Genomic DNA, 67,594 nt, shown 5'->3' with positions numbered 1-67,594 from the left:
TCAGATCTATCCATCCCCACTGGGATTGAGAGTCCCCTCCCCCAATCCACCCAGGAAAGTGGAGGGACAGACTCTCAACCAAGTAGGGGGCCTAGTGGTCCAAAGGAGAAACTGACTCTTTTCCTTTTGTTTGCTCACAGGAGGGGGGACAAATGCCCTGTGTGCACAGAGGTTTGATGTGACAACTTGATAGACCACATGAGGCTTTCAGCAAAGGCCCCCCACCCCTGCTCTCCATGTATTAAGATAATGGTGGGGTGTGTGCCTCAGCACATTTCAGATCTTGGCTACTAAGGCCCTCCTTCCTTCTGTTTTCTTCCCCCTGCTCAGCTTGCCCGCAGGTTCCCAGAGACTCTTGGCAGCTTGCTCTTAGGCAGAATGAAGTTGTGAGCTGCGTGGGAGGCAGTTAGACAGAGAAAGTGTTGCAGCCTCCTTAATGAGGGACAATAGCTCTTCTTGGAGCCATTAAGCACAGCTACAGAAGTGGGGAACCCCAATCAGAAAGGAGTGAGAGAAGTAAAGAGGAGAGCCTGAGAGACGCCTGTAGGACAGATCCATATCTTTGGTGGCGCTGTGGGACCCATGGGTGGAAATCTAGCTGGTTGGGTTTAGAATCTCCTTTCCTTCTATGATAAGATATCCCAGTGACTGTAGAGCCAACCCATGGTGGTGACCCTTCAAAATACATAAGTTGAAAGAGGAGCAAAATTGTTGCGGAGAAGTATTTCTCCTTGAGTTTGTAGCTCAGATATTATAATCCAAGAGTAAGAAAGGAAATGATATTTATTTAATTTAACAATGTCCTCTGTAAGTTTGGCTACATTATACATATGTGCATATGAATATTTGTATACAGCTGGTAGCTCTCTTTTGTTCTGGCTTTCAACTGAATCACATTATGTTTACAACAAGATTATAATCCTGGATTTTTCATGGCTCAGTCTGTCAAAGTATAAGATTAGCTCTTGAATTCATTAACAGTCATCTCCCTTTAAATGTCAGATAACATTTTAAATGCCAACCACTTACGCAACACCTTCTGTGCAATTCAAGTCAGCTTTACCAAATTAGCTCATTAATCTTTATTGTTTCATTTACTGAAGAGAAAGTCTTCCAGGTGTTTTTGGCAGAACATAAAAATATTATTTACAGTACAACATAGGTGAAGGAATGGGTTTTGATTTTCTGCTAAACATTTCACCCTTCCCTCAGTTTTGTGATCATTCCCACTAAAGCGTGCATATAAAATAAACAAAAATGCTTCGAGCATTTCTGATTTCTTCTACTCCCCCATCTTCATCCCCTTCTAAGCTTGTGTTTTCTTTCCCCTTCTACACCTTCAGAGACCTTGACTTCTATTCACTACTTATTCTGCAGTCTCCACTCTCGAAATTAGCCCAAGAGCTGCGAGTGTCAATTATGATGGCCCAGAAAACAGAGGGGTGCCTCCCATGGTCAGGGATGGAACCCAGAGGCGGGACAGAACAGGCCTAGATATCAGGAATTCTACTTTCTTTTTCAAAAAAAATCCCTACCTGGTTTTAACTCCAAATAATCAGATACACTGACTGCTAAAGATAGATCCTTCCAGGACTGGCTCCTTATTATCACCCAGCTCTCAGCTCATATGTCACCTCCTCAGAGAGGTCTTCCCTGATCACTGAAGGCAAGTCCCACTCTCTCCATCAACCTCCATCCTATCACCATTTCATTTTCTCCATAGATTTATTACTAGTTAAAATCATCCTTTATTTATGTGTTTGTTTGACACATACAATACCACTCAATAAATATCAGTTTAATGAATAAATGAAAAGCATGGCTTTCTTGCCTGGTTGCAACTTTCTGACTTTTTCTCCTCTTCTCACTACCTCTCAGAATCCTCTTTATGTATTTCATCTTTTCTTTACTCCCATCTCCCAAACCCTCTTTCACTATCATTTATTTTTTAGAACTCTTGAACATAATAAGCAAACAGTACTTCACATTCTGGCGACTTACAGAGCCTTCACTGAAAACATTCCATTAAGCTAGAATTGATGGCCCCTAAACATTAGAGAGATGAGCCATATAGTCAAGAGAATTGTTTTATCAAAAGATTTATAGGTCAAGTGCTTTGGAAGGACTTTCTCAAAGCCTCCCAACTCCCTACTCTTCAATCTGAACCCCACATAAGAAGTTAAAGTAATTCCAGCCATTGGAACTGGTCTTGGCTATGCCTTTTGTCCTCTAACTTAACACAAAATGGTCTCTTGGAGATAATGGAGAAATTTCCCTCAAATCAATATTGTCAGATTTCTATTATTCCACCCAGTGATTCATGGATGATTTTGGAAGCTAGAAAACTTGAAATGCTTTGTCTGATTCTAGCTTGGATGAAATGCTTTCATTTGATCTAGAAACAGGAAGGGGCTGTCTCACCCCAAGAAGCTAATAAGATATATGGCTGAAATGACCCCCCCCCCCCAAAAAAATTGGATCTGTGTTTTTCCAGAAAACTCTTTATCTCTAGACACATTTCAAAACAAAGGAAAAGAGTGTAGATGTTCATTGGAATAATGTCTGCTTTGGGGGACGCACCAACTATTAATTCATCATTAATACTTAAAAGTAATATAAATGTTATGGGAGGGAGCATTTATGACAGCTCAGAGAAACAGACATCCGAGAGTTAGTCTCTTAGAAAATATGGAAATGATCAAATCCACACCCAGGGTGATCTCATGGCACACTAATGTATGCAACCCCTGCAAATCAGCCCTGAAAAATAACTTTCCTCTTTGGGAATGAGGAGTCAAAGCTACACAGAGGACAGGCCTCTGGAGGTCAGCACATACTTCCTATAAAGGTGTGTTCATTGACCCTCTGATTTGAACTGCATGTAGCTTGTCCCCAATGCGACCCTTATTTTGTTCAGCAAGTATGTGTCAAGTGAGTATGCATTCCCAGACCCTGTACCGGGCACTGCTGTTACATGGGAACAGAACAGTCTGGTTCCTGCCTTGTGAAGCTTACAGTGTACTGGGGAGGACAGGTTGCTATACAAGCATGAGCATCATTGTGGACAATGGCAGGAAGTGCTCAGTGCCCTGGGATGTCGTGGGCTGCACAGATGAGCCAGACCTGAAGGGTGAGGAGGGATTAGAAAGGAGGAGTGTGCTCCCAGGAGAAGGAAGGGCATGTCTGATGGCCTGTCCAGGAACCGAAAGGTTGATAGTAGCCCTTTGAACTTGCTGTTTCCACAGTGAGGTAAACACTTCCCTCAGAGAGTCCCACAGAACCCTCCTTTGCCTTCTGCAGAGCTCAAACACTGCTTGCTTGTGGGACCTTCCCTGGCAACCCTACTTAAAATTGCAGCCTCCACTGCCATTCCCAGATAATCCTCACTCTCCTCTTGGCTTTATTTTTCTCTCTATCACAAATCACCTTCAGACATAACTTATGTTCCACTTGCTTATTATCTCCTCCCTCTCAGTGGAATGTACATGCAACTTCATGAGGGTGGAGACTTGCGTCTGCTTTGCACACTGCCGTATCCACGCTGCCAGGCACAGAAAAGGCACTCAGTAAATATCTGTTGAATGGCTGAATGAGGCAGGAGAGAGAGTCCTGTGCCAGGCAGGAAGGGTCCTTTAAACCTCTTAAGCAGGTTGGCCTTCATCCTGAGGGCCTTTGAAGGATCTGAGCAGAGGAGTGATGTCCAGTTTGCATCTTGGAATGATCACCCATGTTGCGGTATGGGGCTTGGGCTGGAAAGCAACTTCAGATCCAACTTTGTAGTGCACTGAAACATGACACCATTTGCATGTTGTGGTGACAGGAGAGGGGTCCCAAAGATTGCAAAGCCCCTGGGTCCTCCCAGCCTCCTCTGTTAGCCGGTTCTTCCTTCCCTCTCTGCTAGACTTGTTCAAATCACTCTTCCTAACACGGCAAAAACATTTTAAGTTTGGAAATAGCCCAGCCGGTGTGGCTCAGTGGATTGAGCATCATCCCATGGACTGAGAGGTCCCGGTCAATTGCCGGTCAGGGCACATGCCCAGGCTGTGGGCTTGATCCCATCATGTGGGAAGCAGCCAATCAATGTTTCTCTCTCATATCAATGTTTCTAGCTCTCTCTAAAAAATCATTAAAAACATTTAATTTTTTTTAAGTTTGGAAATAAACTGGAACCTTGCTATAACTTTATTTGCTGTGAGGCAGATTTGATAGCCATTCATGGAAGCTATAGAAGTATTAAAATAATCTCAATAAAAATATTGGAAAGATGGTGCTTTCAACTCTGCCATTTACCAACTGTGTGGCTTTGGGCAAGTTACTTAACATCCCAGAGCCTCCGGTTCCTCATCTGTGAAATGGGAATAAGAGTACCTGCCTCACAGGGTTGTTGTGAGGATTAAATAAAGTGATTGCAACCCTGGAGCATAGTATGGTGCCTTTCTCCACTTACCCATTTATACCAGCCAGGTATAAATTAGTAACCGGTCTCAGATTATTCTGTGTACATATGGGTCCCCTGTGTCTTCCATGGTAAAAATAGGTGTTACTATTAGTGTTCCAATGATGAAAAATCACTTTCTATAAATATTTGGGGATTTGGACTAGCTCTGGTCGCACTGTGTATCATTCCTGTGAAAGGCGGGCTTTCTGCTTCTCTCCACAGGCAGCCCAGCAGTCCTTGGAGGCAGCAGCTCAGAAGACAGGAGAGCCTCAAAGTTGTATAAATAAAGGGCTGATATGTTCAAACAGAAAAAAATTTTACACGCGCAAGCTGCACATCGACATGACGCCGTTCCTGAAGGTGATCTCACACTGAGAAGACGAGGGGTTTTATAGATACATACACAGGCATTCCAGTTAATACACTTTTGCATGGTACAAAAACAGCTTTAGAAGTCCCTCAGAATTCCTGCTTTATCAGAAGGGACAGAAAATAGGCAGTTTGTAGCAGATGAAGCAAGAACAAATTAGGACAGTAATCACAGCCAGCCATCGGGGACAAATCAGTTGGGTGTCTGGTTTGGATGGTAGGGGACAGGGAACAGAGAGGAGAAAGGATAACCTTGAACTTGAACCACTTCATAAAACAAGCAAATATAATCCATTTTATCTTGACAGTAGTTCAAATAATTGTTACTGTTTTACCACTGTAACTTGGCAGAGCTGATATTCATACTGTAGAGAAGACTGATTCTGGAGTTAACTATTTAGAAGTCAACCTCAAATCCTTTTCCGAATGTCTGATCTTGTTTTCTAGTCCCCCAAGCTCAGCTTCATATCTAGTTAGAGGTACTGAGAGTTCCTGTTGTGGGGATGTCATTTGTCCATCTTTGCAACACTCCTTCCTGCCCCACCTAACACAGCACCTGGCACATGGGAGGTGGTCAATAAATGCCCCATTAGTTGATTCCCCTTTTCATCCTATACCCCTCTAGCTTAGGGTCCTCTTCCTACCCATTCTTGCCCACCTCAGAGCTGAATGAACTGGAAATAAATGACCATGGAGTAAAAAGACAGTGATCAGGAACAAAGCAAGTCTTGGCATAGAAGGATCTCAGATCCTTCATGCTGCCCTAGAGGACAAAATTCCAGCACTTTGATAAGAAGTGACTAGGGTCCTGGCCGGTTTGGCTCAGCGGTTTGAGTGTTGGCCTGCGGTCCAGAGAGACCCAGGTTCGGTTCCTGCAAAGGGCACGTACCTCGGTTGCAGTTTGTCCCTGGCCCTGGTTGGTCATGCGGGTGGCAGCCACTCGATGTGTCCCTTTCATGTCAATGTTTCTCTCTCTCTCTCTTCCTCTCTCTCCCTCCCACTCTATCTGAACAAAAAATGTCCCCAGGTGAGGATTAAAAAAAAAAAAAGAAGTGACTAAGAAAGACAGAAACAGAAGAGAAGAAACCAAATGTTTTGTGGCTTTTAGCCAGTGCTGTAGCCTGGCAGAGACTTTGGAGACCATGAGGGTCAGCCTTCTAACCTCATGTTACATCTTCTCTGGGCAAACCCAGTATCAGCTCCACAAGGTGGGGCTTTGGTTCAGAGTCATGTATTCGTCCCAAATCTTTTCCCCGCCTGGATGGGCCCTGCTTTCCTCTGCTTCCTCTTAGATAGGCTCTGTCCCCACGGTGGCAAGAAGGCCACTGGCTTCTCTTTTCTAGATCCTCCCAGAACTGAATCTCATTGACCTGACTTGGGTCACATGCCCATGTCCAAATGAATCATCGTGGCCAGGGGGATGAAATACCCTGATTGGCCCAGCCTGGAGCCACAAGGACAAGGGGTGGGGAAGGGAGAAGTGTCTCAAAATGGAAAAAAAAAAAAAAAAAGATCTTAAAATCTGAATAAGAGAGAATGGTTCTGAGCAACAAAAGATATTTGATATAAGCATTCAGAATAGTTGCGTTGATTTATTACTTATTATATTAGTTTTGTAGGGCTACCATAACAAAGTATCATAGACTGAGTGGCTCCTCACAGTTCTGGAGGCTAGAAGTCCAAGATAAAGGTGTCAGCTAGTTTGATTTCTTCCGAGGCCTTTCTCATTGGCTTGTAGTTAGCCTTCTCCAAGTGTCTTCACACAATCTTCCCTTTGTGTGTGTCTGTGTCCTAATCTCTTCTTCTTATGAGGATACTGGTCATATTGAATTAGGGCCCACTCTGATTATCTCATTTTACCTTTTAACAGCTCTCCCCAACACCCTCTGCCCCCCGTTTGGAGCGGCCCCAGGTTTTACTTATGCAAGCAAGTGTGGGCACATCCCACCAGGCAGAGGGTGACTACCACTGCCACTGAATCCTGTGGTCATGTGGGGGAGGGACAGCACGGATTCCAGTGAGTGGATGTAACAGGGAAATAATGTTTGGCTTCCGACATTATCCAGAGATGGGGTGGGCCCCTCAGGTAAGAAGTTCCAGTGCCTTGAATCCTTTAAACATCTTTCTTGGCCACTGGCAGGACAGCTGTAGAGGGATTACAAGCTCGTTTTGAGATGCAGTGATTCCAGGACAGTTGAATAATAATATTGCCAGGAAAAAATATTCAGGGCATTGGGTCTATTATATTTCCAAAAGAAAGAAGCCCAAAATTAAGTAGGCTATTATCTATATTAAAGTATCAGACCAGGAGTGACTCTGAGTGACCTTCTAATGCTTCTGGGACCCCATTTCCTCTTTAGGAAAATAGAGATAATAATATTGGGATTTCCATACCTGCCTCTCAACAGTGAGGCAAGAATTATACGCAATAATAATTTTCAGAGAATGTTCGCATCCATAAAGGACTCAATTTATGAAGGAGAAAGTAGCATTGATTGATACCTGCCAAGAACCAGGCCCCTCACATACTGAACCTAAGCTTTTCCCAGCCCCTTATTGGAAAGTGTGCAGGTTGCCACTGTGCAGATGAGGAACCTGAGGATTGGTGAGATGAGATCATGTCTGGTAACAAGTCTGGCAGCAGAGGGAGCGAGGATTCAAAGCCACAAAACCTACATCTAATTTCGATGAGGTCTACCTGTTCTGTCCCTGTGAAGAATTTAATTGCACATCTTTGTTCTGGCTTCAGAACCCGGGAGAGGAGTGGAGATTGAATATAGTTTAATCTTAATTACACAAGATACTTTATACTTTTTCATAAATCAGTTTTCTTTTTTTAAGGAAAAAGTATGGGATTTTTTTAATACACATGAAAAGTATATTGAAGTTGACACTCTCAAATGAGATACTCATTTTCTTCCATCGTTAAGAAGATATGAATTTCGTCTTTTAGATGTGTGTTATGTGGTGTGATATAGAATTTCCTAATGTATTTTCTTAAGTAAGCCTTTTAGGAGTTCTTTACAATATTTATTATCACTCCCATTTCACAGAGGGAAAGACTGAGTTCAGCAATATGTCATGCAGCTGGCTCCCAGCCATCTGGAGTCCCCTGTCTGACTCCTGCATCCCATGCTTCTCCATCCTTCCCACAGTCCCGTATGAAAGCTTACTGTGGGCCTAGAAGTACCATGTTCAGATGGGGTGCTATGACTGCGGGTAGAGGGAAGGTGTAAGGTTCTCCAAGGACAGATGAGCATTTAAGATCATCTGGCCCAGCCCCTGTCATTTGAAGAAACCAAGGCTCAGGGGTTAAATAACTTGTGTGATCTGTAAGGCAAAAAGTGTAGGTAGGAGTCGAGGCTTCAGTGGAGGCAGTCGGACCCCCGGTCCACACCCCAACTATTTTCGGTGCTGTGTTTGTGTTTACAAAGGGTTTGAGTCTATCCCCACCCACCCTCTGTCCTCCCTCCTCCCCAGCCCTACAATACCACACTGCTCTTTCTTTTTTTACATGTTTTTATTGATTTTTTTTAGAGAGAGAGGAAAGAAGAGAGAAATAGAAATATGGAGGTAAGAGAGAAACATCAATTGGCTGCCTTCTGCATGCCCCCTACTGGGGATCAAGCCCACAACCAGGCATGTGCCCTGACCAGGAATCACACCGGGATCTCAGTCCATGGGACAACACTCAATCCACTGAGCCACACCAGCCTGAGGCCAGTGCTCCTTCTAAATTCAGCTTAGTCACATCCCTGGTTGCTTGAGATTCCTTACCACGTCCCCATTAGCCTTCTGGTTAAATCCCAGCATCAAAGATGTATTTCTTTTATAAATAGAAAAATATAACAAATGCAGTTTTGTTTTGTTTTTAAATACTCAAAACTGCCCTAAGATCTGGCCTGTGTCTGATTCACACTGTCCATGCCTTGTAGACACACCAAACCACACCCTAACCAGCACACTGCTTCCTCTGCCGGAACTGCCCTCCCTCCCCTTCTCTGCAAGATTTAGCACCAGGTCCTCTGGTAAACAAACCATCCCTGGCCTAATTTAGCTTCACCTCTTGAGGTCCTGCAGAAAACTGTCATAATCTGTCACAACATTTATCACACTGCATTGCAACAGTTGGGATTTCTTGTAATTTTTCCGCAACTCAGTGAGTTTCTTGCAAATAGATCTTTCAGCTTGGTGCCTCCAATGCCTAGCACAGTACCTAGCACACAACAGACATTCAATAAATGTTTAGGAGCAGATGAAGAGTAAATGACTTTTCCAAAATAACAAAACTGGGATCTGATTTTTCAGTCCTTTAGTTTATTTCACTCACTCACAAAATATTCAATCACTCAGTTTAGCCATTGCATTTGTAACTCATATTAAAAGTAAGACATAGCATTTTGTTTGTTTCTAGTTTTTAATTCAAATTTTGAATCTAAAATATACCCAGAAGGTTTTAAAATTTTAAGTATAAAATGGTATGTCTCCCAACTGCTCAGTCTTCCCTGGGACACTACTGTTGCTAGTTCCTGAGTTTTAGTATGCATATATAAGCCAACACAAATAGATAAATACACAGATAGATGGATAATTTATACATATTTTAATGTGTTACACACATTGTTCACAGTCTTATCTTTTTTATTTAATATATCTTGGAGTTCTTTCTATATTAATTCATAAACAGATGTTTTTTAACAGTTGCATAATATTCCCTTGTATGAATTCCTATAATGTATTTGATGAGTCCCCAATCAATGAGACATTTAGGTTGTTCCCAATCTGTTGAAATGAATGACCTTAGGTATAAGTCATTTCACATGTATATTTACAAATCTGTAAAAATGTCAACTTTTTTTTGACACTTTTCTAAGCAACACACAAAATTTTAAATTAAGACTATTTCTTTCTCTTTTCTTTTTTTAATTTTTAATTGACTTTAGAGAGAGAGGAAAGAAGAGGGGAAGAGAGAGAGAAAGAAACATTGATCAGCTACCTCCTGCACACCCCCTACTGGGGATCAAACCCACAACCTGGGCATACACACTGACAGAAACTAAGCTGACGACCTTTCAGTCCATGTGACAACACTCAACCAACTGAGCCACACTGGCCAGGGCAAAACTATTTCCTTTTCTTTTCTTTTCTTTTTTTTTAATCCTCACCCGAGGACATTTTCCCATTTTTTGTTCAGATAGAGTGGGAGGGGGAGAGAGGAAGAGAGAGAGAGAGAGAAACATCGACGTGAAAGGGACACATCTAGTGGCTGCCACCCACATGACCCAACCAGGGCCAGGGACAAACTGCAACCGAGGTATGTGCCCTTAGCGGGAACTGAACCCAGGTCTCTCTGGACCACAGGCCAACGCTCTAACCAAACCAGCCAGGGCAAAACTATTTCTTTTTCTAATAGGTATTCATCAAAAGATTCTTTTCCAAATCCCTGATTCTGTCTTCCTCCATCTTCCCATCTGTGAAATGAGGAGACTGTGTCTTGCTCCTGAATGCTCACAGCTGCATGTTAAGATTCAAGGTCTATCCTTCTTGGCTTCAAAATTCTTCCAAAGGGGGATGCTTATGTCTCCCTTTTAATCCAATTTTCTGTTAGATTAAAAGGATTTGTAAACAGCCCTGGCCAATTTTGCTCAGTGGTTAGAGCATTGCCCCATGGACCAATGAATCTCAGGTTTGATTCTGGTCAAGGGCACGTACCTCAGTTTTGGTCCATCCCCAGCCCTGGTCGGGTCGTGCAGGAGGCAACCAGTCCATGTGTCCCTCTCACATCGAGATTTCTCTCTCTCTCTCTCTCCCTCTCTCTCTCTCTCTCTCTCTCTCTCTCTCTCTCCCTCCCACTCTGTCTAATGATAAATGAAAAAGTGTCCTCGGGTGAGGAATAAATAAATAAATGGATTTATAAACAGGAATTTTAAAAAATTTATCTTCTTTCTAGTCTTCTAACTTAGCAGTTTACTATGACTGAGGCAGGTGTTTCTACAATAATTTTTTTAAACCTTACCATTTATTCAGGGATTAATTTGTACTGCATTAGGCCAAATCTGCTTTGTCTCCAAAATGAGAAGTGCAAAAGAAACAAAATTACTTAACTGCTCTCGCTTTTTTATGTCTTAATATCTCAGCAGCTACAAACGCTAAGTTACCAAGTGAGAAACATGCAGGGTAAAAAGCCATAGGGTGAGGAAAGAATATCAAACAAATTGGCAGATACTTAATTGTTTCTTCCCAAAGGACCTCAAATATTTAATAATAAAGTGAAAAACTGATCGTCACTAAAGGGACTTCCAGGAGAGACTTCGAGGGCCCTCCACATCAGATTCTTTCATTATACCTGAAATGAAGCTATAGATTAACCAGAGATCCAGGGGACAACGGCCAAGAGTTGGCTTCATGAGACACGTGGGGCTTTACTTGCGTCACTGACTTTACCTGCCACAACTCTTTGGCTACTACAGAGCTGCTCTTCCGACCCTTTAGAAAAGATTTGTGATTCTCAGTTCTGGCTGCATATTGGAATCATCCAAGAAGCCTTAAACATGCCTGAGCTCCAAAAAGTTTGATTTTAATGTTTGGGGTTAGGTTCTGGGAATCATATTCTTCTTCTTCTTCTTCTTTTTTTTTTTTTCATGTTTTTATTGATGTTTTTAGAGAGAGAAGAAGGGAGAGAAAGATAGAAACATCAATGTGAGAGAAAATTCAATTAGCTGCCTCCTACACACCCCCTACCAGGGATGAGCCCAAAACCCAGGCATGTGCCCTGCCAGGGAATCGAACCAGGACCTCTCAGTCCATTGGATGATGCTCAAGCCAGGCAGAATCACATTCTTTAAAGCTCCGTGAAGAATTCTAATATGCAGCCAGGATTGAGAAACACTGTTATGGAGATTTCTGGACAGTGGGATTGCAAGCAGCTTGTGTGACTCAGAGAAAGAGGGAAGAGGGGATTAAATGTGATAAGAAACTGAATCCATGATAATCCTGGAAACTCCACAAAAGGCCAATCTGACCCTTTTGCTCCCCTACTTTAAACCCTCAGTGCCTTCCATTTGTTCCCAAGATAAAGACCAAAGTCCTTACCCTACATCAAGACCTAGGAGGTCTGACTCCTCCCACCCTTCCCACTTCTCTCAGTCGCTGCTCTCATCGCACTGGTCCTACCTCAAGTCCTTGGAGGTACCCTGCTTCCTTCCACCAGTTGGCCTTAACCTGTGATATTCTTCTCCCTGCCAGCCCCACCCCCCTCACGCCACCTCCACCCCTGTTAACACCTATGAATGTCAGGCATTGAGCCCAGCACAGATGAATGGGACGAGCCTACCAAAAGAGGACAACGAAGAATCTAAAAATGCTCACTCTGGCTAAGCTGTCTGTCTTTTTAGGGCTGTTCACACTGGCAGCAGACTTCTTGGACACTTAAGTTAAAATAAGTTGACAAAGAAAGAGAAGAAACAACTAAGAAAATCGGATTCCTTTTTACCAAAAGGCATGGACCACAGTGTAATATTTACACTTATTTTGTCTTATGTACTTTGTTGTGTGTTAACTGAATAGGAAAGTGGAGATGAACTGGACTATCATGAAGAACCAGGAGGACCCCTCAGAGAAAATCATCAAGACACCCAAGGTAGAGACAGCTGGGTTGGGTTTTATAATCTTATCACGATAATTGTCAGATGAAGTTTGTGCTGCTCAAAGTTGTTAGTAGGGACTGACCCTCCCATTTCCTCTCAGGTCATGGGTTGGAGTCAGATTGCAGACCAAAGTGCTGAGTTCTGACTCTGATGTGTTCTTAGTGCATCACAAGCCAATTGATAATAATATGCTTTTATATCCTTGCACTTACTGAACAATTTCTTTCCCGCCAGTGGCTGCAGATGGATGAAAGAGAGTAGAGACTTTGAGGGCATTACGAAAAGGCCCACAGGCACTCCCACCTTTGTTTCTCCTCCTTTCACAGGGGCTTGGATATGCAGGTGAGGGAGCTGAGGTTCCCCACCTAGAGGCGTAATATTCCAGCAGATGTGGGGCAGCGTCTTTAGAGACCCAGCCCACAGCTCTAGGTGGCCAGTGCTGTCTGAACGTGGCTTCCTCCAAACAGGATGCTTCATTTGATAACAATGATGATTCTAGGAAATACTGGGCCCAGAACCGGGCTTTTTGCTATACTTCATATTCCCAGACCGAGAAAGAGACACTAAGCTCTTCACTGGGGATACCTGGGTGTGCTACTTTGTGATGCTGCAGTTGGCTAGGCTCAGGTAGCAGCGCTGGTCTTTATTCTCAGTGCTTCTTGCAGGAGTGCAAACATGTGTGAAAGACTCTTGAGTTCTCAAGGAGTGGATGCAGGGTGGGCCAGACAGAATTGTGCTTGTAGTTTGATGTACAAAGGCATGCAGCAGAGGGAGCAAGTATGAGCTGAAGTCGTGGACTATTTCTGAAATATTTATTTCTTTTGAAAAATGTGAATCAAATGTGGCAGACTGTTAAGATTTCACAAAGCTAGGTGGCAAGTACATGGGTAATCATTATGCAGTACTTTTTCTATACTCTGCATTCTTTAGATATTTTATAGATTTTTAAAAAACAGTTAAAAGTTGTAAATATTGGGCAAAATCCTGCCTTGGTTTATTTCAATTCTTCCTAAATATCAGATTATTTTGCCAGAGGAAAAAAAAATCACTCTTCTGTGGTTCCCATCCCAAAACTCACAGGATTTCCATTCTAATCAAAATGGTGAAATTACACCAATGTAGAATCTCGACTTTTGGTCAATACAAACGCGCCCTCTGCTGGTCCTAGCATGCCCTGTCCCAAAGTTCAAAATAGTTTTGAAAAGCAGTGAATGTCCAATGAGACAGCTTTTTCTGAGCCAGCCATGTTAAAGAAAGACACCCTCACAGAATTCCCCTTATAAAAATACTATAGTCAGCTCCCACGTTCTGTTACTATTACACATTATTCAAGAAAAAATAAATTCCAAGATACCATCTCAAACAGCTTCTCAGTTTCCTCAACTACTTTGTGCATTAACAGTTTTGTCCCCACTCCGAAGTCTGGAGGTCGATGTGTGAGAGAGTGCATGCCACCCTTAATGTTTGGGAAGGGCAAAAGGGAGCCCAAGTTGAAAAGAAGCTCTGGCAGTCTGGCCGGTGTGGCTCAGTGGACTGAGCATCATCCCATGGACTGACAGGTCCTGGTTCAGTTCCCCGGCAGGGCACATGCCAGTGGGGGGCGTGCAGGAAGCAGCTGATCAATGTCTCTCTCTCACATTGATGTGTCTGTTCTCTCTAAAACATTAATAAAAACATAATTTAAAAATAAAAAAAGAAGCTCTGGGGTGGGGGCAGGACATGACGGGGCACTGGGACAATTGAACACAGAAAAATGAATTAACTGTATTATTAAGAGAAGGATGCTGGAAGGGTAAGTGAACTTTTTCTTTTCAAACCTTTCTTTACATTATAATACCTTTAAGTAAAATTGAAGAGAAATAAATTAATTCTTGCAAGAATCTATTGCTCGAACAGAATGAGAGGAAAACGGGGATTGGGGATTGAATATTAGAGTCTGACTTTCTTTTTTTTTGGTACGTGCCCCTAGTGGGAACTGAAACTGGGACTCTCTGGTCTGCAGGCCGATGCTCCAACTGCTGAGCCAAACTGACCAGGGCTAGAGTCTGACTTTCAAAAAGTTTTTTAGTTTTAATTTTAGTTTTGTTTTGTTTGATGTTACCATCCATCTTCCCCATTAGACCTTAAGTTCCGAGACCAGGGTGTGTGTTCGGTTTACTCACCACTATATTCCCAGTACCTAACACAATGCCAGCATGTAGTAAGTAGTTCATAAACAAGTGACAAATGGCCCGGCCGGTGAGGCTCAGTGGATTGAGTGTAGTCCCATGGACTGAAAGAGGTCCTGGTTTGATTCCCAGTCAGGACGCATGCCCAGGTTGTGGGCTTGATCCCCAGGAGGGGACATGCAGGAGGCAGCCGATGGATGTTTCTCTCTCAAATCAATGTTTCTATCTCTTCTACCTTCCTCTCTCTCTAAGAAAATCAATAAAAGTGTATTTAAAAAAACAACAACAAGTGACAAATGGAGGAATGAATGACAATTTCCTTGGACTATGAATTGGTACAAATTCTCTGGAGAACAATTTGGCAGTAGACATTGTTCCTTAAAGACTGTATAGCCTTGCCCTGGCCGGTTTGGCTCAGCGGTTGGAGCGTCGGCCTGCGGTACAGAGAGACCCGGGTTCGGTTCCTGCTAAGGGCACGTACCTCGGTTGTAGTTTGTCCCCGGCCCACGTTGGTCGTGCGGGTGGCAGCCACTCAATGTGTCCCTTCACATCGATGTTTCTCTCTCTCTCTCTCCTTCTCTCTCCCTCCCGCTCCATCTGAACAAAAAATGGAAAAATGTCGTCGGGTGAGGATAAAAAAATAATAATAATAAGACTGTATAGCCTTTAATACTCATTGATATGAGGGCAAAAGGTATCTTTTAATAGTCAAAAACATTCCTTTCAAGGATATGCTACGCAAAGTTCTTTATAGTTATAAAAAATTTGAAACAATCTATGCCCTGGCCAGTTTGGCTCAGCAGTTAGAGCGTCGGCCCGTAAACCCGAGAGACCCGGGTTTGGTTCCTGCTAAGGGCACGTACCTCGGTTGCGGTTTGTCCCCGGCCCTGGTTGTGGTTGTGTGGGTGGTGGCCACTCGATGTGTCTTTGTCATGTTGATGTTTCTCTCTCTCTCTCTCTTCCTCCCTCTCTCCTTCCTGCTCTATCTGAAAATAAATGCAAAAAAAATGTCCTCAGGTGAGGATAAAAAAAAAAAAGATTTGAAATTTTAATTGTTTCAATTTTGTTTTAAAGTTACATTTTGGTTTTAGTCAATTATAGTACATCCATATGATGAAATGCTATGCTGCTATTAAAATCATTTTTAAGAAAATGTATGATGCAGGAAATTCTAATAACAAAAGTACATAAAAATTACATATACAGTATTTTAGTTATTCTATTAAAATATTAGTGTATAGCCCTGACCAGTTTGGCTTAGCGGTTAGAGTGTCAGCCCGCAGACCAGAGAGTCTCGGGTTCGGTTCCCACTAAGGGCATGTACCTTGGTTGCAGTTTGTCCCCAGCCCCAGTTGGGGTCATGTGGGTGGCAACTAGTTGATATGTCTCTCTCACATCAATGTCTCTCTCTCTCCTCCCCCCCCCAGCTCTATCTGCAGATAAATGCAAAAATGTCCTCAGGTGAGAATTTAAAAATGTTTTAATAAAATAAAATATTAGTGTATAATTCATATATGTACATGAAAGTAAATTGCCAAAATATTTGCAGTAGTTGTGTAAGGGTAGAGTGATCCTGGGTGAGGAACTTCTTGTTGTTGTTACTTGTTTTTACTAGGTGCCAGCACTGTTTTAAGCACTTCATTTGTATTATATATATTTTGTTAGGTTTATAGCAGCTCTATCAAGGGATGATTAACATACATAAATGGAACCTATTTAAATTGTACAATTAGATATGTTTTGTTGTGCTAAATATTACTATTTATTGTTTCTGCAAAGATTTTTTTAAATATGTTTTCATTGTTTGTTTTTTTAGAGAGAGAAGAAGGGAGAGAGAGATAGAAACATCGATGTAAGAGAGAAACATCAACCGGCTGCCTCCTGCACGCCCCCCACTGGGGATCGAGCCCGCAACCCCGGGTGTGTGCCCTGACCGGGAATGAAACTAGGACCTCTCAGTCCATGGGACGACATTCAATCCACTGAGCCACATTGGCTGGGCTCTACAAAGATTTTAATGCAATCAACTTCCCTCTCCTTAGATTTTAATTTTGTATAATTACTTGGTAGGATACAAAAGTATTCAGCTATCATTTGTATTTCATTGAAACATTAAACATTGCTATGATTTGGAGATTTTTCCAGTTGTATAAAGATATAATTGACATATAACACTGTACTAGTTTAAGGGGAATAACAATGATTTGATATGTGAATATATTGCAAAATGATTACCACAGTAAGTTTAGTTAACATACATCAGCTCATATAGTTAACAAATTTTTTTTTCTTGTGAGGAGAACTTTTAAGATTTATTAGATAGCCAGGCCAGTGTCATTCAGTTGGTTGAGCATTGTCCCATGCACCAAGAGGTTACTGGTTCAATTCCCAGTCAGGGCACGAGCCCAGGTTTCAGGCTCAATCTCCAGCAGGGGGCGTGCAGGAGGCAGCTGATGGATGTTTCTCCATCTCTCTCTCTTTCTCCCTTCCTCTCTCTCTAAAAATCAATAAAAACATTTTTTTATTATTTTTTTCTTTATTGATTTTAGAGAGAGAAGAAGGGAAAGGAAGAGAGAGATAGAAACATCGATGAGCGAGAACATTGATTGGCTGCCTCCTGCATGCCTTCCACTAGGGACTTGGCCTACAACCTGGGCATGTGTCCTGACAGGGAATCGAACCGGTGACCTATTGGTGCATGGGTCAATGCTCAACCACTGAGCCACACAGGCCAGGCTAAAATCATATATTTTTTAATTTTTTAAAGATTTATTAGATAAGTTTATTTCTATTATTATTATTTTTTAATCTTCACCCAAAAATATTTTTCTATTTATCTTCAGATAGAGTGAGAGAGAGAAACATTGATGTGAGAGGATGCCTCCTGCACAACCCCAACCAGGGCCGGGGACATACTGCAACCAAGGCATGTGCCCTTGGCCGGAATTGAACCCAAGACTCATTGGTCCATGGGCTGATGGTCTACCGCTGAGCCAAACCTGCCAGGGCTAGATAAGTTTATATAATATATATATATATCTCCATGAAACCACCCACCACAATCAAGATAAAGCATTCATCACTCCTAAATGTTTCCTCACACCCTCCCCCTCTAGCTCCCTCATTCCCAATCATTGATCTGCTTTCTGTCACTATAGATTAGTTAACTTTTTCTAGAATTTAATGTAAATGGAATCATACCATATGTACTCATTTGTCTGGTTTGTTTCACCACACAATTCTTTTGAAATTTCATCCATGTTGTTGAGTGCATTGACACTTTATTCCTTCTTATTGCTGAGTAATATTGCATTGTATGTAAATGCCAGTTTGTTCATCATTCACTTGTTTTTTCTTTTGTTTTTTTTATCCTCACCCAAGGACATTTTTCCATATTTTGTTCAGATAGAGTGGGAGGGAGAGAGAGGTAGAGAGAGAGAGAGAAACATCGACATGAAAGGGACACATCGAGCGGCTGCCACCCGCACAACCCAACCAGGGCCGGGACAAACTGCAACCGAGGTACGTGCCCTTAGTGGGAACCGAACCCAGGACTCTCTGGACTGCAGGCCGAAGCTCCAAATGCTGAGCTAAACCGGCCAGGGCCATCATTCACTTGTTAATGGACATATAGGCTGTTTCAAGTTCTCAGCTACTACAAATAAAGCTGCTATGCACATTTGTGTACTAGTCTTTGTATGAACATATGCTTTCATTTCTCTTGAATAAAATACTTAGGAGTATAATTGGCAGATGATATGATATATATAATAGTTAACTTTTTAAGAAATTGTCAAGCTATTTTTCCAAGTGGTTGTACCATTTTACATTCCAACCAGAATTCCAGTTCCTCCATGTCCTTGTCAACTCCTGTATAGCCAGTCTTTTTCATTTTAGTCATTCTAATAATTTTGTGCTGGGGGGGAGGGGTTCTTCTTTATGCTTTATTGTGTTTTCCAAATTTTATACATAAAATATATCTTCCATAATTTTTAAATTGTTTAAAGTAACTAAAATAAAAGATAGCCTAGTCCAGCATGCAGTCTTAGTCTGGAAATTTTTCTCAAACTAAAAGAGCTACCCAGTATGGTCTTCAGAGTCCCCAGCAAAAAGTGCCAACTGTGTGATGTGTGACCTGCATAAGCCTTCCTCATAGGACAACATTTGGGTTTTTTTGTTTGTTTTTTTGTTTTGTTTTTTATCCTCACCCGAGGACATTTTTTTTTTTTTTTTTTTTTGCATTTATCTTCAGTTAGAGCAGGAGGGAGAGAGGGAGGAAGAGAGAGAGAGAAACATCAATGTGAGAGAGACACATTGAGTGGCTGCCACCCACACAACTCCAACGAGGGCCAGGGACAAACTGCAACCGAGGTACATGCCCTTAGTAGGAATCGAACCCGGGACTCTGATCCATGGACCAATGCTCTAACCGCTGAGCCAAACCAGCCAGGGTTGTTTTGTTTTTTAATCCTCACCCAAGGATATACTTTTCCATTTATCTTCAGACAGAGTGGGGGAAAGAGCGAGAGAAACATCAATATGAGAGAGACACATTGACTGGCTGCCTCCTGCATAACCCCAACCAGGGCCTGGGATTAAACCACAACTGAGGTACTTGCCCTAGACTGGAATTAAACCCGTGACTCTTTGGTCCACGGGGCAACGCTCTAACCACTGAGCCAAACCGGCCAGGGTTTTTAAATCAATTTTCTTTTCAGTGTAATAACCACACTGGGATTTTAAGAAAAATTTAAACAGTTAAATTTTTTTAAAAGTCTAATTTAAAAGTTAGATTGAGCCCCCCCAATCTAACTTTTTTCTCTATTTTTTCCTCCAGACCTTATTCATATATATATATATTATTTTTTACAAAATTTGAATATACTCTTCTATAGTTTAAATTTTTATTTGTCATTATATAATATTTTCTATATTGCTAATTTATCTTGTAACCATAATTTTAAATGTCAAATTGATGCATCATAAATTACTCCCCTAATCTCCCATTGTTGGACTGTTTCAGTATTTTACTATTAATAATAATGTTGTTATAAATAAGTTGGTACAAAAAGCTATTTCTTCCTTTGAATTATTTCCTTCTTATAAATACCTAGGAGTGAGATTCCTAATCAAAGACCAGACATTTTTTTGGATCTTGATATATACTCTCATATCACTTTCCCTAAGAGTCTTACTAATTTTAATGTCATTGCCATGTGCCAGCCCTGATTTCTGCAGTATTCGCTAATTTCCTCAGTATAATATATCTCACTGTTCTAATTTGCATGCTGTCAGCTATTCACCAGGTAGACATTTTTCCATGTTTGGGATCATTAACTGTTGTCCTTTGCTGATTAAGGATGCTCTCTGTTACCCAGAAATTTACCCATGACATTATGCTCAACTAATATTTGACAAAGGTGGCAAGAGCATACAATGGAGTAAAGACAGACTCTTTAATAAATGGTGTTGGCAGAATTGAGTAGCTATGTGCAAAAAAAATTTAAATTAGATCACCAACTTACATCATACACAAGAATAAATTCAAAATGTATAAAAGACTTAAATGTCACTCGTGAAACCATAAAAATCCTAGAAGAAAATGTAGGCAGCAAAATCTTAGACATCATCCACAACAGAATTTTTACTGTTACATCACCTAGGGCAAGAGAAACAAAGGAAAAACTAAATCAATGGGACTACATCAAACTAAAAAGCTTCTGCACGGCAAAAGAAACAACCATCAAAATGGAAGGGGGACCCACTGCAAGGGAGAACATAATTGTCAATGATACACCAGATAAGAGGTTAATTTCCAAAATATATAGAGTGCTCATACAACTCAACAAAAGGAAGACAAAGAACCCAATTAAAAAATGGGCAGAGGACCTAAATAGACACCCCTCCAAACAGGACATAAAAATGGCCAAGAGACATATGAAAAAATGCTCAAATGCAAATTAAAATGACTACGAGGTATCACCTCACACCTGCCAGAATGGCTGCTATCCACAAATCATCAAACAACAAGTGCTGGCGAGGGTGTGGAGAAAAGGGGACTCTAGTACACTGCTGGTACGAATGCAGACTGAAGCAGCCACTATGGAAAACAATATGGTGTTTCCTCAAAAAATTAAAAATTGAACTGCGATTTGACCCAGTGATCCCACTTGTAGGAATATATCCTAAGAAGCCTGAAACACCAATCAGAAAGAATCATAGGAGCACTATTTATAATAGCTAAGTGTTCATCAACAGATGAGTGGATAAAAAAGTTGTGGTACACATACACAATGGAATACTATGCAGCTGTAAGGAAGAAAGATCTCTTATCTTTTGAGACAACCAGAAAGTATTATGCTAAGTGAAATAAACCAATCAGAGAAAGACAAATATCACCTGATCTTACTTCTTTGTGGAATATAATGAACAAAATAGACCCAGAGACACAGAAGTAGGATTCAGACTGACAAGCCTCAGAGGAGGGGTGCAGGGGCAGAAAGAAATGAACCAAAGACCTTATATGTATATACATAACCAATGGACATAGACAACAATACTGTGAAGGGTGAGGGTGAGGATTTAGGAGTGGGGAGGGGGTGTCAATGGGGGGGAAAGGAGAAACATCTGTAGCAAAAATTAATTAATCCATTTTTTTAAAAAGATGTTCTCTGTTTTCATAGACCCAGAGCCAAGGAGTGTGACTCTGGGCCCTCTCAGCACTTCCCGGGCTGAGCACCTCCAGAGACCTGAGGCAGGCACTGTCCAAAAGAGGTATGTGTTCAAAGTTGTAATGACGTGGACTTCTCTGCTTTTATTTTGTTTTTGTTTTTAATTTATTTCGTTTCTGGTTTTTCTGAAGATCTTCAGCTGATAGCTTACTCTGACAGCCAGAATTAAACTGCTGTCTTAAAAACAAAGATTCTTGGGAGGACTGTATGGTGATGTTTCCTATCTATCTATCTATCTATCTATCTATCTATCTATCTATCTATCTATTTATTTATTTATGGAGTGAGGGGCAGCATCACAAGGGAGTAAATACTCCTGATCTCCAATTCTCCAATGCAGCCCGATTTATTTTCTTAGCAGTTCCCTAAGTTACACTGTTTTAGGTAATCGTGTCCTTGAGATAGCGTCTCTGCTGACCCAGCTTTCTTCCTGTTCCAGCTGCACACATTCCCTCCCTTGGGCAAACCGTTTCTCCTTACGCACACTTTGTCCTCAGCTAGCCAGGCCTCGAGAATGCATTCCTCAAGGCTACATTTTGTTTATCCACCAAACTCCAACCCTACACCCCAGGGTCCTGGCCTGGGTCTTTTTATTTTTTATTATTATTTTTTTGTGTTTCAATTTTTTTTTAATCTTTATTGTTGAATGTAGAATGTATTACAGATGTTCCACATTTTTCCCCCATTGACCCCCTCCTCCCCACTCCCGCCCCCCTCCCGCCTTTTCCCACACTATTGTCTGTGTCCATTGGTTATGCATATAAGTTCTTTGGTTTATTTCTTCCCACCCACCCACCCCCCAACCCCTTTCTCTTTGAGGTTTGTCAGTCTAGCAATGAATTTGTACTTCTTAATCCCTTCACCTTTTTCACTGATTCTCCCAACCCCCTCCCATCTGGCAACCAACAAAATGTTCTCTGTATCTATGAGAATGTTTCGGATCTACCTATTCATTTTGTTTGTAGATTCCATTGTTCATAGATATATATTCATTGCCATTTTGTTTGTTCATATATTTTATCTTTTTCTTCAAAAAAACCCTTCATCATTTCATATAATAACGGATTGGTGGTGATGAACTCCTTTAACTTTTTTTTGTCTGGGAAACTCTTTATATGGCCATCGATTCTAAATGACAGCTTTGCAGGATAGAGTAATCTTGGTTGTAGGTTCTTGCTTTTCATCACTCTGAATATTTCTTGCCACTCCCTTCTGGCCTGCAAAGTTTCTTTTGAGAAATCAGCTGACAACCTTATGGGAACTCCCTTGTAGGTAACTAGCTGCCTTTCTCTTGCTGCTTTTAAGATTCTCTCTTTGTCTTGAACCTTTTGCATTTTGATGATGATGTGTCTTGGTGTGGGCTTCTTGGGGTTCATCTTGTTTGGGACTCTCTGTGCTTCCTGGACTTGTATGTCTGTTTCCTTCACCGAGTTAGGAAAGTTTTCTGCCATTATTGTTTCAAACAGGTTTTCGATTTCCTGTTCTTGCTCTTCTCCTTCTGGCACCCACAAGATGCGAATGTTGGCACGCTTGAAGTTGTCCCAGAGGCTCCTTACACTATCCTCATTTTTTTGGATTCCTTTTTCTTTTTGCTGTTCTGATTGGGCGTTTTTTGCTTCCTTATATTCCAAATCTATGGTTTGCTTCTTGGATTTACTCTAGTATTGAAGCTGTGTAAATTATTCTTTATTTCAGTTAATGCCTCCTTCAATTCTGACTGGTCCTTTTTTATGCTCTTGAGGCCCTCCTAAGTTCACTGAGTTTCTCACTAAGTTCATTGAGCATCCTTATAAGCGGTATTTTGAACTCAGCATCTGTTAGGTTGCTTATCTCCATTTCACTTAGTTCTTTTCTTGGGGTTTTGTTCTGTTCTTTCATTTGGGACCTGTGTCTTTGTCTCCTCATTTTGGCTGCCTCCCTGTGTTTGTTTCAGTGTATTACTTAACGAGAGGTATGGGGCTCGCTGAGACCAGATGCTGCTTGTTTGAAAGAATTTAGAAAAAACCTGAAGCAGGATCCAAGACAGGCCAATCCTATGGTGAAGCAACTGGCAACAGCTTGGGTGGGCCTGAAAGTTGGGTGGGGCAGGACCTCAGGGAATCACCAGGGCAGGGCAACCAGTGTGATCCAGGTTGCTGGAGTCCCAGATATGGTGACTGTCTGCCGCCCCAGGGAAGGGCTCACCAAAGGAACAAAGGCCTCTGACAGCACGTTTGTCCCGGAGAAAGCCCCCTCTCCAGTGCCAAACAGCTCAGTTCTTCCCTGTATGTCTCTGGTGCCCTTCAAGCTGCCTCCCCTCCAAGCTTAGAGGGAGAGAGTCTGATAAGTCCATGCGCGGGCCCTTTAAGGAGCTGCCTGGGGCTCCAGCCGCGTCAGCTTCCCTGAGCCTCAGTTCCCGCTGGTTTTTCCAGCCAGAAGTTATGGGGACTTCTCTTCCTGGCACTGGAACCCTGAGCGGGGCACCTGGTGTGAGACAGGGACACCTCAGTCCTCAGGAAGGACCTTTCCAGCCGAGGTGTCCTCCTGATTTTTATCCGCCACACGTGGGTGTGGGACCAGCCCGTCTGGCCACCGGCCCTTGCGCCTCCGCCCCTCCGCCCCTCCGCCCCTCCTACCAGTCTCGATGTGGCTGCTGCTTTAATTCCGTAGTTGTAGGACTTCCATTCAGCTTGATTTCAGGCAGTTTTGAATGATGGTTGTTCTGTAGTTTAGTTGTAACTTTGATGTGGTTGTGGGAGGACGCGATACCGCGTTTACCTACGCCGCCATCTTGATGTTTCCTATTTAAACCATACTTTTTGGGTGGGTGGGTGATGAGTGAAGTTGAACTCTAACACTGTGGAAGCATTTTTTCCAGTTGCCCATTTAACCGAGATAGGCCAAGAAAGCTGAGATCGTTCAGTTCAACCTAGGTTTCTCCTCTCAGCATTCACCCAGCTCTGGTTAAAGTAAATAACACTAACAATACTAATATGAATTGCCAGCATGTATGAAGTGCTTCCTTTGTCTCCACCTCCATCTGGAACTATAACCTACTGTGGTCTCCCATGAGCCTGTGACTTGAGAACCTGCCCTTGCCTGTCTTGTGGTATAGGGATTCCCTTCTGAGTCAAAAAGGCTTTGTGTTCCCTAGCAACAAAGGGAGAAGGGCACTTGGATGGTGAGGCAGCTATCTGAAGAATTCCATTTTTTAACTTTTATACCTCATCTTTTTCCACATTAGATTTAAACTGCTTTGAACAATAAACCATCACCCAAAAAATAGAGAGCGCAATCAAAAATTTTTTTTAATTGGGAGGAAAAGTAAAAAGAACGCCTACACTCCACAAAAGTAATTGTAGACATTTTGATTAAAGAGCAGACTTTCAGACTTGATACAGAGATTCCTGAATGTGAAAGAGAAAAAAAGCCACACGATCAGGTTTGTGGTTCTCATTTACAGCATACCTGTTCCTCAGGGGAAATCAATGTTTTCCCAGCACTAAATTCTAAAGGAGACTTCGTCTGTGGGTTTTTATAGAGTGACATTGAATGATTTAAAGACTCATATATTTGCAGGAAATTCCATTTACCTCATTTGACAAATATTTCTAATGTTTCTATAGTAAGGCTCTGTCCTAGCAGAATACAGTAAATATAATACTGATGTAGCTAAAAAATAAAATGCCCAGAACCAGGCCTGGTACACAGTAGCTGTAGCTGCCACTGTTATTAATCCATATGGCTGTTTCTTAGCGACCTTTTTACCCAGAGAAAATAAGTTATCCACAAGGCACACTGTCAGTGACAGCAAATCTACAAGCGCTCAAACTAACATAGCAGATGACCTTTCAGCGGCTGAATTTGATCAAGAATAGAATTTAGAGGGAATGGATGGGTAGTTTCATCTTCTTAGACAATCTTTCTTAATAGTCACCTTATTTTTCAGTGGTGTCTTTGGTAGAAGAAATTTCAGTTAGATAATCTTATGTCATTCAGTTGAAGGTGTAAACATGCAATCCCAAAGAGGCAAACTATTTTTCCTGCTACCTAAGTTATAGCATTTAGCCTGAGACAACCCCAAAGGGGAAGACCAAATGTTCTAACCTTCCTTATTCAGAAAAAGAGGGTTGACCAAGTGTGTGAAATGCCCACCAACTGTGTGAAATGGCAGAGAACAGGTGCTCAGTGTTCACTTTCCCTCTTCCTTGTCCTCTCGAGTTTTCTCTTTAGTTTGGTCCTATTGTTTGTTTTTTACAAAGGGGCAAAGATTATGATGAATACCATCTGCACAGAAGACTCCCAAAGCCTGGGCCAGAGTCCCCAGAGAGGTTGGGTCCTGTAGACACATCTCTTCTTCCAAAAGAAAGAGAAGGGAAGACTGAACCAAGATCATCCAAGCAGCAAACACCAGCCAAAATCAGTCATGTGAGTGTAAACACCTAGGAGCTTGGTCAAAAGGCCCCACCTGGATCATGCTCCCATCAGGGCTACCATGTACAGCAGTGTAGATTGCTTACTATACAAAGGCACCTGACAAAGTGAGCAAGTTGGAGCTGAAATCCAGTCTTTGGCCTGCTCATCATTTCCTGCACCCCAGCATTGGGCTACATCCTTCTGAAGGTCAGGGTGCACATTTCTAACCCCTACAAAGGTACTAAAAGGAAACTTCAGTTTTCCTATACTTACACCACCTCTGACACCAACTGTATGGAGGTTTTTCCCACAACAACCAACTCTCTAGGACCAATGAAGTGTCCTAATATTCAATTCTGACACTACCCAGAATTAGTGCAGGCCTTACAGGCTAGGGGCTCAGTCCCACAGACTGCCCCCCCCCCCCCCCGCATCGCCCACTTCAGTCGTCAATCACAATTCTCAGGTTGTTGTCCATACTTCTGACCAACAAGCTTTAAATAGGGAATTCCCAGTCCCTCACTCCCTGTGAGGTTTGATAGTTTGTTAGAATGGCTCACAAAACTCAGGGAAACATTTTCTTGCTATTACTGATTTATTACAAAGTTTATGATAAAGGACACAAATAAATAGCCAGATGAAGAAATACATAGGGCAAAGTCCACAATGGTCCCAACCATGAGAGCTTCTATCCCCATGGAGTTTGGGGTATGCTACCCCCCCAGCATGTGGATGTGTCCACCAACCCAGAAGCTCTCTGAAGTCCTTGGGTTTGGGTTTTTATGGAGGCGTCATTACACAGGCATGGTCGATTACATCATTGGTGAATGGAATTAACTCAAACTCCAGCCCTTCTCTCCCTCTCTGAGGTTGGGGGTGTAGAGCTGAAAGGTCCAGCCTTATAATCACCTGTTTGGTTCCCCTGGCAACTAGTTCCCCCTCCTTAGGGGCTTTCCCAAAGTCACCTCATTAACATAATCTCAGATGTTGTTGAAAGGAGCCTGTTATGAATAACAAAACATGCTCCCTTTATGCTCCAGAAATTACAAGGTTTTTAGGAGCTTGGTGCCAGGGACTGAGGACGGAAGACCAGATGTATATTTTGTATTATGTCACAATATCACAGGTACTGATATGCCCCTGCTCTGCCATCCTCTCTTGGAGGGAGCCTCCATGTTGTCCCGGCCCACAGGGAAAGGTGAGGCTGACATGGCTGCAGTCATCTGCTTAAGGCTTCCTGAAAGTCAGCAAATGATGCAGCAGTGAAAAGCTGGCTTTGATTTAAACCTCTTAACCATTCATTGTGGCAACAGCAATCTATCAAAGGTGAAAACTGCTTCACTTTGATCCAGCTCTGTAGACCATGGTTTAGCATCAAAAAGGGGGCAGATCATAAAATGTATTCTATTCCTCTTTTCTCCTATGAAATTACACCTAGTAGTTTAAAATCAAAGACTGAACCTTAGGCTCCACACTCTCTAAGACTTGCTCTTCTACTCCATCTGGAACCCACTCGAATTCCATTCAAAGCTTTTCTGTCTTGTTCAGCATAGTCTTCCTTTGATTTTGTTTTGTTTTATTTTCTATGGTCCCTGTTATCACGGTCCCTTTCCTTAAATGTTCACTGTTAGGAGGAAACGGAGTTGACTGGCAACACCAAGGGAAAGAAAAGAACCAAAACCGACAAGTCTAAGGTGTCCAGTGGGGAGAGAGAAAGAAAGGTCCACCTGGGAACAAAGGCTGCTGTTGGTAAGTGAGTGTGCCCACAAGGAATGACTCAGAAGATACCTAATGGGGGCTGGGAAGTGTCACTGAGAATCTGTGTGGATCCTTTGGAATAAATTCTGTTTTGAGTCTCCTAGACAACCACTACTAAGATGGTGCTGCAGCCTTACTTCATGTCTGTATCTCAGGAGACAAGGATAGAGGAAACTAGCTTGCCTAGATACCTGTGATCACCAAGAGAGAAAATGATAATATTAGCACCTATTTACTGAATACCCACTATATTAGGAGCTCTGCATATATGATATCGTGAAATCCCCACAATACCTTCGTAAAGTAAGCGCTATTATTATATCATGTAGTAGTTGAAGCTGACAGAGAGGTTGGGTGACTTGCATAAGATCAAACAGATCGAACAGTATAGTGGTGAACCCAGGGGCTGGACTCTGCCTTTTGATTCCAAACACATGCTATTACCACTGCCTCTATGAGCTAATAACTACATCATGATCTGAGAAGTGGGCAGGGAAGGTGTTTGAGAAGGGAAAGGATGCAACCATTTCTGAGTGATTACCCCAGCTACCATTTTTCTTGGTTCCCTATGTTGCACCTTACGAGAAATTCACATTCCTATGCTTCTGAAGACTTTTTTTTTTTAGCCTAAAAATTATACCTGTTCTTTCCCAGCCACATGATTCAGAATACCCTCCAAAATAATCAAAAGATATAACAAAGGATGACATGAAATACTCTCCTGGGCAAGATTTATTTTCAGAGTTTGCTTTTTAAAGTCTTGCTGAGTTTGTGTTGTTGTAGCCCGTGACTTGGATAGCATTGGCAGGGCTGGGAGAAGGAAATACTTGTGGCCTCTAGAGGTGAATTGAGGAAGAGTCCTTAGAGCAAGGAAGGCTTAAACTTTGCCAGGTTACAAAGCTGCAACCTCAAGACAGAATTTGGAGGTGTGACCATCCAGCTGTGTCCACAGGCCTACCCTCCAGAGGGTCTTGCCTCCACCATTGACCAGGGTGAAACAACATTTTTAGTAGCAAGACTACTGAATTACAGTTGCTCCAAATAAAATAAGGCAATTTCTCAGAGAGTCATCTGTGGACTACCCTTCTTAAAACACTTGGAATGGTTGTTAAAATGCAGATTCCTCCCAAATCAGGCTCTAGGAGTGGGGCTCAGTAATTTGCATCCCATGTGATTCCACTGCAAACTGGAGTTAAAAAGTTACTGAAAAGGTTGCATAGAGATTGTGTTTGCTTAGCTATAGCTCTGTCCCTGATTATCCTCACCCAGGAAAGCCAAAGGAATCAAAGGCTGAAAAGAAATCAGAGATAATTCCCAAAGGAAAACAGATAGGAGCCAAAAGAAAAAGGACACAGAAGGAAATGAATCTGGAAACAGCAACAGAACTGAGTGGACCTGATGTCATTAACTCTAAGGAAACAGAAGGTACCTGTGTTGTAGAGGACCGTTGGCTTTCTCCCAGACATGATGCTCAGGAGAGCCAAGTTTCAATAGATAGAAGATCATCGCCCACCAAGACTGTTACTGTCATGGGAAACATGGGATCTGAAGAAGAGACACACCATGAGGGTCATCCCAAGGTAGGATGCAATGTTCTTTGTTTGGCCAGAGGGATTTCTGTCCTCCCTGGTGTAATTGCAAAGGTGGAGAAAACCTGCCCCAAATTATACTGCCATTATTAGAAAAACAGCTCTACTACAGAATGGTTTTATTTATTCTACTTTGGTACCTACTGATTTTTTTAAGACGCCAGACCTGATCAAGTCATAGGGTGGCAAAGACTGTCTGAAATGATGCATTCTGAGGCTCCCAAATTTCCAGGGCAGGAAGTTGCGGTAGCCGTCATCTGTGAGGGATACAGGCCTCAAAGGTACAGGGGAAAGTGGATTTGGATCATCAGAGCCAAATACATATCCCAAAACTAGGCAGATGCCCTGACTGGTAATCAAACCAAAACCTCTCAGTCCTTGGGACAACACTCAATCCACTGAGCCACACCAGCCAGGCCCAGAGAAGCTTTTTAAAACTACAGATGCCTCCTACCTAAATATTCTCATTTAATTGAATTGGGTGGGGGCTTGGTCTCAAGTAATTTTTAAGAGCTCCTTGGGTGATTCTATAGTGCAACAGGGGTGAGAACTCTAGACATACAATGTACCAAACATTATTTTGACACTTTCACTATTCCAGTTAATCCCAGTAATAGCCCCAAGAGAAAAACAATATCAGAAATTAAGCTGTGATCTCTAAATCCTGAAGCAAGAGAGAGATTTGGATCCAGGTCAATCAGAGCCCAAGCTGGTGGCAGCAATTCATGCGGCTGTGGTAAGAGTGTGGAAACCACTTAATGGTTCCATCCCAAATTAGAAACAACCTCATCTGGGGTGGAAGAGGGCTCACTGCTGAGACAAGCTCACCCCTGATCACCACGTTGTCCTTTGCACTAAGAACTCTCTGGTTCCTTAGGACCTCCTTGCCAAGAGGGAGCAGGAGAAAGCTTTCTGGGACCGGCAGCGAGCAGAAAGAGCTGAGATGCGACGGCTGGAGGTGGAGAGGAAGAGAAGGGAGCAGGAGGAGCAGAGGCAGATCCAGCAGGAGCAGCTGAAGAGGGCAGAGAAGATGAAGGAAGAGCTGGAGCTGGAGCAGCGAAGCCGCGCAGAGGAGATCCGGTGGGTCAAGCGAGCAGCCACAGGGGCCATGGCCATGTTAGGAAGCAAAAGAAAAAGGCAGGGGTTGACGTCTACTAGGGGCAAAGTTTGGTTCTGAAGCTCTTGCCCTGAAGTAAAGCAGCATATCTTATTTGTCTCCGTCCCCAGCTATCCTAGGAATAACCTGGACCAAAGAAAAGATGCAGTGTCTTGACCATTAGGGCTACTGCAGGTAGATGTTCATGAAATCGTCCTGGCAGGGCTTTGCGGTTCAGTCCAGAAAACATTTGTTGAGCCCATACCACATTGTCTGCTTTACACTAGGCCCTTGCATAGGCCTTGACTCATTTTATTTAATCTTCATTACAACCTTGTGAGACAGGCGTTTTAAAATCCATTTTATGGCCCTGGTCAGTTTGGCTCAGCGGTTAGAGCGTCGGCCTGCGGTCCCGAGAGATCCGGGTTCGGTTCCCGCTAAGGGCACGTACTTCAGTTGCAGTTTGTCCCTGGCCCTGGTTGGTCATGCGGTGGCAGCCACTCGATGTGTCCCTTCACGTCGATGTTTCTCTCTCTCTCTCCCTTCCTCTCTCTCCCTCCCACTCTATCTGTACAAAAAATGGAAAAATATCCTCGGGTGAGGATTAAAAAAAAAAAAATTAAAATCCATTTTATGAAAGTGGAAAAGGACTCTCTGAGAACTTAAGGCCCTTTCCCCAGAGCACAGAGGACTTGGAACCAGAAGCCTAGCTGTTTCAACACACAGCTTCTGCCCTTCAATTGGGCTTCCTTTGAAAAACCAAGTCTCCTTTGAGTGGATGCTCCACATGGCCTGTAGCCTGCAAAGCCCACAAGGATGCCCATTTTCTCCATTTCCCTGACCACCTGGTGTTTTCTCAGCCTAAGGAAACAGAGACAAGAGGAAGAACAGAAGTGGCAGGAGGAGGAGGAGAGAAAGCAGCGGCTCCAGCTGCAAGCAGCCCAGGAGAAAGCCAGGCAGCAACAGGAGGAGTTCCAGAGGAAACTGCAAGAACTGCAGAGAAAAAAGCAGCAGGAGGAAGCCGAGAGAGCTGGTGAGGGGGCCTCTGGAGCTCTCTGCCTCTCCTGTCTACCTGGGGCAGAAATACTTTTCTCCCATTGTGGGTGTTCATTTGAATCTCCCAGGAATTATTCCTAGCCTAGCTTTTAGTGTGTGAAGCATTCTAAATGTACGAGCTTTTTTTTCAAGGTAACTGATATGTGTGACTATAGGGAGTTGAGATAGATCAAAATAAGACTCACTTGTGGAAATGACTCTTGGCTCCTGCGCAGAATTCAGTAATCCCCTGGACAGGAACCCTGCCCCTCCCATGGCCCTTTCTACATTGCTCAGGAGCCACCTAAATTAGAGACAGAGCCCTGCTCCTAGCTTGCTTCCCTAGCAGATGGAAACAATCAAACATCTGGATAGCTTCAGGGCAGCCTTTCAGGTGATGACGTGGGGAATCTCTACAGCCTCACTTTTGAGGAAGGAAAAAAAAATTTCAGCAGAGGACACTCCTTGGAGCACATAGTAGGTGCTTGATAATGGACTCTTAGTCAATTCACCCTGAGGTAATCCCCACAGAGGATGTGGCAGCCTGCTGACACTACAGCATTTCTCATGGGGAATTCCTGGGAATCACAGGCTTGAGGTGGATCAGAGAGTTGTTTTCTCCCTTAGAGACCCCTGATGTGACCACCCCCTTTTCTATTCTGCAGAGGCAGAGAAGCAAAGGCAGAAGGAATTGGAAATGAAGTTAGCAGAAGAACACAGACACCTGATGGAAATGGCTGAAGAAGAACGGCTAGAGTTCCAGCGGCGGAAACAGGAAGCAGAAAATATGGCTCAGCGGGAAGCAGAGGAGAGAAGGCAAAAGGAAGAGGAAGCAGCCAGGCTCGCTCTGGAGGAAGCCATGAAACAAAGCCAGGAACTAGCCAGGTACTGGGTATCTGGGCAAGGTACCATACAGGGATTGTTCAAGGGCTTCACAGTCTGGTGCTAGTGCTTGCACTGCCTTCAGACAAGTGAAGTTTTCCCACTTACCTGAGCACAGTTTAGAAGAACTAAAAAACAAATATTCTTTTGCTGCAAATGTCACAGAATTTCTTCATGGTTTATAGAACTTGTATTGAAGCTGAGAGTTTAGAGATTATCTCAGCCTTCTGGTTTACAGATAAGAAAAACAAGTCCCAAAGACGGGATCTTGATCAGGGCCAGACAGTGAATTAGGGGCAGTGCCAAGACCAGATCTAAGACCTCCTGATTCTGAACCATTTGCCTTTCTCAAGAAGTATTTATTGGGTACCTATTATGTGCCAAACACTGTTCTGGACACTGGGAATTCAGGAATAAGCAAGAATTGTCTCTTCTACCATGACATTTACATTCTAGGGGTGGGGGCGGGAGGCTAGCAAGAGACCCTACACAAATATATTTATAATTTAGCTGGTAATAAATGCTATATGGAAAAGTTTAAAACCTGTGATAGGATTGCAGGAGGCTTAGTTTAGATTGGTTGGCCAGGGTAAGACCTCTCAAAAGAGGTGAAATCTGAATGACATGGACTTAGCCACATAAATATTTGGGAGGAAAATTTCCAGCAGGTAAACAGTAAGTGCAAAGATACAAAGAAAGGAATGAGACTGGCATGTTGGAAGAATAAAAGAAAGTCACATGGCAGGAATGATGTGAACAAGGCACAAGGAATACTTCCAGAGGTCAGTGAGGTAGACTCAAACCAGATCTCATGAGGTCCTGCTTAGGAGAAAGGCACAGAATCAGTTATCAGGGGCCAACGGCATCCCCCCACCCCTGTATTCTCATGTAATAGTAATGATCATTGCATCTTTATGATAATAGAATCTCTCGAGTAATATGGGGATTTTTCCCCCTTTATTTATTTGAGAGAGAAAGAAAGGGAGGGGGTAAGATAGAAACATCAATGAAAAGGAACATTGATTGGCCGCCTCCTGCATGCCCCTCACTGGGGATCGGGTCCACAACCTGGGCATGTGCCCTGACTGGAAATTGAACCAGTAACCTCTTGGTGCATGGGTCGATGCTCAACACTGAGCCACACCAGCTGAGCGGGTAATATGGTTTTAATTGACTCTTAAAGCTGCATCTAAGCTAATACTCTTTAGAGGACCAGAAAAGGAAGACAGCCAGAATTCTATTTCAAGGTTTTCCACCTAACCTTGAGTCGTTCCTCTCCTGGACTTTCCTGATGTTATGTGAAGTACAGAATGGATCATTAGTGAAATCTTGATTCAATTTCAAAACTATGTATTGCATGTGTCATAGAAGTGGGGATGAACTCGTAAGTATTGAGTCCAAAAGCAAGCTATTGGAGTTTGTTTTTCACAAAAAGAAAACTGACAGGTCAGATGAAAGGAAGTTGAACAATTTTGTAAGGCTTAGTGCAAGTAGCTGAAAGCAGAAAACCAAGTAATAAAGGGAAAAGTGTGCCCTGGCCAGTTTGGCTCAGAGGTTAGAGCATTGGCCTGCAGTCTGGAGAGACCCAGGTTTGGTTCCCGCTAAGGGCACGTACCTCTGTTGCAGTTTGTCCCCGGCCCTGGTTGCGTCACATGGGTGGCAGCCACTTGATGTGTCCCTTTCACGTCGATGTCTCTCTCTCTCCCTCCCACCCACTCTATCTGAACAAAATATCAGAAAATGTCCTCGGGTGAGGATTAAAAAAAAAAGGGAAAAGTGTGAGGAAGTAGAACCTTACTCCATCAAGCGTTAGAATTTAATGTATTTCATCTTCACTGTGTGACAATGGCCCAGGTACTTTAGTTTCTCTGGCCTGTTTTTCCTCTAAAATAAGGGAGTCCCTCTTCCAGCAACACAAGTTTAAGAACTGTGAGTTACGCCTTTCCTTTTACTTTCCCAGTAGGAAGCTCATGATACCCTAAACCTCATATATAATTAACTGAACAGAGGATGATGAAAGATGCAGTCTAAAATGCAAGATCAGTATCCCCGTATCTAATTGATGATTACTCAAATCCAAAGTTCTCCTACCAGCTTAAAAGGACCATTTCTAGGATGCTTAATCATTATTGGAATTGTGGGTGGGGTTGTCTCCTTAGGCAAAAGTCTGCTTTGAAGAAACATCTTCATTTCCATCAAGAACTCCACAAGGAAGCCAATGGTCTGCAGTGGGCACACAACATTTCCAGACCATGGGTCTACTCTTACTTCCAGTTCCTACAAATACCTAGACCTTAAAGCCTAGAAGAAAACTAAAAAGTAAGTTGGATGGTGGTAAAAGAGAGAAACTTCATTCTATAATGAAGTTCCATTCTGAGCCCGATTAGTTCCATCTTATCTTGTTCACCTCAACCCACACCTAACCACTCTGGGAAGTTACTCCATTCCCACCAACCCTCCCTGCCACTAATACTTGATTCAACCCAATTAAACTCTTCACTCACCTAAATCCTTTACGTTCTCTATCGCCACATAAATTCAGAAGCCTAAAACTGACACAAAATTTGTTTGAGTTTCAGAAAATTTCAGTTAGTAAGACACTAACATAGTCTTAGGCTAGTCCAAGTATTTCATTTTCATCAGTGTATCTGAAGAGTTGCAGGTAAGTGGAAATTTAGTAATGCAGATCTTTCTGATTTAGCTAAAGAGAGCTAATTCATATATTAAGAATTTTATTATATTGTCTTTATAAAGCAAAACCACATCCATGTCACCCTAAGAATCCAAAATCTAATGTCTGTTTAAAACAAGGTAATCACTTGATAAATTTTCACTTGAGCAATATGAGCTGTTTTGTGAGGGTCATCTCTCACCCTCAAAGTATAGATTCTGGGATGTAAGTTAAAACATTCCATTCTTCAGTCATACTAGCCACAATTCAAGTGCTCAATAACATGTGGTTACTGGCTACCATATTGAACAGCACTGAAAATTCTATTGGCCAGCACTGTTTTAGAGCCCTGAAAATTAACAAATCTTAAGGTTTTGCTCCCAATTGATTTGAAGAACCAACCACTCACATAATTGCCCCATGTTTAAAATCACACTGACTAAAACAACAAGGTGTCACCTCACACCTATCAGAATGGCCACCATCAACAAATCCTCAAACAACAAGTGGCAAGGGTGTGGAGAAATGGGGACTCTAGTACACTGCTGGTGGGAATGCAGACTGGTGCAGCCACTATGGATAACAACATGGTGTTACCTCAAAAAATTAAAAATTGAACTTCCATTTGACCCAGTGATCCCACTTCTAGGAATATACCCTAAGAAGCCTGAAACACCAATCAGAGAGAATATGTGTACCCCCACGTTCACAGCAGCACTATTTACAATAGCTAAGATCTGGAAACAGCCCAAGTGTCCATCAGTAGACAAATGGATAAAAAAGCAGTGGTACATATACACAATGGAGTACTATGCAGCTGTAAGAAAGAAAGATCTCTTATCCTTTGAGACAACATGGAGGGACCTGGAAAGTATCCTAAGCAAAACAAGGCAAGCAGAGAAAGACAAATATCACATGATCTCACTTATTTGAGGAATATAACGAACATAACAGTCAGAGGAACAGGGTAGTCCCAGAGACGTGGAAGTGGGGTACAGACTGACAATACCCTGAAGAGGGGGTGGGGGGAGAGATAAATCACAGAACTTATATGCATATATGTATGAACAATGGACATGGACAAAGGTGGGGACAGGGTGGAGAGGGAGAGGGAGGGGGGAATCAGTGGGTGAAAAAGGGAAAACATCTGTAACAAAAATAAATACAAAATAAAATCACACTATTAAAGATGTCTTTAACATCTATTTAATATCAATAAGTATCTATCATAGAGTGATTACATGAATATTAAAGCAAGCATTATCTGAATCTGAACTTTCCCACAAATTTCCTTTGCCCTACACTATACTTCATGTCCACAGCTGAAAAACAGTATTTGCAGATGATTCCCTCAAATTTCCTACTAATGCTTGAAAGGTAATTTGGTTTTTACAGGAACTGCACTTCTACAATCCAGAAGGCAAGCATACTTTTGATTCTGTATTGCCGTTGTATTGAACTTAAGATTTTTAAAAATGTTTTTATTTATTTTAGAGAGAATAGAGAGAAACATTGATGTAAGAGAGAAACATGGACCTGTTGCCTCTCGAACCCACGACGACCAGGGATTGAACACGAAACTTGGACATGTGCCCTTGGTCGACCAGGAATCGAACCAGGGACCTTTTGGTGCATGGGGTGACGCTCAACCAACTGAGTCACACCGGCCAGGGCTGAACTTTGATGCTTATTTTCAACTCCTTGTTTTATGTAAGATAGAAATAAAATTACCCAAACACTATCAGTAATAGTGAATTTAAATGTCACACACTTTTTCTCAAACTTGTTGACCCTATTTATTCATTTACTCATTCATTCATTCAATAATATTTTACCAGATGAAAAATAAAAATCTCAAATAATTCAACTAAGAGCAGAAGAAAGAACACTCAAGGAAAACATCCCTGTGGCAGGAATTACCATTACTGACTTTATTTTCTCCCGTCTTTTACAAATTTAGGATGTTGCAGTCAAGCACCATGTAGAGTGGCTACACTAAATGTTATTCAAGGTCCCTTCCAAATCTGATATTCTATTAAATTTTCATTGTGAAAGGCCTACTTTATCAACACTACTACACCAGATAAGCACATTTTTAAGTTAACCATAACAGAATGCAATGCATTTGGAAGATCCAATCAACTGCAAACAGAAATAAATACCAAACTACATATTCACGCATTCTGGATAGGTCAAATAGCCTATCAGGTTTGTTACTCAGGCCTAATACAAATATGCAATTCAATGAGTATTTTCTACAAATAGGCCTAATTTCTAGTCACTGTCTAATATAATATAATAAATGCCAAGTGGTGGCCTAAAACCTCTCATTTACCTAGGCTATATAAGTATAATACAAATAATTTTTCAGATATAGGTTTATAAGGCAAGCCAATTATTTTTTTAAATTTTTTCTTCCTTTGTTGATTTTAGAGAGAGAATGAGAGGGAGAGATGGAAACATCAATGAGAGAGAACATTGATTGGCCGCCTCCTGCATGCCCCCCATTGGGGAGCAGGCCCACAACCTGGGCATGTGTCCTGACCGGGAATCGAACCGGCGACCTCTTGGTGCACAGGTTGACGCTCAACCACTGAGCTACACCGGCCGGACAAACCAATTATTTTTCAACAGGTGACCTGGTTAAGGGATATATAACAGTTTATAAAATGCATTAGAGATAGGTTTTATTTGCTCTTCTCAAATGCTCAGATGACATTCTATTTGGGATAATATGAAACTGGATTATGTATATGCATAGATATACTAAATTCTGTGATTCATTAAAAAGTTAAAAGGTTAAGTCCTCTAATAGAAGTTAATTTGGTACTTTAATTTTATACAAGTGTAAATATATAAGATATAAATAAAGGAAAATATAAACAAAATATACCAAAGCTTAAGTAAGCAGAAAACATTTTGTTAAAGGAAAAATTGAAATTACCAATATAAATCAATTAAGACTATTTGGTGTGCCCATTTATTCAACATGACTGGGTAACTGTATCATATATGTGCACCATACAGAAATATCAAGCTTTTAAAAAAACAGAATACTGAATATTTAAGAAGGTATTGTGGCCTTAATTAAATCTTTAATTCAGAAGGCACTTCAGTAACTTTCAGTGCTTCAAAGTCATGATCATCATCACTGTACAGTACTGAAGAAAAAATTTATTTGTACTATGTACAAACAATAATTTCCAGTATTATGCAAGAAAATCTTGTTTCAGCCATTTTCTTTTTCCTTCTTTACAATTAAAAATAAAATGGAACATTAGTACGATTTTTACAAATATTTTGTTTATTTTGATGAAGCTGGTACAGACAATGTCCATTTAAAACCCATATCCCAGGCCAAAAAGTACAAATAAAATCAAAAAGAGCAGTGCTCTGTTGTATACCCTTATGCATGAATAACTTTATTAACTGCTAATGAAACTTTTCTGGGATCTTCTGACAAGATTTTTTTTTTACTCTTAAAATACTTTCTCTTCAGTGAAGCCATCTTTGGAGTTAGTCTTTACTCTCACCTTATCTGTCATCTTGACTCCAACCTGATATTTCTCTTCTTTTGGTCCAGACCTTCAGATTTTAAAAGTAGCTTCAAGTTGAGGAAAGGTCATTTTTCCACAGTTCAGTTCTCTGAAAAACTTCCATCTCCCACTGAAAGTCACAGTCCAGGAGTGAAGCAATCACATGCTAGAACTTCAGGGCCAATTAGAAGTCATTATGAACACCTGCAATGGTCGACCTTATTTATTACAAGCCTGAAGATGCACAGTCCTGAAAAAGGCAGCCTTCCTGTGCACACATGTAATATTTAAAAAGAGAGGGCAACGTGAAAGGGGCTTAGGTCTGATCACCAAAAATCAGCACAATGAAAACAAACAATAATGAATAATGGGCACTAGAATTGAAATTACCAGATGTTTTAAAGAGATAAAGGGTCAGTTTTCACTTCCATTTTGAACACCACATTACAAAAGAACTATTTTTAAAAATAAAAAAGGATTGAGGAAAAGAAAAGAAAATAAAAAGAATATCTAAACTGTTGAATGACCCCCCGTTTGTTCCTGATAAACTTCAATCACGTCTTCTTCCTCCATTCCCAGCTGTAAGAGGAAAGAAAAATATTTTAGTAGAATATAAAAGCATTATTTTTTAATTGGCTGCAATTTTGTGGCCACTGTTTTAAAGTACAAAATGATACAAAGGGGATCCATAGTTACACTGTTCTAAGATTAAGAACCCTTTTCCTTTAATCTAAAGACATATAACAATGTAACAATAAAGTCCTTTATTACTTTGCTGAGTCAATTTCACTTCCCAACTTACTCCCTATATAAAATGGAAGTGTTTAGCCCTGGCCAGTTTGGCTCAGCGGTTAGAGCGTCGGCCTGCGGTCCGGAGAGACCCGGGTTCGGTTCCCGCTAAGGGCACGTACTTCGGTTGCAGTTTGTCCCCGGCCCTGGTTGGTCGTGCGGGTGGCAGCCACTCGATGTGTCCCTTCACGTCGATGTTTCTGTCTGTCTCTCCCTTCCTCTCCCTCCCTCCCACTCTATCTGTACAAAAAATGGAAAAATATCCTCGGATGAGGATTAAAAAAAAAAAAACACACACAAAAAAAAATAAAATGGAAGTGTTTATTGAAAAGGACCTTAAAGGAGTTTTAAATCTAATGGAACATGTATCTAATCATTTAAATAAGCCTGGCTGGAATGACTCATTGATGTGAGAGAGAAACATCAATAGGTTGCCTCCCAAACACGCCCTGACTGGGGATCAAACCTGCAGCCTAGGTATGTACCCTGACCAAGAATCCAACATGCAACCTTTCGGTGTACTAGACAATGTTCCAAGCGAGCCACCTAGCCAGGGCATGAGAATTCTTTACATTAAAAAAAAAAAGATTGCCCAGCCGGTGTGGCTCAGTGGATTGAGCATTGTCCCAAGGACTGAGGGGTCCCAGTTCAATTCCCAGTCGGGGCATATGCCTGGGTTTCGGGCTTGATCCCCAGCTGGGGGCTTGCGGAAGGTAGCTGATCGATGTGTCTCTCTCACATTGATGTTTCTCTCTCTAAAAAATCAGTAAAATTTATTAATTAAAAAAAAAAAAAAAAAAAGAGCCCTGACTGGTATGGCTCAGTTAGTTGACAGTCATCCCATGCACCAGGAGGTTGCCAGTTCGATTCCCTGTCAGGGCACAGGCTGGGGTTGCAGGTTCCATCCCCAGTAGAGGGCGTGCAGGAGCCAGCCAATGGATGTTTCACTCTCACATCAATGTTTCTCCCTCCCTCCCTTCCTCTCTAAAAATTCAATTTTAAAAATCTTAAAAAAAGAAAGAAAAGAGTATATAAAGAGGCATGGTGTCACACAGTAACCCAGGTTTTACCCTCAATGAGGGAAAAGGACTGTGATTCTTGTGTGCAGCCGGGATTGAAAAGCAATGTAATAGGCAGACTGATAAAACAAACTAGCTAACTAACTAGCATCGTGTCCAGTGAACTACAATAGAGCATGAAAAATAAAAATTTTAACATTTAAGATTGCTCTTCCCGTCTCCGGCTGCCTCAGGGAGAGTGGCTGTTGCCTTGTCTGCCCACCTGCAATGAATGGTCATATGGAACTGCTCATGCTTTCTGATTAAGTGGAACAAGCAGATGTACAGCACTGAACCCAAGAATCTGAAGTCCCACAACTCTTTTCATTACAAGGGGCTGATTCACCTCAAGACAATGGGCATGGAGCCAGCAGCCAACAGCAAAGGTATTGTCATCATGAAGCCAGCCATTTACGTGTGGATCACCATCAACAAGAATGCCCAAGATACCCTGAGCAGAATCCAGCATATGATCCTCAAGAACAGGTGCTGTCCAGATCTGTGAACAGCTGCCATCCACAGAGCCAGCACCATCCTGTACAGCCAGCAGCCTATGACTAAAGAGAAAGCAGTGCCCCCAACCAAGAGGTCCTGAGCACCCCTCTTCCCCCAGAGCAATATAGGTGTCAGCCAACTGTCCTCAAAAAAAGTCTAAGATCAATAACCTTCTCTAATAAAAAAGGTTGTATATTTTATAGGTGACATTTTTGTGTGGAATTACAAAATATAAAAAAGTAAAATATGCTAAGAAAACTTAAAATAAAACACAGGCTTCTGTGGATTAGAATTTTAAGTGATTAGATTGGCTCTAATGTTATGGTTACCTTGGCTGTGGTACATATATGAATATTAAATTATTAAAGATGCCATTAAAACAATTTTAATTGCACATATAGCCTGTTAAATATTGCAAAGAATAAAACTCCAAACATTACAAGACAACCTGGAAATCAAGAGCACATGTCCTCAAATTATGTACATTAGTAGAGATAAATGAAAAGGACAGGAAGTCACTCTAAATATTTACTCTTTCCCACTGCCCCATTATTCTTCTGAAAAGATCATCTCTTAATGATTATAAGGAAGGTATCACTAAAATGCATTTAGTAACTCCCAGCCGGTATGGCTCAGTGGCTAAGCATCGACCCATGCACCAAGAGGTAGCCAGTTCGATTCTTGATCAGGGCACATGCCCAAGTTATGGGCCAAATCCCCAATGGGGGCATGCAGGAGGTGGCCGATCGATGTTCTCTCTCATACATGTTTCTATCTCTCTCTCCCTCTCCCTTCCTCTCTCTCTTAAAACCAAGAAAAAAAAATTTAAAAAAAAACAAAACAGCCCTGGCCGGTTTGGCTCAGCGGTTGGAGCGTCGGCCTGCGGTCCAGAGAGACCCGGGTTCGGTTCCCGCTAAGGGCATGTACCTCGGTTGCAGTTTGTCCCCAGCCCTGGTTGGTCTTGCGGGTTACAGCCACTCGATGTGTCCCTTCACATCGATATTTCTCTCTCTCTCTCCCTCCTGCTCTATCTGAACAAAAAATGAAAAAATGTCCTCGGGTGAGGATAAAAAAAAAAAAACAACTTTAAAGTGCATTTAGTATCTATTCTGAATTAAGAAACTATTTCGCCCTGGCCGGTTTGGCTCAGCGGTTAGAGCTTCGGCCTGAGGTCCAGAGAGATCCAGCTTTGGTTCCCGCTAAGGGCATTTACCTCAGCTGCAGTTTGTCCCCTGCCCTGGTTGGGTCGTGTGGATGGCGACCACCCGATGTGGCCCTTTCACATCGATGTTTCCCACCCCCACACTCTATCTGAACAAAAAATGGAAAAATGTCCTTGGATGAGGATTACAAAAAAAAACTTTCTAGCTAGAACAGGAAAATTACATGAGTGTGAAACATCTTACTGTGCCATAAAGTAAGGAAATACTCAAGAAAGTGAATGGACACTAAACCTCGAGGGGAAAGTTTGATGAGAAAGAAGTATTCAGAAGTATGTCCTCACATATTACTCAATTAAAAGAAGAAAAATAACAACTGCACAATAAAGGGGAAAAAAAGTTAAACTGAGTGGTAACAATTAACGTCACCCATAAAGGGCTTCATGTGCTCGATACTGCATCCTGAGAAAGACATCATTATTTAAGTAGTATTCCAGCCAAAAATATATAACTCAAATTCAGGACTTTCTAGAGAATAACTAATTTATTTGTAGTCTTAAAAAATGTGAATGTTGCCCTGGCCAGTTTGGCTCAGCAGTTAGAGCGTCGGCCTGCGGTCCGGAGAGACCCGGGTTCAGTTCCCACTAAGGGCACGTACCTCGGTTGCAGTTTGTCCCCGGCCCTGGTTGGGTTGTGTGGGTGGCAACCACTCAATGTGTCCCTTTCACGTCAATGTTTCTCTCTCTCCCTCTCTCTCCCTCCCACTCTATCTGAACAAAAAAAATGGAAAAATGTCCCTGGGTGAGGATAAATAAATAAAGTTAGTATTACCCACAAGACAAATGGTCATATACTTCCTGGTGTGATGCACTCACAAGTACACAGCTTCACACTGTGCCACTATACCAAAAATGAAAAAAAAGAACCTGATCTTTTTAGATTAATATCAGATTAATATTTAGATTAATATTCAGAAAAACTGAATCTAATCATGAGGAAATGTCACAAAAACCCAAACTGAATGAATATATAAACAAAGAAAAGTCCATATAATAAAACAAATGAACACACAGAAGCATGAAAAAACATAAGTCCGGCCAGTATGGTTCAGTGGCTGAGCATCGACCCATGCACCAAGAGGTCACAGGTTCAATTCCTGGTCAGGGCACATGCCTGGGTTACGGGCTTGATCCCCAGTGGGGGACGTGCAGGAGGCAGCTAATCAATGTTTCTCTATTATCAATGTTTCTATTTCTCTCTCCTTCTCCCTTTCTCTCTAATAAATCAATAAAAACATATTTACAAAAAAACATAAATCAAGATGATGGAGCCAAATATATTAATAAATACTAAGCTTCTGTATCAAGTTGTCAAAATGCGTCAAAAGTAAAAATCAAACCATAGCCCTGGCCGGTTTGGCTCAGCGGTTAGAGCGTCGGCCTGCGGTCCTGAGAGACCTGGGTTTGGTTCCCGCTAAGGGCGCGTACCTCGGTTGCAGTTTGTCCCCGGCCCTGGTCGGTTGTGCGGGTGGCAGCCACTCAATGTGTTCCTTTCGCATCGATGTTTCTCTCTCTCTCTCTCTCTGTTCCTCTCTCTCCCTCCCACTCTACCTGAACAAAGAATGGAAAAATGTCCTCGGGTGAGGATAAAAATAAATAAATAAAAAAAACAAAAAACATAAAGGTCACCATTATCATGAAAGTGTACCAGAAATCTGCCAAATTTGAGGAACATCTGTCCATCTTCAAAAAAGACATAGTTTGTACCTTATGACAATCTCAGTACTCCATTCTACTTTCAACTTCTCTTTTTTATTGGCACTTTTAAAGACAATCTATCGGAAGTTCAACTCAAAAGATTATTTTTCTCCCTGACAAGTGGTATACTGCTTACATCAGAATATTCAAGAAATGGGCAATTTAATACCAGTGAACCAAATCATTCAATGCAGAATTTAACATTTTTCTTGACACAAAGAAGAAATTTTACTCACTTCTTTAGGAGTGTGATTATCAGCAATTCTCTGACCTTCAAAGAGAAACCTGAGTGAATTCATTGGAACTCCCTAAAAAGGCAAAAAACACACACACATATATATATGTATGTATATACACACATACACACACACACACTCTCACATAAATCTTAGAAAAGATAAAAGCTTTGGTGCACAAAAAGCAAACATGAAAGCTTCAGCAGAACGAACAGAACATAAAACTAGACAGCTAATTCTATTATCACAATTACAGTATATTGAGTACCAACTATTTGCTAGGCCCTCTGTTTCAAGCATTTTACATACATAATCATAAATGTTCACCATTTTATCTTCATTTTACAGCTAGAGAATCAAAGGTATAGAGAGAGGGCACACTGCTAGCCAAGAATTTAAGACCAAATCTGTTCTAAGCCTGTGCTCTCAACCACAATGTTAATTTCCTCTGAAATCTGTAATCTAACATAAAAGATAAAATCAGAAATTGGATGAGCAACCTTACTAGCTTCCAACAATACAAGCAAAACTGGTCTTAAATAGATTAAATCATAGAGCCCAGCGGGTGTGGCTCAATGGACTGAGCTTCACCCAATGGACTAAGTCCCAGTTTGATTCTCAATCAGGGCACATGCCTGGGTTTTGGGCTCCGTCCTCAGTAGGAAGCGTGCAGGAGGCAGCTAATTGATGCTTCTCTCTCATCAATGTTTCTCTCTCTCCCTTCCTCTCTAAAAATCAGTAATGCCCTGGCCAGTTTGGCTCAGCGGTTAGAGCGTCGGCCTGCGGTCCCGAGAGACCCGGGTTCGGTTCCCGCTAAGGGCACGTACTTCGGTTGCGGTTTGTCCCCGGCCCTGGTTGGTCGTGCGGGTGGCAACCACTCGATGTGTCCCTTCACGTCGATGTTTCTCTCTCTCTTTCTCCCTCCCACTCTATCTGTACAAAAAATGGAAAAATATCCTCGGGTGAGGATAAAAAAAAAAAAATCAGTAAAAACGTTTATTTAAAAAAGATTAAGCCCTGGCCGGTTTGGCTCAGCGGTTAGAGCGTCCGCCTGCGGTCCGGAGAGACCCGGGTTCGGTTCCCGCTAAGGGCACGTACCTCAGTTGCAGTTTGTCCCCGGCCCTGGTTGGCTGTGCGGGTGGCAGCCACTCGATGTGTCCCTTTCACATCGATGTTTCCCTCTCTCTCTCTCTTCCTATCTCTCCCTCCCACTCTATCTGTACAAAAAATGGAAAAACGTCCTCGGGTGAGGATAAAAAAAAAAAAAAAAGATTAAATCACAGAAATTTGGTAAAGCACAGTAGCTAGCCAGATAAGCTATAAAAAACCTGTGATAGTATAGATAGCACTATAATATCACAACAAATATTAAAATATATTTTTCTAATCACTTATTCAACAAAATAGCTATAAGGGAAGAGATGACTCATTTAAAGAGAAATAACTTCAGCCCAGCCACTATGGCTCAGTGGATTGAGCATCATCCCATGGACTGAGAGGTCCCAGTTCAATTCCGAGTCAGGGCACACTCCCAGTTTGCAGGCTTGATCCCCAGTGGGGAGCATGCAGGAAGCAGCCAATTGAAGCTTCTCTCTCACACAGATATTTCTATCTCTCCCCTTCCTCTCTCTCTCTCTAAAAAAAAATGAATAAAAACATATTTAGCCCTGACCGGTTTGGCTCAGCAGTTGAAGAGTCATGGGTCTGATTCCGGTCAAGGGCACATACCTCAGTTGTGGTTTGTCCTCGGCCCTGGTTGGGGTCATGCAGGAGGCAAACCAGGCAGTGTGTCTCTTTCACCTCGATGTTTCTCTTTCTTTCTCTTTCTCTTCTCTCTCTCTCCCGCTCCCTCCCCCCGATTCTGTCTGAAGATAATGGAAAAATATCCTTGGGTGAGCATTAAAAAACACATTTTTAAAAAATAAAGGGAAATAACTTCAATAATAAGTACGAATCAAGAATCATTTATCTGCCCTGGCCAGTTTGGCTCAGCGGTTAGAGCGTTGGCCTGCAGTCCAGAGAGACCTGGGTTCAGTTCCCACTAGGGGAGCGTACCTCAGTTGCAGTTTGTCCCTGGCCTTGGTTGGGTCGTGTGGGTGGCAACTCACTTGATGTGTCCCTTTCACGTCGTTGTTTCTCTCTCTCCCCCTCTCCCTCTATCTGAACAAAATATCAAAAAATGTCCTCATGTGAGGATTTAAAAAAAAAAAATCATTTATCTAGTCCAAAAGTATTATGAAAGTTTTGCTCAATACCAACGTATTAAGATTCCACTGACTACTTAAATACCATCCCCAAAACATCCAAAAAAAAATTAAACTATCTTTCAATATATACTACACACAAGTATATAAGACCATGCACACTTCCCCTTTATTCATTTTAAATTCTTTCCAGGGATATATTAAATAAAATAAATATAATTTACAAAGGCAGAATATGCTTTGATTTTAATTTAATTATAGGATCTTTTAAAAAGGAAATATTAGCCGGCTGGTGTGGCTCAGTGGTTGAGCATCGACCCATGCACCAAGAGGTCACTGGTTCGATTCCCAATCAGGGCACAAGCCCAAGGTTGTGGGCCGGATCCCCAGTGGGGAGCATGCAGAAGGCGGCCAATCAATGTTCTCTCTTATCGATGTTTCTCTCTCCCTCTCCCTTCCTCTCTTTCTATAAAATAAAGGAAAAAATTTTTTGAATTTTGATCTTTTGCCAGGCTACTGATACGCAGTACAATACTCTCTCGTGATGCTGGGCAGCAACAAACAGCTACAGCTCCCATTCAGCAACGCAATCGTGGGGGATAAACAACCAATACTCTACAGTGTACTGTGTTGCCAGCATTTTTGGATATTGTGCTCTAAGCACATTTAAGGCAGGCTAAGCTATAACTTTCAATAGATTAGGTATATTAAATGCATGTTTGATTTATGATATTTTTAATTATGATGAGTTTATTGGGACGCAACCCCATTGTAAGTCGAGGAGCATCTATATATTAATTCCAAGTACATTTATTTTTAAAACGTATTTTATTAATAATGATAATGGGTAACATTTATTGAGTATTTTTAGGCATTATGTTAAGAGCTTTAAGTAGGTCATATTATTTCATCTTCATGGGATAGGCACTATAATATTCCCATTTTTCTAAGGGGAAACAAGGCATATAACTTGTTCTTGGTCCCACAGTAAAACAGTGGTGGAGCCTAAATTTGAATCTAAAAAGGTATAATCTAGCTCATGAAGGCCAGAATCTGTGAGAATTTGGAATTACCAAATTAATTAGACTTCTATATGATTTTTCAAGAGAAAATCCCTTGATACTGAAAACACAGAAAGCAATTAGCAGTAATCTGTAGTACTATGTATAAAGATAATAAACTTAGTACTTAAAGATAACATTAGTACTTACATTGAACATATGGCTAAACATTCATGGTTATAAGCAAGGAAATTTCATAGTGATCACCAAAATTTTACTTGCCTTTATTACATACACACACTGGTAAAGACATAAAGACAAAGAAAAATTAATGACATATAAAGCATTGTATTTAATACAATAACATACAAACCTGTCTTTGACAGTATGATTCTTTGAGTTTCTTGAGATGTGTTGTCATTTTCACTTTGAAGTGAATCTCACTGCTATCCTAAGGAGATACAAGAAAAAAATTATCCCTCTTTGTGTAAATTATTTGCTTTACTTGAAACAATTTAATTACACAAATAGAAACAAACCTTGTCATCTGTATTTTCCCACCAAAATATTATTTTAGTAGTCATAACAGGTGTTATTGAAACACTCTAATCACTGCTTTATACCCATTTCAAAAGAAATTAATGAAACAAACTTAAAGACAATCTGTCTTGAGTTTTAAAATTAGCAGTATAAGTAAAAGCATATATGTCAATGAATGCATTCCTTCATAATTGCATATTTATCCTATATTTAAAATAAAAGAAGTTAAATTATCACCAACTACCCCCCAACCCCCACCAAAGCAACTCAAAAACAAAGTACCTCCCACAACTGAAGTGTCATTGAAAGTAGTCAAACTACAAGAGAGACACATACCATAACAGACTGAGAAATTTAATCCTACTATAGAAAGTCACACCAGCCCTGGCCAGTTTGGTTCAGCGGCTAGAGTGTCGGCCCTTGGCCCAAAGGGTCTCAGGTTCAATTCCCTGTCAAGGGCAGGTACCTGGGTTGCAGGTTTCATCCCCGGCCCAGTCAGGGTCTTGCGGGAGGCAACCAATACATGTGTCTCTCTGACATCAATGTTTCTTTCTCTCTCCCTCCCTCCCTTCCACTCTATCTAAAAATCAATGGAAAAATATTCTCAGGTAAGGATTAACAACCACAACAACAACAACAAAAAAAAATCACCCGAGTCTGGTTTCTCGCACATGAATAAAATGAAAAGAACCTGAGCTAGTCAAATGGATTTACCGGGACCACAGATTCTTTTCTTCTACCCACACTGTCAAGCAAACTATCAGGCAAACATCAGATATAAATACTGACACTTGCATTCTGTAAAATTTCAAAGCTAATCCTTATGACTGCATATCACATTCACAAATTATATTAGTGGGAATGGAATGTTTACAGTATTTTTGTGTCTATAATTCATAAAGAAAAACAAATTCTCTTCCTATGGATAATTTCATGAACAGACAAAATTTCTATAACATAACCTCACACCATACACTAAAATCCCATCCAGACAAATTAGAGCTAACATTTAAAATTTTTTTTTAATATTTTCTCTTAAGAGAATTTTTGCCCTAATCTTGACATTGAGAAATCCTTATTCTAAAGCAAGATTTTAACCTACAAGCCATCTAAAAAAAGAGATTGATAAATTTTACTTAATAAAAATGTAAAGACAAAATGGATTCGTGTTTGCTAGAGGCTGGGGGAAGAGGAGGATGGGGAGTTACACTGCTGAGTACAGCATGTCTTTTTGGGGTGATGAATATGTTCTAGAATTAAACAGCATTAATGGGTGAACAGCCTTGTAAAAATACTAAAGTCACTGAATTACACACTTTAAAATGGATTTTCTGGTGTGTGAATAAAATCTTAATAAAAATTTTTCAAAGTAAGACAATCACAGTAAATGAGAAAAGAATATGAACGCATAATCAATAGAATATATTTGTAGTAGACCAAAAATTACACCTTACTGATAATCAGAGAAATGTAAAACATGTTTACCTATCATACTAGCACAAAATTGAAGAACCAGTAATATCCCATGTTTGGGAGAACGTGGGGAAATGGAACTCTCTCACTTTGATGGTGAGAGTCTACCAATTCTCTCTTTTGCCCATTAAAAAAACAACAATGAAAATGCATTCTTCCAATAATTTTCAGCTAACCTGAATTATCAGTTAACATCTCAAAAAGGGTGAATAAGACATAGGCCAGAGTCTGGAAAAATTAGGTGTCAGGAAAGGGAAAAGGGTCACACAAAAAAAGCTAAGAGGCCCTTGTGTTTAAGGTGGGCCTTAGCCTTACTTATCACTCAATAGTATCTGTTGTATCTGCCATTGAAGCATACTAAGAAAAAGGTTATATTTGGAGAAATTAAGGTGACCTAACCCTGCCTCAAAGAACAAAACAGTATCAGCCTCTTCTACCTCCAACAAATGCATCTATAATAAATGAAAATACCATTTTTAAATAAACTGCCTTCCTCAAATCATTTTTCCTGTGTCAAAAATTATTCATATATTCAAGGAAAGTAAAAAAAAAAAAAAAAAAAAAAAAAAAAACTCACCTGTCCAATGACTTTGAGTTTAATGTATTCTCCTTCCTTCTTATCCCCCAAGTCCTCAGTTGAAGGTTTTGCCTCCTGAAAAAAAAAAAGACTTTTAAGGATAAAAGTTCCTATATGCTATTTTCATTACTCATTTATGAGTACCCATTACTTTAGCTCAGAGTACAAAATCTTCACATGAGAATAAAGAGCATTTATTTTCTTGGACAATCAAGTAAGCAAAAAAGATCCTAAATCAATTATTGGCCCAAACACCAATTCACTAGAAATCAAGAGGCCTCTTTTATTATTAAATCCTACAGTAATGGTTGTAAAACTTGACTGTGCTTCAGAATCGCCTCAAGGACCTGTTAAAACTGCTGGGCCCCACTCCCAGTTTATTCTGTGGGCCTGGGATTGGGCTATAATTTGCATTTCTAACAAGTTACCAGGTGGTGCTAATGTGGCTGGGCAAAGGAACAACCTGAAAACCATTAGCCTACAGTTAGGTCCTATTAGTCAAAGGAAACTCATTCTCCATGAATTCTTAACCAAACACTGGGACAAGATTATCTTCTCACAACCTATAGGGAGACTTTACTCCAATTACAAAAGTGTACTAAGAAATGTAAATTAAGCATATTAGCATAAGCAAAGTCTATTTAAGAAGGACTTAGGAAGGAAAGTCAAATAGCAAAGTATTGGTCTAATGTACCCCTGAGTCGAAACAAACCAGTTTTATATCATCTATTATTTTTGACAATCTGAAGCATTCTATCCAATTTTAGATTAGGCTTGGCTGAAGAAAAAAAATCAGAGGAATTGAACTGGAATAAGAAAAAGAGCACAAACAGGGTAAGTAGAAAAAGGACAATAGGAAATAAAATTGGAAGAAAGAAAAGAAGGTTGTAAAATAATTTCAAATGAAGGTATATTGAAAAGAAAATAAAACTGCCCTGACCGGTTTGGCTCAGGGGTTGGAGCGTAGGCCTGCGGACCACAGAGTCCCGGGTTCAGTTCCCGCTAGGGGCATGTACCAAAAAAAGGGGGGGGGAATAAAATGAAATTAACAGAATAAATTAGTTCAAACAACTTCACCATGAAGTAAAAGTAATCCATTTTTAGTAAAGAAGGTAACTTGGAAATTTTCACTTGGCTACCAAATTATCCGCTTATTTAAATATATACTGTATTATTTGTAACAATTTCAAAATGTTAATTTCACACTTGATAAGAATATAACCAATGATATTGTATTTTACAAGTAAAATCAGAGAGCTATTACCTGTGTATCTCATGCCAGTAACATATCTAATAAGTGCTTTTTAACATTCAAAATTTAACAGAACCTATTAAACTAGAAGTAGCTTTTAACATGAAGATACAGGCTAGAGTCTAGGGAAGTGCTTAGATAACAGAATTGACTTCATTAAAGTGAATCCTTGCCTGCTTTTCATTCTGCAGAACTTTCAACATTTGCTGACTATTGCATATTATGGAAGCAGGCAAAATTAACCTTCTTTAGTGAGACAGTATTTGACGGTCTTCAAATGTAGCCTCGCCACCATATTTCTATGAATTTATATTCATAGTAAACAGTTGTTTCTTCCTTTAAGTATCTACAGAGGGCAAGGACAGCTTATTTCATGCAGTGAAGGGCAACAAAGAGCAACAAAGCCCTGAATTCTCTTTAACTGGGAGGAGTGTTAGTAAAGAAGCTTTGTTTGAGTTAGCACAAAGAAGAATCCACCCCAACCCCAGCAGCAATACGTCAGCACAATAGAGATCATTTTGCTCTAGTATTTCCTAGATAGGGTAGCTGTAAAGGCTACTTAGGACAAGAATTCTTTGCCCACCATTGTCCACACTGCTTCAGAATTCTCTAAAGCACAGCTTCTCTTATCGTATAACTACCACGATTAAAAAGTATTAATAGCTTACAGTACTTTAAGGTCTAGAATCGAACCCCACAGCATCGCACTGAGTTCTTCCATTACCAAACTCAACTCTCACTTTTTTCTCTTACCAGTTTCTTTACAAACCCAAGGATTTGGTTAAATTGGACTATTTAATGTTCCCCAAATATGCCCATCAGCATTTTTCCACCTTCAGCCCTTTGTGGTTTCTGTTTCCTTTACCAGGAATATATCTTTCCTCAGCTTCTCTGAAATAATCTCAGGGAAATCAACCCCACTCTTCTGAAGCCTAGTACTTAAATAACTCTTCTAGGAACCAAAGCACAGCTCAACCTTCCAAATGGGATTAATATTTTCCTTTAATGCTCCTATTTGCAATTTATTCATATCTTTTATAGAATTTATTCTCCATTTTAAAATATCCCCCTGAACCGGCTTCTCTAACTGTTGTTCTCATCTTTGTCACCAAACTTCTTACAAGAGGACTCAGCATTTGCTATCTCCAATTTCACCCTCAACCCCCTGTAATATGGTTTATCTCTCACCATTCCACTTGACATTGCTCTCACCAAGGTTACTAGTTCAACTCCTTATTGCTAAATCCAGTGGACAATTTCAAATCTCACCTTTAACTCTAACACAGCAAACACTTCTTCCTTGATGACTTCCTTCCTTGAAAATTCTCCACCTTTGGCCTAAGAGATTCCATTCTCTCCTCATCTTGGCTATTTCCTTAAATGCTGGTGTGCTCCTCTGGATTCCATATCTTCAATTCACTGCTTTTTCTTTGTCTCCCTAGGTGACCTGTGATTCCAACTACCTCTAAGATACAGGCATACCTCACTCTATTGCACTTCACAGATGTTATGTTTTTTACAAATTGAAGGTAACACCTTCCACCAGCAAAAATATTACAAGTCATTTTACTTCAGTGGTCTAGAACAAAACTGGCAATATCTTCGAAGTATGCCTGTACTAATAACTAACTGTTAATCATTCTCTCCAACCCAACAGTATTCTGAGTTTCACATTCATTTATTCAAGTGTTTGAATATCTCCACTTTGGATGTCCCCTGGGTACCTCAATGTAAGTGTCCAAAACCAAAAGCTTTCTAAATTGTTATGTTAGCTTTAACTCCTGCTCCTGAAAACCAAAATCAAAGAAAAGGCCTACGCCCAGCCGGTGTGGCTTACTGGTTAAGCGTTGACCCATGGCACCAAGAGGTCATCAGTTCAATTCCCAGTCGGCACATGCTCAGACTGTGGGCCAAATCTCCAGTGGGGGTCATGCAGGAGGTGGCCAATTGATGTTCTCTCTCATCGATGCTTCTATCTCTCCCTCTCCTTTCCTCTCTAAAAATCAATAGAGAAAAAAAATTTTTTTTAAAGAAAAAGCCTACAACTCCTCCTGGATTCCCAATTACAATAAATGACATATATTCAATTGCCCACAACAGAAACTTGGAGGTTGGTTACTTTTCTCTCTCCAATCTCACTTAATCATTCATCATTCTGACAAGTCTATGTCTTAGTGACTCTCAAATCTATCCCATTCTCTCCAAGCCACTGTCTTTTAGTTCAGGCACTTATCATTGCCCATTAACATTACTGCAACAACAAAAAAGACATAAGTCTTGTTCCTTTCAATTAATTCTCCAAACTACCACCAAAGCCACTGCTCTAAAATGCAGTCCAGCCCTGACTGGTTTGGCTCAGCAGTTACAGCATCAGCCCTCGGTCTGAAGGGTCTCAGATTCAATTCCCGATCAATGGAACGTACCTGGTTTGCAGGTTCAATCTTGGCCTCAGTCAGTTTTTTATATTCACAGTTGGGTAAGCAGTAATTCTCTTCAGTTTCATAATATGTAAACACTAGAACTTGAAATTTCCAAAAATACACTGCCAATTTCCCTAGTCACTCCATTTTGGTGATCTCTTCCCAACTCTGAAACACTATAGCAAAGTCATCTGTACCACTTGTTTAATAGCCCCATGCTTGCCTAATGGAGTCATCCAACTTTTCGTGAGCTGTCTTTTTTTCTTTTGACAAACTAGTTTAAGAAATAAGATGATCTTGGACAGAAAAGGCCAAAGTCTGTCTCTAGTGATCTGTGTCCTTTTTGTATGCTGCCTTTCCCTTCTTGCCCCTCAGCCAAAACAGAATGGTATGGCACACTAGTTACAAAACAGTGAAAGCATTCAGCACTGGGTCTGGGACACTAGATCATCAGAGAAAAGAGAATCCCAGAGAGGGTTGGTTGGTTTGGCTGTAAAGGATACACGGCCCCAGAGCAGAAGAAACTGGTAATGAAAAGAATAGTAAATGTATATGCAAGATTAAAGAGAGGAACTGGAAACCACATTTTCAGGTATGTGTCATCCACAGACTGAATCATGCTAAGTGGAATGATAAAGGAATTTATCAGGCACCACATACTATCAACTCTTCTTTCCAAGACATAGATAAAACAGCTAAAGGATCTGAGAAGAGAACTAGACTGGAAAGGACGGAAGACCCAACAATCCTCATTTACAAATGTTCAAAATTCATGAGAAAGATTTTATTGTGCAATTTTAAGTCAAAAGAATAAGAACTCTGCTTAAAAGCACTCTGAGCCCTGGCTGGTTTTGCTCAGCAGTTAGAGTGTCGGCCTGCGGTCCAGAGAGACCTGGGTTTGGTTCCCGCTAAGGGCGCGTACCTCGGTTGCAGTTTGTCCTCGGCCCTGGTTGGTTGTGCGGGTGGCAGCCACTTGATGTGTCCCTTTCACGTCAAAGTTTCTCTCTCTCTTCCTCTCTCTCCCTCCTGCTCTATCTGAATAAAAAATGGAAAAATGTCCTCAGGTAAGGATAAAAAAAAAAAAAGCACTCTGGCAATCAGTATGTTGACAATTCAATCAACTGGAGACAGGGCATCACACTTAACTACCTCCAATCTGTCACTGACCCTTCCAGCTGTACAAGGATTATTCATTCTTCTGAAAGAGGGGTGGTTTCTGGAAACCCAAAAACAAAGAACCCATTTACTCTCATGTGATAGCATTAACAGATCTGCTGATTTTTTTTAATGTTTTTATTGATTCTAGAGAAAGGGAGAGAGCACGCAACATTGATCTGATGTCTCCCATACACACCCCGACCAAGGATCGAACCCATAACCTGGGTATGTACCCTGACTGGGAATCAAACCGGCGACCTTTCGGTGCATGGAAAGACACTCAACCAACTAAGCCACACCAGCCAGGGCAGATCTTTCATTTTTCAGGTGTGATAAAAGCATCCAGATTACGTTAAAAGAAAAAGTCTACTTTTAGAGATACATATTAAAATATTTACAGATAAAATGATGTGATGTCTGGGACTGGTTTCAAAATAATATGAGGGAATGGAATGGGGCAGTGTAGACAAAGTAATATAGGCCAAGAGATGGGTATATGGGTATAATTATACATACGTTCAAATTTTCCATAATAAAATATTTCATATTTCACAAATGCATTCAGAGTTTCCAAAAATTCTGTTAACCACAGGTCTTATTATAATACATCAGTTTATTTCAATTAAATTTCCTAACGAAGAAAGCTCAGCAAAAATTAAATTGGATAATTCTAATATTTATATCCATCATTAAAAGATACAAACCCAAAAATTATAGTAAAGTCATCCCATACTTCAGTAGATATACCACAATGCTAAAACACAAAAATACATATACACTTTCATTTTTATGCTGCATATATTCACACTTAATGAAACAGTACTTGAGATTTGGAATGAAACTGACCTTTAGATACATAACTTCAAAGTTTAGTCAAGCTATCAAGATACTGGGTCTTCTAGAAATTTACATGCAATCCTAGAATTGTGGTTAAATGCTAGACATGCACAGACAACTTCTAAGGAACTAAATTATAACTGAAAAGCATACTGGTTTTGTAAAATCTTCTCTTTGACCCTAGACTATGGACCTTTGCAAAACCTGGAACAAATTAGTTTCAGTGTATCAAAAGTACTAGCAAACAGATTTACAAGCATGGCAGACTTTGTTAATTACCTATCCAAAATCCATTTTCTCCTTCTTGCTTACAAAAGGAAACCTAAATCTGGCCAGGTAAAAAACATGTTTCCCAGCTTCTCTTATGGCCACATGACATGGTGCTAGCCAATGAGATATAAGATGACATACTTTTTGCTGGTACATACTTTTTCCTTTTGCTCCTTCCCTTTCTCTTTCCTGAAAAAATGACACAAAGTAACTTTTTTTGTGACTGCAAGGAGATAAGCATGAGAGTGAAGAACATCTGTTGAGGATAAAGAAGGAATATGAAGGCATTGTGGAACTGCCTTACCAGCACTGAACTACTTATGTCTAGACTTCATGTTTCATGAGAAAAATAAACTGCATATTTGTTTAACCTAATACATCAGACTTTCTGTTATTCGGTCCAAAAGCAATTTGAACTGATGTAGAAGGTGCTGTAAATAAGTATCATTTGGTTAAAAATAGGTCCCAGAGCCCTGGCCAGTGTGGCACAGTGGTAGGAGTGTCATCCTGTACACCAAAAGGTCACAAGTTCGATTCCAGTCCGGGCACATACCTGGGCAACAGGTTCAATCCCCAGCCCTGATCAGGGTGAATACTGGAGGCAACGGATCAATGTTTCTCTGTCACATCAAACTTTCTTTCTCTCTCTCTCTGTCAATCTCCCCGCCCCTCCCCCCTTTTTTGTTTAAAAACTTCTATTTTTTTTTCTTTATTGAGTTTTAGAGAGAGAGGAATGGAAAGGGAGAGAGAGACAGAAACATCGATTGGCCGCCTCCTGCATGCCCTCACTGGGGATTTGGCCCACAGCCTGGGCATGTGCCCTGACTGGGAATCGAACCGGTGACCTCTTGGTGCATGGGTCAATGCTCAATCACTGAGCCACACCAGCCGGGCTCCCCTCTCTCTTGAAAAAGAAAAAAAAAATCAATGAAAATGTCCTCAGGTGCAGTTTTTTTTTTTAAATTATTTTTACTGCCCTGGCCGGTTTGGCTCAGCAGTTAGAGCGTCAGCCTACAGTTCAGAGACACCCGGATTCAGTTCCCGCTAAGGGCACGTACCTCGGTTGCAGTTTGTCCCCGGCCCTGGTTGGTTGTGTGGGTGGGTGGCAGCCACTTGATGTGTCCCTTTCACGTCGATGTTTCTCTCTCTCTCTCTGTTCCTCTCTCTCCCTCCCACTCTACCTGAACAAAAAATGGAAAAATGTCCTCAGGTGAAGATAAAAAAAAAAAAAATTATTTTTACTATATAGGTCCTAGAAAACTACCTCAAAAGTCTCAAAAGTGCACCAAAAGCAGAAGGGTAAGTAAATCATGTTATAGTCACACAATGCAATGTAATACAGCAATGAGATTTAACAACATACCAACCTCCAAACGATTCTGAGCAAAAGAAGCCAGACACAGAAATACTATCAAGTATGATTCCACTTACATAATGTTATAATGTATAAAAACAGTTGAAACTAATCTGTGTTATCAGTAGGTAGTTAGGACAGTGGTTCTTAATCTGGGTGCTGGCTGCAAGAATATGATCAGTTTGTGAAAATTCAGCAAACTATTTATGTGCACTTTTTCATACATATATTAATTAATCTTCACTAAAACCTTTAAAAATAACTGGCCCTAGAAATTAAGAACAACAAGTCTAACAAACAGAACTCCACCCTTCCTTCCTTCAGGTCTTTCCTTCAGATTAACGTTAGCTCAGTGAAGGCAAACGAATGTAAAAAGAATGGTCAAAATAAAAAGTATAACAAATACAACATGTCTAAATAAACCTAAGTCCTGTTGCAGAATTATGCAAAGGTAAAACTGTAAAACTAAGGTGCTCAGTAATAGGATTAATAGGATCTGTGTGAACTTACCCACATGATTCTTTTTTTAAAACTGATTTTGAGAGGGAGAGAGAGAGAGGAAGGGGCAGAAGAGACAGACAGAGAGACAAGAGACATTGATTTGTTGTTCCCCTTATTTATACATTCACTGGTTGATTCTTGTATGTGCCCTGACCTAGGATAGAATCTACAACCTATTGGATCAGCACTCTAACCAACTAAGCTACCTGGCCAGGGCACTACATGACTTGTTTTTTAAAGTAGAATATCAGGCCCTGTCAGGTTTGGCTCAGTGGTTGGAGCATCGGCCAGAGAGTCCCAGGTTCGGTTCCCGCTAGGGGCACATACCCAAAAAGAAGAAGAAGAAGAAATAGAATATCAGAGAATTATCTACCAAAAAACATCACAATTTCTGAAAATTCCAAAATGAGATACTAAACCAGTCTAAGAGAAAATTATCCATAACAAACCCAATGTTTTGGAAGAAGCAACTGATTCAATCTTGGAGATAAAGTTACCCGGTAACTATTGCTAATAGAATTAAAGATCAAGAAGGTATGCAAAAACATCAGAAAATGAAACCAACCCTTAATAACAAAACATCATGGGACTTGAAAGTGGAGGAGAAAGATACCTGCTTCATGTTTTTGAGGCAACCTTCCAATTCTAGGCTCTAGAATGGTGCCTTGAACATAATGGCATTCAATATAGACTTGTTAAATGAATAAATTGTACCACTTCAAGAACTTTTACTAAGTATTCAGTCATTGTACTGGACACTTCAGAAATAAAGGATGAATAAAGGTTGATTCCTGACCCTCAAAAGTGAACAGTCTAATGAAGAAAGGTACTTAAGCAAGTAATTGTTAACACTATATATCAAAGATGTAACAGAAACATTCTAACTGCTATAGGTGTCAAGACAGTTTATGATCACTTTATAGTTTTTAACTTACTCAACCTGCCTTCATGAGTACTCTAACCATAACAATCATATTGTTTTCAAAATACTATGAAATATTGCTTAGGTCACATTTTCTTTGAAAAAATTTTTAATATGTTTTTACTGATTTTTAGAGAGAGAGAAACATTGATGAGAGAGAAACATCAATCAGCTGCCTCCTGCACAACCCCTACTGGGGATCAAGCCCACAACCCCAACATGTGCCCTGACTAGGAATCAAACCAGTGACCTCTTGGTGCATGGTTGAGCCACACCGGCTGGGCTTGAAATGTTTTATTATAACTTATATATTTGTAACAACCATTAGCAGCACTTCATGTATCTATCAGAGAGAAGACAGACTATATCATTTCTCTCAAGAGCATGTAATCCTTAATTATCACTACATGCTCAAACTATAGCTACAGTTCAGTATACTTATTCTATAACTTAACAGTTAACAGTATACATAATTATGAATTTTAATATATACCCAGTTCATCATATTTCCTGCTACCTCAACTTACAGATCTAAATTACAGTAAGATCAATAAACATCAACAGGGAGATATAAAGAACACTGCAGGGAACAATACTAGCTGACAGAAGAAAAACAACTAGTGTGGATTACAGATAACTGCAAATTCTTTGTTACTCTTCCCATTGAAAAAGAAAATCTCAATGTCTTGCCCTTATATGTATGTGTGTTTAAAAGTTGATAAAAGCCCTGGCCGGTTTGCTCAATGGTTAGAGTTTCAGCCAGTGGACCAAGAGTCCCGGGTTCAGTTCTTGCTAGGGGAAGTACCTCGGTTGCAGTTTGTCCCCGGCCCCAGTTGGAGTTGTGTGGGTGGCAACCACTTGATGTTTCTTTCTCTCTCTCTCTCTTCCTCCCTCTCTCCCTCCCCCTTTATCTGAAGATGAATACAAAAATGTCCTCCAGTGAGGATTAAAAAAAAAAGTTGAGCCCTGGCCGGTTTGGCTTAGCGGTTAGAGCGTTGGCCTGCAGTCCAGAGAAACCTGGGTTCAGTTCCTGCTAAGGGCGCATACCTCGGCTGCAGTTTGTCCCTGGCCCTGGATGGTCATGCAAGTGGCAGCCACTCGATGTGTACCTTTCACGTCAATGTTTCTCTCTCTCTCTCTTCCTCTCTCTCCCTCCCACTCTATCTGAACAAAAAATGGAAAAATGTCCTCAGGTGAAGATAAAAAGAAAAGTTGATAAAAAGTAGATCTCAAAGTTATCACAAGAAAACAAATTTATAACTGTGTGGTGACAGATGTTAACTAGACTTATTGTGGTGATCATGCACAATGTATGCACATCAAATCATTATAGTGTACAACTGAAACTAATATATGTCAATTATATCCTAATAAAAAAAAATTAAGCCCTGGCCAGTTTGGCTCAGCGGCTGAGCGTCGGCCTGCGGACCAGAGAGTCTGGGGTTCGGTTCCCGCTAAGGGCACATACCACCAAAAAAAAAATTAAGTTGGGGGGAGCAGGGAGGAGGGTGTCAAAGAGGGGAAAAAAGAAGAGACATCTGTACTACTTTCAACAATAAAAAAATTAGCCCAGCCAGTGTGGCTCAGTGGTTGAGCATTGACCTATGTACCAAGAAGTCGCCAGTTCAATTCCCAGTCAGGGTACATGCCCGGGTTGTGGGCCCAATCCCCACTGGGGGAGCATGCAGGAGGCAGCCAAAAGATGTTCTCTCTCATCAATGTTGCTATCTCTCTCTCCCTCTCCCTTCCTCTCTAAAATCAATAAAGAAAATAATAATAATTGTCAGTATCTAAGTAAACATATAAATGCCTTTCCCTTGAATATGGTCTGGCCTTAATGATTTGCCTGACCAACAGAAAGCAGAATTAACTTCCAATGATAGGTCCTAGGAGGCTTGAGGTTTCCACCCTGGGTTCTCTGGGAATACTCACTCTCTCTGTGCACCCTGAGATGGTATAAATCTGAATATCTTGGGGTCTTCATGCTGAAAATAACACATGATGAGACTCCATGAAGAGCTCAGCCATGCCAACACCCAGCCATCTGAGTACTGTAATCCCAGCAGAGGCCCCACAGACCAAAAAGTCATGACGAGTCCAACTCAAAGAACCCTGCCCAAATTACAGACTTATGAGCAAAATAGAAGGCTGTTGTTTTAAGCCACTAAGTTTTGAGGTAGTTTGTTAGGTACCAACAGATAACCAGAATTACATAATGCTTTCAAATCTCTGACTAACAATAAAAGGAAATCATCTAATCAATCTCTCTGTCTGAGGTGGGGATGGAGAGAGTCAACCTTATTATAACAGACTCAGTTAGGATTTGCAGCAAATTAGTCATCCAATTATTACAAATTAACAGACCTGAACTGAAGAGCTGAAGTACACGCTGCCGTTGATGATTTTGATAGAGAAAAGAAACAGTATAAACTTGAATACAGGGAAGGAAAAAGGAAAAATATTTGTATAAATTACCCTTACTGGGGTTCTATATAAGTGCTCATTAGTATTGCTTCAAGGTGAGATTAGACTAAAGGAGAGCACCCAATCAAATCTCTGTTATTTGTTACAGGCTAGTACTTAAACTCTTTTGAGGGATCATGTACTCCTGATGAAAGTTATGGGACCTTTCTCCCTAAAAATATACACATACACAAATACAAAACACTCCATACAATTTCACTGGATTTTCAGCCTTTAGGGTCCATGAACCTTGAATTTAGAACTTGTTTGAGAGGATTATTCAATAATGGTCCAAAAATCCACTGGATAATGCTGCAACTGTTAGAATTATAACAAGTGTTTCACTCAAACTCCAAAAATAATCATATTTCATTAATCAACAGAAAACCCATAAATCTAAGTCCTATGTGAATTTAGTGTCTACCTAATTTAACCTGAAATTATTACCCAATTTCAGTATCTTAGCACCAGGCAATAACGTCTTGAAAGGTGCCTCAGAAAATACATCATTCTAATAAAACTTCCTTTAAAGATTATCTTTTGGGGACAATGGTTCAGTCTCATGCTGCTGATACTGCACAGTAGTAACTTGGGATTCTTACTCCCTCTCATAAGCCTCTTAATGGTTAAGAGTTCAGCTTCTTGCCCTGGCCAATTTGGCTCAGCAGTTAGAGCATCGGCCTGCGGTCTGGAGGGACCTAGGTTCGGTTCCCGCTCTAAAGGCACATACCTCAGTTGTGGTTTGTCCCCGGCCCTGGTTGGTCGTGCGGGAGGCAGCCACTCGATGTGTCCCTTTCACGTCGATGTGTCCCTTTCACGTCGATGTTTCTCTCTCTCTCCCCCTCCCTCCATCTCTCCCACTCTATCTGAACAAAAAATGGAGAAATGTCCTCAGGTGAGGATAAAAAAAAAAAAGAGTTCAGCTTCTTACCTCCTTAAATCCTCAGCACCCAACATGAAACTGTACTGGGTCCCAATTATTAACAATGATACTGGTCTATCAGACTAGAGTTCTCAAACTTTTTGGTCTCACAAATTTTATGCTCTGAAAAATTATTTTGAAACCCATAAAATTCTTGTCAGGTTAGATCTACTGAAATTTACAGTATTAGACACTGAAACTGAGAAATGTCTTAAATATCAATTCATTTTTAAATAACAATAAACCCATCATATATTAGCAAATAAGTTTAAAATTTTTTAAAATGTGTTCTTATGATTTTTGAGAGAGGAAAGGAGAGATAGAAACATCGATGTGAGAGAGAAACATGGACTGGCTGCCTCCTGCACACCCCTCACTAAGGATGGAGCCCGAAACCATTTATTAAAAATAGTTTTTGGCCCGGGCCGGTTTGGCTCAGTGGTTAGAGCGCGGACCAGCAAGGCGCGGGTTCGGTTTCCGTTAAGGGCACATACCTTGGTTGCAGTTTGGCCCTGGCCCCGGTTGGGGTCGTGTGGGTGGCAGCCTCTCGATGTGTCTCTCTCACATCAAAGTTTCCCTCTTTCTCTTCCTCCCTCTCTCCCTCCCACTATCTGAAGATAAATACAAAAAATGTCCTCAGGTAAGGATGATAAAAAAAAAATAGTTTTTGCCCGCTGGTGTGGCTCAGTGGATTGAGCATCCCATGGACTGAGAAGTCCCAGTTGATTTCTGGTCAAGGCACATGCGCAGGTTGTAGGCTCAATCCCCAGTAAGGGGCATGCTAGAGGCAGCTATTCAATGTTCTCTCTCATCAAAGTTTCTCTCCCTCTCCCTTCTTCTCTCTTTCTAAAATCAATTAAAGAAGAAAAAAATAAATAAAATGTTTTTCAAAGCCCTGACTGGATAGCTCAGTTGGTTAGAGTGTCATCCCTGATAAGCCAAGGTTGTGGGTTCTATGCTTGGTCAGGGCACATACAAAAAACAACCAATGAATGCTTAAATAAGTGGAACAAATCAATGTTTCTCTTTCTATCTCTCTCTCTTTTTTTTTTCTCTCTCTCTCTCTCTCTGCCTTCTCTCTCTCTAAAAATCAATTTTTAAATAATAGTTTTCAAAACAAAACTAGTGAGAAGAGTGGCACTGTTCTGCATTTTCTCAAATCTCTTTGGCTTAATAGAAAGGGGCTGGATTTTCACATCTGCTTCTACATTTCAATCTGTTGTGATATCAGTCATGTTAGTCCTTAGAAAACTCAACTGAGCCCGGTCAATATGGCTCAGTGGATTGAGTGTCATCCCATGGACTGAGAGGTCCCAGTTTGATTCCTGGTCAGGGTACATGTCCGGGTGGTGGGCTCAATCCCTGGTGGAGGGTGTGCAGGAGGCAGCTGATTGATGTCTCTCTCTCACATCGATATTTCTATCTCTCCCTCTCTCTCTAAAAAAAAGAAAAAAAAAAATCAATAATTTTTTTTTTAATTTAAAAAAAGAAAACTCAACTGAACACTCATGAAAGAATCAGAGTGAAAAAGACAAATAATGCCCTAGTATTATCATGAAAACCATTTGGCCTTGAGGACCCCTGGAAAAGAATCTAAAGACCCTCTGGCCTAAAGCCACCTATTAATGTCCAAAGTCCTTTATTTCTTCCTTCAAGTCTTTCTTAAATGACCAGAATAGAAACTGGAGCAATAAATTCTATAATTTACTCTATTATTCTTTCTGTACATTGCTCTTTCGCCCAACTAGTAAATTTCAACATGCTTCCTAGCCACTTCTAAGCATCAAAATAAAAGGCTGATGAAACTAAACATTTACACCTGTTCTCTCCTCCTGGCAACCAAGTAAACAGCTATCTAGGGAGATACTTATAATGCCATTCCCATACCAATTTGGGAATTAATCTAGACTGTTACTAATAAGATCCACTCAAAACTAATCTAGAGTCTAGTTAAGCTTTAAAAATGTACATGTACACTTCGCACAACAGTACAAATGCACAAAAGCCTCACATGCTATGGCCAAGAGGTACAAAACTGAACTGAGTTATAAGCCAAGGAAACAAGAGTGTTAAATTTAGAATGTCTAGTACATTATGGAGTTGAATGAAAAACAGTTTTCTATATAACTATCACTAAACAAGATTTAAAGGTCCAAAAACACTTTAAAAAGTCAAAAATGTCTTAGCAAATGGAAACAGAAGGCCAGACCCCCCCCCTCAAAAAAAACCTTATTAATTAAAAAACTAGCCATAAACGTGGTTAACTAGAAAAGGACGAAGAAAAACTCACCGGGGACAATCGTCCTCTCCAGACTGAATGCAAATCCCAAGAAAATTCTTGGTATTAGCATTGAGATGGAGCACTTTGCCATAACAGGCAGCTTTCTGCAAATGTTTTGCAACTGCTCCATATACACGAAGATTTCCTAACTATTCCTCAAAAGTTATCAGTCATCTTCAGGTTAATGCCCAGAGGAAATGTTTTCTGTTGCTGGAGCAGTTTTGTTCTACTTTGTTTCTTGATTATTCTGAGTTCTCTCTTACAACTGGAGAGTTGCTGAACCAATCCCGAGTAAGAAATGGAAAAGCACAAGAAAAAAGGGGACAACTCTGCATCCCCACACGAAAAAAGACTCAGAAAAGAGTAGCAACGGCCAGATCCTAGCTGCAATCCGAACGGAAAGCAGAGTTTCTAGGTTCCCAGCAACACCCGACAACGTCCCCCTCCCCACGTCCCCACGTCCCCACGTCCCCTACACCCGGACTATCCAAAGATCGAAAACCAAAAAGTGGAGTCTACCCGCTTTCCAGGGCCATGGAGCCTCCCAGGCAGAGAGTCTCTCCCGTTACATAACTGGGGCCTACAGCCCTGTTTCTGCAATCAGTCCTCTAAAGAGGGAGGCAGACGGGTTTCCCCAAGGGCTCACTCTCCCAGGGAGGTGGAAGCTGGGCTCTGCAAGGGGTACGATTTGAGGGAGGCCGAGACCAGAGGCTACGGGACTGTGATGAGCGAGCCTAGAGAGGGGCTGGATGGTTCCTGAAGGCCGGTGGGGAAGCCCCGCCACTGCCAGCCCTAGTCCACTCCCCTCCCAAGCCCGCCGAGTCCCCACCGGCCGCCCCTCTCCCAGCCAGCGCTCCCCTCCCCCGCGCTTCCATCCCCCCAGCCCAGCGGCAGGCAGACCTGCCCTGCCGAGTCAGGCCCGGCCACAGCCATCCAACGGCCCCCAGCCCAGTACCTGGTCAGACATGGTGATGGTGGCTTCACCCGGGGTCTCCGCACAGCAGCGGCTTCAAGTAGGTAGAACCTCGCTCCGGGGTTTACAAATCCGTCTCTCTTCCCCACAGCACAACACCGCGTCTGGAGCGACTTCCGCTATGTCTCGCGTCACTTCCGCTACGCGCTGGGAGCTGGGCTGGGGAGAAGAGGAGAGGGGAGGCGGAAAGACAGAGCGGGGGGCACCCGGTGGCGGGAGGGCCGCAGAGCTCCTTTACACTGGTCCTGCGACTGAATTAACAACAGTCTTGTCTGCTCCGCGGAAGACTAGGCCCTGCTCCTCAATCCCCAGCCTATCCCCCAGGGTAAAGGTTCCCAGACCCCAGCCTCACTGTTTGGGAAGGTACTGACAGCCCAGACTCCTCCCTCTGACACCTTGCGTGTTTCTGAAGGCTGAGCCAAGATACTTCCATTGTCTCCTGGCCTTGCTCGTCAACCTCCCGAAGTAAACTAGATTGGACACCAGCGCTCCTTTCCACAGAGCTAACATTTTTGCTTAACCAGCCCCCCACCCAACCCTCCAAACACCTGAACATGATTTGGGGTTGGGGCGGGAAGTAAAACAAAATGATCCCATTGGACACAATCTTGTTGGCTACTGAAGAAAAAGACACTGTTGAAAAGTTATAAACTGGTGGGGAAGAGGAGCTAATTGCGACCCTTGAATTCGTTGCGTTGACTTAAAGAATGATCCTTTTATGATATCTTCTTTAAAATACAATGGCCCTACTGGTATAAGCATAGAGGATAAAGATATAGGCAAATGAAAAAGAATAGAAATTTGGAAATAAATCAATAAGCTCTCACACATTGATTAATTTTCAACAAGAATGCCAAGACAACCCTGGCCGGTTTGGCTCAACGGTTGGAGCGTCTGCCTGCGGTACTGAGAGACCCGGTTCGGTTCCCGCTAAGGGCACGTACCTCGGTTGCAGTTTGTCCCTGGCCCTGGTTGGTTGTGCGGAAGGCAGCCACTCAATGTGTCCCTTCACATCGATGTTTCTCTCTCTCTTCCTCTCTCTCCCTCCCACTCTATCTGAACAAAAAATGGAAAAATGTCCTCCAGTGAGGATAAAAAAAAAAAAAAAAGAATGCCAAGACAATTCAATACTGAAAGTAATCTTGCTACATATGTTTCTGGACAACTGTACATCCACATTCCAAATAATGAATTTGGATCACTACCTCGGAACTTATAAATAATTAACTTATAAATGAATCAAAGGCCTAAATGTAAGAGCTAAAATGATAAAACTCTAAGGAGAAAAGAAAGGCATAAATTTTCCTGTTGGATTAGGGGATGGCTTTTGGATGTGACAATAAAAATGAAAATAAATTGGACTTAATCAAAATTTAAAACTTTTGTCTCTTTTGTGAAAAGACAACCTAAAGAAAGGGAGAACATATTTGCAAATATATCTGTAAGGGTCTAATATTCAGAATACATAAAGAACCATTACGCCCTGGCCAGTTTGGCTCAGCGGTTGGAGTGTCAGCCCGCGGACCAGAGAGTCCCAGATTCAGTTCCTGCTAGGGACACATACCAAAAACAAAACAAAACCAAAAAAAAAAAAACTTTAAGAACCATTACAATTCAATAATAAAAAGACAATCCAATATTAACTTCACCAAAAAAATCTGAATATTCATTTCTTCAAATGGACATTTGTATGCTCAACATCATTAGCAATAAGGGAAATGCAAATTAAAACCATGACGAGACCACTTCACATCCATAGGAGATTTATAATTAAAAAGACTAATGATAATAAAAACTGTTGAAAAAGGTATGGAGAAATTAAACCCTCACATACTATTTAGTGGGAATATAATATGCTTTGAAAAACATTCTGGCAGTTCCTCCAACTGTTAAACATAAAGTTAGCATGATTCAGAAATTCTACTCCTAGATATATACCCAAGATAACTGATAAAATATGTCCACACAAAAACATGTACTCAAATATTCACAGCAGCATTATTCATAATAGCAAAAGAGTAGAAACAACCCAAATGTCCGTTAACTGACTAATGGAAAAACAAAATTGGTATATCCATACACTGGAATATCATTAGGCCATAAAAAGGAATAAAATACCCAGACAATGTGGATAAAACTAGAAAACATACTCAGTGAAGGGAGCAGTCATAAAGCATCATTCCATTCATATGACATGTCCAGAATAAGCAGATCTATAGAGATAGAAAATAAATTAGTAGGCTACTGCTCCAGCCTTCTACTAAGGCTGGGGGATTCAAGAGGAAATAAAGAGTGACTACTAAGAGGCACAGGTTTTCTTTTTGGGGTGATGAAAATGCCCTAAAATAGATTGTGATGATGGTTGCACAACTCTGTGCATTTTCTAAAAAACAAAAAAGTGTACATTTTAAATACATGAACTGTATGATATGTTAATTACATCTCCAAACTGTTACATAAAAAATATAAAATATAATGGCCCTGGGAAGAGCTGCTAATAATAAGTAAGGTATTATTAATAAAGCATGTAGGACATTCACAACCAACCAGATGACCATGAAAAGCTTCCAAAAAAATAAAATCTAAATTGAAATCCAACTGGTAAGTAGGAATCAGCTAGAGCAGCAGTTCCTAGAC

General features: G+C 41.1%; 1 protein-coding gene across 1 annotated transcript; it reads right to left on the bottom strand.

The window, feature by feature from the left end:
• Window positions 1-38,062: 38,062 nt before the first annotated feature.
• Window positions 38,063-65,096, bottom strand: SUMO1 (small ubiquitin like modifier 1). Its single transcript, XM_036254833.1, has 5 exons — window positions 64,940-65,096; window positions 49,605-49,679; window positions 47,388-47,465; window positions 43,810-43,881; window positions 38,063-38,893 (listed from the first exon to the last, which is right to left on the bottom strand). The coding sequence occupies exons 1-5, from the start codon at window positions 64,949-64,951 to the stop codon at window positions 38,825-38,827; spliced, it is 306 nt and encodes a 101-aa protein (XP_036110726.1). The 5' UTR covers window positions 64,952-65,096; the 3' UTR covers window positions 38,063-38,824.
• Window positions 65,097-67,594: the final 2,498 nt, after the last annotated feature.

Source organism: Molossus molossus, unplaced genomic scaffold, assembly GCF_014108415.1.
Source record: "Molossus molossus isolate mMolMol1 unplaced genomic scaffold, mMolMol1.p scaffold_m16_p_11, whole genome shotgun sequence".
Taxonomy (NCBI): Eukaryota; Metazoa; Chordata; class Mammalia; order Chiroptera; family Molossidae; genus Molossus; species Molossus molossus.
This window is presented reverse-complemented; position numbering and strand designations above follow the sequence as displayed.

Excerpts from the sequence above, each read along its gene's own strand:
- SUMO1 (XM_036254833.1), bottom strand. Across the intron at positions 43,882-47,387 it reads AATCATACTGTCAAAGACAG|GGAGTTCCAATGAATTCACT; the intron begins GTTTGTATGTTA and ends TTGCCTTTTTAG. Across the intron at positions 38,894-43,809 it reads ATAATCACACTCCTAAAGAA|CTGGGAATGGAGGAAGAAGA; the intron begins GTGAGTAAAATT and ends TTCCTCTTACAG.